Genomic DNA, 72,089 nt, shown 5'->3' with positions numbered 1-72,089 from the left:
TATGTGTAGGTCGCAAGCGAAAGTATAGTAGAGTGAAAAGATTTTGGGTAGATGTGAGTAAGGGTGAGAAAAGGTGAGTTAGAAGCTTATAAGAATAGGTAAGAACTCAGTATTAAGCCCATCAAACAAGAAAGCTGATGGTTTATATATGTTATAAAAGGCTCAGTATAGCTTGAATTAACACGGAGGAGTCTAAGAATAGGAGCATTTAGAAGAGATGGAATGCTCCTCTAGTCGTAATGTAAGGATGTAATAGTGGTAAATTATAAAAGGATGATATATAGGCCTTCATTTGAGTAATGATTCAAAGAGAAGAGATTTCATGGATGGCACGGGACTAGGATACCCCCATAAGACGAATCACATTGGGATGCTATAAAATACGGTTATTGAAGTATAGTATTGTACCTAGGTGGATTAGGAAAACCACTTCAAATGTTCCCCGATGAGACGTGAGACTTGTGGCAATGTATTACGTAAGAGGTTTCAAGTTATCATTGGTGGATTATAGATTAACATTAAGGTAAATCAATAATAGATGGATAAAGATTCCAAAGTATGAGAGGAGATTATGATGTCATTCTTTAAATGAACAGTAATAAGGATTATACATATAGGATAAGCGGTGAGAGAGTAACCTGGAGTTGGGTAGCAGACCTCGATAATAGTAAACCGAAGTAAGAGTTATTGTATAATATGACCTACCTAGTTGTATTAAAGCCATAAGCATAGATAACTGAGGCTATGAAACAAGATATAGCAAAAGTCGTAAGTTTAACAAAGTACCGAGTGAAGAACTTCAGTATACCCATAGATGCCCAGAGGGAGAACATATCAAGCTTTGTATATGTTTACAACGTGCTACCTAGAGATTGGATAAAATCTAGAAAAAAAGAGTCGCATAGGCGCACATACAAGGAAAAAAGTCGTACAGGTTGCATGACAAAAAGGAGCAACAGTTACGAGATTGGAAGGGGTCCGACCATAAGTCGTGGTCTGAGAAGGAGGACTAAAGGGGGAATACCCTAGACTTTGGATTTATTCAAAGAATAGTTGCCTACATGGTTAGAAGAGTATTAAAGTGTTCACAAGAGCTATGGTTTATGAAAATGATAAGTGGATCAGTCAACATTCGAGGACGAATGTTCCAAAGGGGGGGAATGATGTTACATCCTATGTTTTCGTATGTTAGAGTATCCGTAAGTCAATTGATGTAAGATCAGAAATGAGATCAACTTTGAAAGTACGTAAAGTAAGTTAATCCTTTTATAATGGAGGTTACAAATCTTTATGATCATGAATAACGAGTACCAAAAGGGTTGGAAAGCTTAGGCGCTAAATGAATTAAAGAAAATAAGTTTCGTCGAATGTCGACAAGTTTGGAATGTTATAACCTATACTTTTGGGGTGAGACAAGGGTGATTAACATGATGATGAGGTTATGTTATGAGTTATTTTAGTCGTATGATAGTCGTGTGTTATGTTTTTAAGTCAAGAAGTTGTGGAACAAAAGTTGGAAAAGGTCATCACAAGTTACATTCAAAAATGAGTTGAAACTTAGGTTAAATGTAGCTGAGCTTTTCTCCCAACATACTTTGAATAAAGGGATGATATACATATGAAATTGAAGATCTATGAGTATAGTTTTCAACTCATTAAACGTTTTATCAATACGATATCGGAGTATAGAGATATTCGCATTTTTACAAGACCACACAGCTAGTAGGTGACAAGTAGGTGCATCACCTACTTGCCAAAAAGAGAGGCCTCAACTAAGTCGGTCAAGAGGGGACTTTTAAGGGATTATAAACTCAGTTATTTCACCTATCTTTCAGACCAAGAAAACCTAATTGAACCCCTGCAACTCCTCCCCAAAAATCCCACACAAACCCTAGGGTATTCCGGGTGTTACGACGCGATTCTAGTGCTGAAAAGTCCGGACAGCTTGCTAGTTTCTCTTTCTCCTTCTTGTAGCCGTGTTGAGGAACTTATTTTTGATGAAAAGGGACCAGGTTTCGTGGGTTATACTCAGTACAAGATAAGTTTATGCTTCTCTTTCCATTATCTATGCGTTTGCGAGTTGTAACTCAATCGTAAAGAATAGACCTAGCTAGTTTCGAAAGAATGGTATGTTGTTTGTTCTTGTGTAATGGTTGGCTGGTTGTAAACTTATTTTTAAGTTGAATTCATGGCTGGTTTATTGGATAAGAGGTATAATGATGTACTTTTGGTTGTATTTCCCAATTTGAAAGAAAAGACAAGTCGAAACGTGTTTAAGTAAACTGAAAAATTATTTTTGAGTTGATGAACTTGTGGGAATATTTTTGGGCTGTTTTGTGTTGGTATTGGGTTGTCTCTTTTACTACTATTTTTATGGAGTTGAGAGGAGGAAGGTTGTGGAGAAACACCACATAATGGCAAGGTTGTTTGTTGGTCGTTCGTCGTAACATTTTCGGGTTGGTTGACACTATTATGGTTGTCGTGTTGTGTATGAAGTGATAGGGGTATGTTGGGCTGTTTGTGATTGTTTTGACTAGTGTGAAGTCATATATATAGGGGAGGTTCTGTCTGTTTCATTGTAAAATAGGTTGTGGTCGATACATAATAGTTACGACGCTTAAACGATAATGAGAGTGTCATTTCTCTTATTGTAGACTAAGGAGCCGTGAAATTGCATAGCTTGAGGTTGGGAAGAATATACAAGGTATGTTAAGGCACTTACGTCTTTCTTTTGGCATGATCTAAAGTGACATGAACATAAACGATACGCTAATTCATAACGGATCTACTCCTAGAAACTAAGGTTGTCCATGTTGTTCTTTCCTTATAAAGTTATTCTAAACAAGTGTGTATGATCCTTAAATCCCACTAAGGTTCATATTGATGGTAGGGATGTCCATAATGTTAATCGAAGGTGCAATGACCTTACATCACTCCGAAAGGGTTAGAACGTGATTCCATGAGTCGAGCATGCATTATATATATGTATCTATTTTACTCTACCGAGCCGCGCTATAGTCGGTCGGGTATGGAACCTATTGTGCAACCACTGATCAGTTGGGTTTACCGAGCTCCACGTGGCCGGGTACGATTCTACCGAGCCTTATGATGGCCGGGTACGTTTTTACCGAGTCCTCTTTGAGGCCGGGTACGATATGATGATGATGATGCCCACAGAGGCGAATGTTTTTAAAAAGTTCATGTATATATATGTATTATGCATTTCATGTCAGTAGCCCCCAGAGGCACTCAGATGTTACAGGTTGTATCTCCTCTATCTCTCTTTACATTACTGTTCTTGTTTATGCTTTCCTGCCTTACATACTCGGTACTTTATTCGTACTGACATCTCCTTTTGCCTGGGGATGCTGCATGTCATGCCCACAGGTCCCGATTAATAGGTTGACAGTCCTCCTAGTAGGCTATCAGCTCAGTGAAGGTGTTGGTGCACTCCACTTGCTCCTGAGTTGCCTAGTTGGTCAGTATTCTTTGGATATGTATTGATTGGTATGGCAGAGATCTGTCCCGATCTTTATGATTTTATGTACTTTTAGAGACTTGTAGACAAATTTCAGGTGTAGGGACACTTGTATGGCCTTGTTGGCCTATGTTTTGAGTTTACAAATGGTCATGTCGGCCTTATAGGACCGTATGTCACATATATAAGTTTGTATATCATTTTGGGTCTTCATATGTTGAGTATTCCCTTATGTTTTATTCTTGTTATCTCATGACCGGTTTTCTGGCTCATTTACTCATGATAGTATGATAAGAAAGATATGTTACGTTGGTACTCGGTTGAGTAAAGCATCGGGTGCCCGTCGCGGCCCTCTAATTCGAGTCGTGACATGCAAAGTCCAGTATTAATGAATTTAGTATGTAACAAGACTTCTCCAACATCTTAATGATCTAATGGACTAGCTAAGGGAATATTAAATGGTTTAATTTTCCTATAATTTCTATAATTCGAGACCTTACAATAAGTTCAAATCAGCTTTAAGAATAACCATGAACATTCGTAGCTTTGCTTTAGGCACGTTTAATAAATCATCGTGATTGTGGACACGTTCGCGTGACATGATTATGGTTCTAGAAACAAAACCGGAGTATGCGTTCACGCAACTTTGGCCAAACTTTTTCTTAATAATAATAAAGTGTTATTAATTGTGGACACGTTCGTGTGACATGATTTTTGACGCGCCAAACAAATGGGTACACGTACGCGTGACCTGTTTCAAGATAATTTCTTAATTAAAAGAGGTAAAGCACATAGGTTCTTAAATAAGTAATTAGGCAATTTGATTAAGCCAAGTATGATCAAAGTGACCATGCTAGAACCACGGAACTCGAGAATTTCTTACCCGGATTTCTGTGTTCGCAGACCGTAAATAGAGTCAAACTTCCTCGATTCAGGATTTTAATTCGGTGACTTGGGACACCATAAATTATCCCAAGTGGCGACTCTGAATCTTAAATAAATAATCTCGTTTTGATTGTCACTTAAATTGGAAAAACTTCCTTATACTCCCCTTCCGGGGGTAGGAAAAAGGAGGTGTGATAGTGAGGGATTGCCCTAGACTTGGGAGGAGTGCGCCTCCACAAACTTCTCAGCCACAGCGTGTCCTGTAGAGTTCTCAGGCTATGGTTATAGCTTCAGTTTCTACCCCACCTACTCAACCACCCAGAGGTGGAGGTCGGGGAGGTAGAGGTCGCCCAAGAGGGGGAGGCCAGGCCAGATACTATGCCCTTCCTGCCCATACCGATGCTGTTGCCTCTAATTCTGTCATCACAGGTATTATATTGGTTTGTCACAGAGAGGCATCGATACTATTCGATCCAGGCTCCACTTACTCTTATGCATCTTCTTATTTTGCTCTGCATTTGGGTGTACCTCAGGATTCTTTGAGTTCCCCTATTTATGTTTTCTACTATTGTGGGAGATTTTCTTGTTGTGAACTGCGTTTGTCAGTCGTTTTTGATTGCTCTTAGCAGTTTTGAGACCAAAGCTGATTTATTATTGCTCAGCATGATAGATTTTGATATTATCTTGGTCATGGATTGGTTGTCGCCCCATTATGCTATTCTTGATTGTCATGCCAAAACCGTGACGCTGGGTATACCAGGTGTACCGCATGTTGAGTGGAGGGGTACTTTAGATCACACTCCAAGTACAGTTATTTCTTTTCTTAAAGCTCAGTGTATGGTTGAGAAGGGGTGTGACACGTATTTAGCTTATGTGAGAGGTGTCAATACTGATACCCCTTTGATTGATTCAGTTCCTGTAGTACGAGATTTTCCCGATATGTTTCTAGCTGATCTTTCAGGCATGCCTCCTGATAGAGATATTGATTTTGGCATTGATCTGTTGCCGGGAACTCAGCCCATTTCTATCCCTCCATATCGTATGGCTCCTCCTGAGTTGAAGGAGTTGAAGGATCAGTTACAGGAATTTCTTGATAAGGGTTTTATTCGGCCCAGTGTATCACCTTGAGGTGCTCCTGTCTTGTTTGTGATGAAAAAAGGATGGTTCTATGCAAATGTGTATTGATTATCGCCAGTTGAACATAGTTACACTTAAGAACCGATATCCTTTGCCTCGTATTGATGATCTGTTTGACCAGCTTCTGGGTGCACGAGTGTTTTCTATGATTGACTTGCGCTTAGGTTACCATCAGTTGAAGATTTGGGATCTAGATATCCCGAAGATTGCTTTCAGGACTCGGTATGGTCATTACAATTTCCTTGTCATGTTATTTGGGTTGACCAATGCCCCAACAGTTTTTATGCTCTTGATGAACAGTGTGTTCCGGCCGTATCTTGACTCGTTCATCATTGTCTTTATTGATGATATTCTAGTATATTCCCGTAGTCGAGAAGATCATGAGCAGCACTTGAGGACTGTGTTTCAGACTCTGAGAGAGAAGAAATTATATGCTAAGTTCTCGAAATGTGAGTTTTAGTTGGATTCTGTGGCATTCCTAGGCCACGTGGTATCGAGGTGGATTAGAAGAAAATAGAGGCCGTATAGAGTTGGCCGAGACCATCCTCAGCCACAGAGATCCGCAGTTTCCTTGTCTTGGTGGGTTAGTACCATTGTTTTGTGGAGGGGTTTTCATCGATTGCAGCCCCTATGACTAGGTTGACCCAGAAGGGTGCTCCATTCCAGTGGATGGAGGAGTGTAAGGCGAGCTTTCAAAAGCTCAAGACAGCTTTGACTACAACCCCAATTTTAATATTGCCTATAGGTTCAGGGTTTTATACGGTTAATTGTGATGCCCCGAGGATTGGCCTCAAAGCAGTGTTGATGCAGGATGGTAGGGTCATTGCCTACGCGTCCAGACAATTGAAGATACATGAGAAAAATTACCCTGTCCACGACCTTGAGTTAGCTGCCATTGTTCATGCCCTGAAGATCTGGAGCCATTAGTTATATGGGGTTCCTTGTGAGATTTATACTAATCATCGGAGCTTGCAACACCCGTTCAAGCAGAAAGGATCTAAATCTGCATCAGAGGATATGGTTAGAGTTGTTGAAGGACTATGATATCACTATTTTGTATCACCCGGGAAAGGCCAATGTGTGGTCGATGCTTTGAGTCAACGGGTAGAGAGTTTGGGGAGTTTGGCTTATTTACCAGCATCGGAGAGGCCTATGGCAATGGATATTCAGGCCTTAGCCAGCCAGTTTGTGAGATTGGATCTTTCGGAGCCCAGTCGAGTTCTAGCTTGTGTGGTTTCTTGGTCTTCCTTATTTGATAGTATCAGGGAGCGTCAGTATGATGACCCTCATTTGCTTATCCTCAAGGACAAGGTTCAGCATGGTGATGCCAGAGATGTGACCATTGGTAATGACGGGGTATTGAGGATGCAGGGTCGGATATATGTGCCCACTGTGTGGCTTCGGGAGTTGATTCTGGAGGAGGCCTATAGCTCGCGGTATTCCATTCATCCAGGTGCCGCGAAGATGTATCAGGATTTGAGGCAGCACTACTGGTGGAGGCGGATGAAGAAGGATATAGTTGGATTTGTAGCTCGATGCCTCAACTGTCAGCATGTGAAGTATGACCACCAGAGACTGTGTGGATTGCTTCAGCAGATAGAGATTTCGGAGTGGAAGTGGGAGCGGATCGCCATGGACTTTGTAGTTGGGCTCCCACGGACCTTGAGAAAGTTCGATGCTATTTGGGTGATTGTGGATCGGCTGACCAAGTCCGCTCATTTTATTCCTGTGTGTACTATTTGTTCTTCGGAGCGGTTGGTAGAGATTTATATCTGGGAGATTGTTTGTCTGCATGGTACTCCATTTTCCATCATTTTAGATAGAGGTACTCAATTCATATCATGGTTCATGGAGTTGAGTACAACATTTCACCCTCAGACGGACGGGCAGTCCGAGCGCACTATTCAGATTCTTGAGGATATGCTCCGTGCGTGTGTGATTGAATTTGGAGGGTCTTGGGATCAGTTCTTGCCATTGGCAGAGTTTGCCTACAACAACAACTATCAGTCCAGCATTCAGATGGCACTGTATGAGGCTTTATATGGTTGGCGGTGTAGATCCCCGTTGGGTTGGTTTGAGCCGAGCGAGGCTAGACTATTTGTCACAGACTTAGTTCAGGATGCTTTGGAGAAGGTTAAGGTGATTCAGGATAGACTCCGTAAAACCCAGTCCAGACAGAAGAGTTATGCAGACCAGAAGGTTCGTGTTGTTCCTATATGGTTGGAGAGCGGGTTCTACTTCGGGTTTCGTATATGAAAGGCGTTATGAGATTTGGGAAGAAGGGAAAGTTGAGTCCGAGGTTTATTGGCCCTTTCGAGATATTGAGCTGTGTTGGGGAGGTTGCTTATGAGCTTGCCTTACCTCCCAGCTTGGCAGGAATTCATCCAGTATTTCATATTTCGATGCTCTAGAGGTATCACAGTGATCCGTCACACGTGTTGGATTTTAGTTCAGTCCAGTTGGATAAGGATCTATCCTTTGTTGAGGAGCCAGTGGCAATACTGGACAGGCAGGTTAGAAAGCTGAGGTCAAAGAATATTACACCAGTAAAGGTTCAGCGGTGGGGTCAGCCGGTCGAGGAGGCAACCTGGGAGACCAAGTAGGATATGCATAGGCGTTACCCTCATCTTTTCACTACTTTAGGTATGTCTTTATGCTTGCTCGATGACAAACGAATGTTTAAGTGTAAGAGGATGTGACGACCTGGCCGGTCGTCTTAAGAATTTATGCTTTGATCCCCTATTAACTGCTTTCCCCTTGTTTAATTCTGCAATTTTGATTTGCTGGGATGTTCGGCTGTGAGTTTCGGACTAGTTTTGGGACATTTAGTCCCTATATGAGAGCTTAAGTGTTGGAAAGTTGACTATAGTCGGAACAGTGTGAAGACGGCCTCAGAATGGAAATACGATGGTTCTGTTAGCTCCGGTGGGTGATTTCGGGCTTAGGGACGTGTTCGGATTGTGTTTTAGAGGTCCGTAGCTAATTTAGGCTTCGAATGCCAAAAGTCTAATTTTGAAGTTTTCCGGTTCGATAGTGAGATTTTGATCCGAGAATCAGAATGGAATTCTGGAAGTTTGAGTAGCTCCTGAATGTGACGTGTGTGCAAAATTTCAGGTCATTCGGACGAGGTTTGATAGACGTTTTGATCGAAAGCGTATTTCCAGAGTTTTGGAGTTCTTAGGCTTCAATCCGTGGTTAATTCGTCGTTTCGATGTTGTTTTAGGTATTTTAAGGATTGGTATAAGTTTGGACAGTAGTAATAGACTTGTTGGTGTCTTTGGTTGAGGTCCCAGGGGCCTCGAGATGATTTTGGATGGTTGACGGAAGGATTTTGGAGTTTGGAGTTGCAGCTTCAGCTGGTTTTCTGTCATAACCGCTCCTGCGGTTTGGGTTTTGCAGGTGCGGAGTTGCAGAACCGGCGGAGAGACTGCAAAAGCGGAAAAAGGAGAAGCCAGTAGGGACTGAGAGGCGGGAGCTTCACTGTTGAAGCGGCCCCGCATCACCACAGATGCGGATGATGGGCTTTAAGTGAGAAGTCACAGATGCGAGCATGGTTCCGCAAAATCGGGGCCTCAGAAGTGGTCCCAGCACCGCAGATACGGTAATAGCTGGGCAGAAATATGAAATTTTGAGGGTTTAATTTCAAAAGTTGGAAATTCGATTTGGAGCTCGAGAGAGGGAGATTTTAAGAGGGAATTGAAGAGGAGATCATTAGGTAACAATTCTTTAACCGTTTCTAGTTGTATTCCATCAATCTATAGTTAGCTTCATCATTTAATTTCAGATTGGAGATGAAAATTTGGGGAAAGTTGGAAGAAAGTTCTTAGACCTAGAATTCGACTTTTGATTGGGAATTTGACCTTAGATTTTGATAATTTTGGTACGCATGAACTCGTAAGAGTATGAGAATTCTGAAATATAAATTTTACCCGATTCCGAGATTTGGGCTCGAGGGGCATTTTGGTTATTTTACCTAATTTCGCGTATTAGCTTAGAAATTCTTTGTAGAATCAGTTACTTGAAGTGTTATTTACATTATGCAATTGAATTGAATAGATTTGGGCCATTTGAAGTTGAGTACTCTTGGCAAGAGCTTGATCTCAGGTTGATTATTGAGCCGGTTTGAGGTAAGTGGCTTGTCTAGCCTTGTGTGGGGGACCTTCCCCTTAGGATTTAGTATATTTGATATTTGAAATTCCTTGTGCGTGAGGTGACGAGTGCGTACTTGAGGTAATTGTTAAAAATACGGTTTTCTTTAAGTAATTTCAATTGTGTTCCTTTTCATATTTCATTTTACTTGCAACTTAAACCCGTTGTTGGCTTAGAAAAAGCATGTCTAATTGACTTAACTGTTTATTTGTTAAAACTTCTTTAATTGAATTATGTGAAGCATGTTAGATTAGAATTACTTGTTTACTTGATACGAAATTGAGCTTAATTGAGTATTCTTGTGTTGCTGCTGTGTGTTTTACTTTGGGACTACTGGACGGCATCCCGGGAGATCCCCTGTACGTATTTATGATTTGAATTGAGGTGCGGGATACCAAGAGATCCCTGGCACGCATATTGAGGATACCAAGAGATCCTCGGGATACCAAGAGATCCCTAGCATATATTGAGGATACCAAGAGATCTTCGGGATACTAAGAGATCCCTAGCATATATTGAGGTTACCGAGAGATCCTCGGGATACCAAGAGATCCCTAGCACATATTGAGGCTATTAAGAGATCCTTGGGATACTGAGAGATCCCCAGTTATTTCCTTGTGATTGTTTTTGCCTCTGTTTCAGTTATTGAGTTCGTTGTTTTCTTGTATTAAATTCTTAGTGTTAGTTTTCAACTATACTGCTTATCTTATACTGTCATATCTTATATTATTATTTTATCTCAGTAGGGCCCTGGCCTTCCTCGTCACTACCCGACCTAGGTTAGGCTAGGCACTTATTGAGTACCATTGTGGTGTACTCATGCCCTTTCTGCGCATGTTTTTCATGTGCAGATCCAGGTACTTCAACTAAGACTTACCATCCATGAGGCGAGGCGACCATTTGGAGACTTCGAGATATATCTGCTGCGTCCGTAGACCGAGGAGTCTCTCTCCACTCTCTCTTATAGTTACAGCCCTTCTGTATTTATTTTTGTTTAGACTATTCTGGAGTTAGAGCACTGTGTAGTGATCCTTAGTTGTGATTCATGGGTTTCCGGGTTTTGGGCACATGTATTAGTTTTGGGAGTTAAATATTGTATATGCCGAGCAACACTTTTAAACGTTGTTTTATTACTCTATTTTGGTTTTAAACTATTTTCTTTTCTTCCGCAAGTTTGGTTTATTTTCCGCATTTTAGGCTTACCTAGTCGTAGAGACTAGGTACCATCACGATGTTTCACGAAGGGCAAACCAAGTCGTGACAGTATCTTCCCTAGGTGGATTAGGCAAATAACTTCAGATGTTCCCCTATGAGATGTGAGCCTTAATGACAATATATTATGTGAGGTTTCAAGTTATCAATGGTAGATTATAGATCAACATTAAGGTGAATTAACAATAGACGGATGGATGTTACAAAGTATGAGATGAGAATAGGCAGTCATTCTTAAGATGAGCAATAATATGGAAGAACTAAAGGACTTAGATTTAAACATATAGGATAAGCAGCAAGAGAGTAACCTGGAGTTGGGTAGCAGACCTCGGTCATACCAAATCGAAGTAAGTGTTATGGTATAGTATAACTTAAGTAGATGTAGTGAAGCTATAAGGATAGATATACGAGGCTACGAAACAAGATATAGCAACAATTATAAGTTCCACAAAGTACCGAACAAAGAACTTCAATACACCTATATATACCGGGAGAAACAACTTGTCATAGTTCGGTATATGTTCCCAAAGTGAGGCCTAGAGATTGGCTAAAAGCTGGAGGAAAAAGGACATAAGAGTCGCATAGGCACATATACAAGGACAAAGTCATACAGGCTGCATGACAGAAGATTGCAACAGTTGCAAGATTGGAAGAATTCTAACAACAAGTTGTGGTGTGAGAAAGAGGCCTAAAGGGGGGATTTATTCACAAAACAGTTGTCTAGATGTCAAGGATAGTACTAAATTATTCATAAAAGTTGTAAGTTATGAGACTGATAAATGCATTAGTCAACATCTAAGGACGAATGTTTCAAAAGGGGGGAATGATGTTACACCCCACGTTTTCGTACGTAAGAGTACATCGTAAGTCAATTGATGTAAGCTCATTAATGAAATAATCTTTGAAAAGTTTTCAAAGTTAGTTAATCATGTTACACTGGAGGTTATAAATATTTAAGATCATGAATACAAAGTACCAAGAGGGTTTGAAGACTTCGAAGATAAATGAATTGAAGAAAATACGTTTCATTGAAAGTCGACAAGTTGGGAATATTGTAACATGTACTTTAAAGGAGAGAATAGGGTGTTTAAAATTCTAAGGAGATTATGTTATGAGTTATTTTAGTCGTATCATATATGTGTAGTATGATTTGAAGTCAAGCGAGTTGTAGAACAAAAGTTGGAAAAGGTCATCACAAGTTACATTCATAATTGTATTGAAACTTAGGTCAAATGTAAATGCAATTTTCTCTCAATTTACTTAGCGTTATAGGGTATTCCACCCATCATATTGAAGCTCTATGAGTCTAGTTTCTATGACATTGAACCATTTATCAATACAACATTGGAGTAGAGATATATATGCATTTTTGTGAGACTGCGCAGGCTGCAAGGTGACAAGTGGGTGTGTCACCTACTTGGTTAAATGAGAGCCCAAAAGAGGCAATTTTGGGTCAGCCAAAGAGACCATTTAAGGGATTATCTCCTGCAATATAAACCTCATTATATACCACAAATAACCAGATCTAAACCCCTGCAACCTTCCTCCAATAAATTCCCCACAAACCCTAATTGATTTTTTTATCCCTATCAAGTTCTAATTGGGGGTATAACCTAGAGTTTGAAGAACCAAGATAAAGGCTGAGTTATCCAACAAATAAGGTAATTTTAATGCTCTATTTCATCCTTTTATTCTTCTATAAATTCATGGTAAGTCGTTCTATACTTTTAATAACTCAGGGGACGCTGATCGGAAGCCGTGAGTTCGAGTTATTTACTTGTAGCGGACTGTTTTGCGGACTATTTTGTGTTGCTGTTGGGCTGCTTGTTTTACTACTATTTTCTAGAGTTTTGGAGGAGTAAGGGTGTGGATAAACACCATACAGATATAGGTTGGTGGTCTTGTCGTTCGTCGTAACATTTTCGGGTCGTTTGACACTACTATGGTGTTCGTTTTGTATATGAAATGATTGGAGTATGTGGGGCTGTTTTGTAGTATTTGATGATGTAATATAAGACTGGAAAATAATGTATATATGTTGTTATTGTTATGTTCTTATGTTGTTGGGGTTATCTTGAATTTGGAGGAAGTAAGTATTATAGGGGAGATGTTGCCCGTTTTTATACAAAATAAGCTTGTCGTCCGTTGTGCGATAGTTGTTCCTTTCATAACTTGATGATAGTATTATTATCATTGTTGTAGATTAAGGTGCGAAGAGGCGAGTTCAACTTGGTTATTGGAAATATTGTGATAAGGTATGTTATGGCTAAGTCCTTTCTTCATTTTGGCATGATCTCGTAATTAGATGTGTTTGATAACGAGGCATAAAGGGAAGTTCATACTCCCAAATTTAGATACACTTTCCTACTCTCATAAGTTATAGTATTCTCTCTTGTTGGGACTTCATATTCAGTTTAGTTTTGTCTTCTGTCAGCTAAGAGAGAAGAGAGTATATATATATATAGTATTATAGTATTTTCACCACCATCGAGCTATAATCGATGGGCAGGCCCCTATTGGGCAACCTTTAATCAGATGGTAAGTTATATACCGAGCCTACTGTGGCCGAGCGCCTATGAGAGAGCCCAGAATGGCAGAGATACAGAGCCTAGTACGGCCGAGAGCCTATGAGCGAGCCTAATATGGTAGAGTAGTTACACATACCGAGCCTTATAAGGTAGGACATCTATTTTATTTAATATATTGAGAGAGTTAAATCAGTATCAGCAGGTAAGCATATCTTCAGGTTATCTTTGACACCCAGTTACTTTTAGTTATTATATTATTAGTTCAGTTTCAGCTTTCAGTTATTTTGCTGCCTTACATACTCGGTACATTATTTCGTACTGACATCCCTTTTGCTGGAGACGTTGCATTTCATGCCTGCAGGTCCTCATTGACATTTGGATAGACCCTTCCAGCAGACAAAGTCAAACATCAGCTTGGTTGGTAACCTCCACTTCCTCGGAGTTGTCAGGTCTAGACTTTGGAGTCCATTTTATATATACAGGTTTAATGGGTAGGTCGAGACCCTGTCCCGACCATGGTACAATTAAGTTATCTCTAGAGGCTTGTAGACAAGTCCTGTATAGTTTGTATATCAGTAGATGTTCATGGCGGCCTCGTCAGCCTCCACAGTTATATATATATATATGAGCTTTTGGGTATGTTTATCTTTGGGTATGTTTATCCCATAAATGAGAGAGATGTTATTTTCAGACGATTCAGAATATAGCCTCATCGGCCTAAGTTGAGGGTTAACCCTCCAGAGTCCACAGTTACAAAGTGGTATGCTCGGGTCGGGTACGACACCGGGTGCCGGCCACACCTCTTCAAGTTTGAGGCATGACATCCAAATTCTTAGTGGTATGATTTTCTGAAAACTAGACACAAAGGGCTATAATTTTCATTTTTGGATCATCTCCAAATTTCTTATAGATTGCCAGATATCAGCTTCTAAAGTCGGATGATGGACAACATGAATTCCTTCTTCATGAATGCGAAGAAAAAAGTCACGGCAACAAACTTCTTCTTCACGAACGCGAGAGGCTCCTTGCGAGCGCGAAGAACAACACTAGACATCGGAAAACAAGCATCTAAAGTAGCCCAAAATGATCCAATAACATCTGAAACATACCTGAAACACACTTGAGGCCCCCGAAACCCCAACCAAATATACCAACAAGTTATAAAACATCATACGAACTTAGTCGAGGACTCAAATCACATAAAACAATGCTAAAAACACGAATTGTACCCCAATTAAAGCCTAAAGAAACTAAGAAATTCCAACTTCTAGATTCGATGACGAAACATATCAAATCAAGTTCGATTGACCTAACATTTTGCACATAAGTCATAAATGACATAATAGACCTATTCCAATTTTCAGAATTGGATTTCGACCACGATATCAAAACGTCAATGCCCGGTCAAACATCCAAACCTTCCATTTCCAACTTTAGCCATTTCAAGCCAAAATCAACTACGGACTTCCAAATAAATATAGCGACACACTCATAAGTCCAAAATCACCATAAAAAATTAATTCCATGCTCAAAACCCTTACGGACATCGATAACATTAAAATACATTTCAACCCAAATTCAAGAAATTCTTCCAAAATGCAAACTTTCCACAATAAGCGGCGTAATGCTCCCGGATAATCCAAAACCCGATCCGGGCATATGCCTAAGTCCAAAATCATCATACAAACCTATTGGAATCTTCAAATTTCGATTCCGAGGTCATTTACTCAGAAGTCAAACCTTAGTCAACTCTTCCAACTTAAAGCTTCCGAAATGAGAATTTTCCATCCGAATCAACTCCGAACTTCCTAAAATACAATTCCGACCACATGTGCAATTCATAATACCTGAAGTGAAGATGCTCAAGTTCTCAAACCGCCGAATGACGCGCCAGAGCTCAAAACGATCGATCGGGTTGTTACAATATCTAACTATGTTTCAATTTAATCATTATTATATTTTGAGGATTTAATTTTCATAAATTTTACCATTAGATTTTGTCACACTTTTAAAACTATTAATTCAGAATTTACTATTAACTATTTAATTTATTGAGCTTTTATTATCTTAAACCAAAATTAGTGGCGGATGTAGTATAGAACTCAATGATATATATATATATATATATATATATATATATATATATATATATATATATATATATATATATTAGTTTAAATAAATCAAATTATTTTAAATATCTCATTTCTATATTTCTATTTGTGTATCGTAGATAGATGTATAATAGGAATCATCCGAATCATGTGGGGTTGAGAGATGAATTTATTGAAGGGATTGCTGAATTTATTGCTAAGGCTAAAACACTTGATGATTTTATTATTGGAGGAAGGATTAGGTTCCCTTGTGTAAAATATAAGTGTGTTAAGTTATTGTAAAGAGAAAAGTTAAAGTTCTTCTCTACAAGAAAGGGTTTGTAGAAAATTATTATATATGGACTGTTCACAGGGAGAATCATGCTAGTTTAGATTATATTAACTTTTAGAATTCTTTTGGTGGTGAGGATAGCCCCATAGGGGAGAATAATGTTGAAAATTCTCGATACAATGAAATGATATAGGATGCTTTTGGGATTTTTCCTAGGGCTCAATCCGAACCAAATGATGAGGCTAAGAATTTCTATGAACAGTTAGAGGAAGCTAGTCGTCTATTGTATAAAGGCTCGGTGCATTCTAAGTTGTCTGTTGCGGTTAGATTGATAAGTATTAAATAAGATAATTCTATTTCTCAAGAAGGCATGAATTCTATTATTGGACTTATGAATGAACTTAATTCGAGTAACATTGACTTACCAAAATATTTCAACACTGCTAAGAAATTGGTTTCTAAGTTACGCCTTTCATTAGAGAGAATTGATTGTAGTGAGGAAGGTTGTTTGTTATTCTATAAGGATGACACATCTTTAGAGAATTATAAATTTTGTAATGAGCCTCATTTTAAGGAAGTCACAAATGCCAATACAAAAACAAGGTTCCAGTTAAAGCAATGCATTACTTACATCTTATACCTAGATTAAGAGGTAAGAAATACTTGACGTCTAAATAGCTGGGGGTCCTGACCCTAGAGTCAAAATAATGTCTAAATACTTGGTCAATGGGTACAAGTTTTATACAAAAGAATGATCTAAGGGAATGAAAACCAACAATAGTGGGGTATGGGTGACAAGTGATGGAGATGTTGATTATTATGATGTGCTTCACGAGATTTTGGAACTGGAGTATATTGTAGGTTGGCCGAAGAAAAATTTGGTACTCTTTCGATGTAAGTGGTATGATCCAACACTGCATAGAGGTACAAAGGTGCACGCTCAGTACAAAATATATTTGAAATTAAACACACGGGCCAGTATAAACTTTATGATCCCCTTTTCATTGCTCAAAAGGTGAAACAAGTATATTATGCTCCTTATCCTTTGAGCAAGAATAAGTCTGCATAGAGAGAAGTTTTGAAAACAAAGTATGTGGGTAGAGTGGAAGTCGAAGATGTATTAGATGTGGCGTATCAGAATGACATTTCAAGTGTTGAAGCAATAGTGGATGGTGAATTAGCAGATGTTACAGCATATGAAGGCATATATAAAGAATTTTGATCCTTCTGTCCTTGGACCAAATGAGGACGAAGATAAAGGTGTTGAACATGAAATAAGTGATGAGTAAGAACTACTAGATGAAAGTGAAACATGCAATGATGAAGACTTAGATGATTACAATGAAGATAACGATGATGATTGACTTGTTATTCTTTTTTATATTGTTCTTCCTTCAATTATTTAATGTATTTGGAGAATTGTTGTATGTTTTTAATGACATGTTGGGTTTTATGTTATTCCTATAATTATCTATTATTTTGTAAATTTTTTTGATGACCCGATAGGTCATCTAGATTTTTAGATCTTAATTCTGTGTTTCAAGACCCTAAATAGCTTCTTTTAGCTTTTTCGATTTGCGTGCGCACTCCGTGCCTTTTTTCGGAAAGATTTTATTTGAAAAATTGATTAAAATATGAATTCGTGCCTTAAAATCCATTTTTGTTAACTTCAATCAACGTTTTGAGCAAATAGACCCAAATCCATGTTTTGACGGTCCCGATGGGTCTGTATCATGATTTGGGACTTGGGCGTATGCGTGGAATCGAATTCGGAGATCCCTAGCACGAGTTATTGCATTTCGTCGAAAATTTGAAGTTTAAAGAATTTATAAATTTTACCGATGTTCGACTTTGTTGATACCGGGTCCGTATTTTTGTTCTAGAACTTGGTATAGATCCATTACTACATGTCACGACCCCGGTTCGCCCTCCGTGAACCATCATGATGGCACCTACTCTCCACGACTGGGTAAGCCTAAAATGCGGAAGATAAACCAATTTGCGGAAGAAAACTATTTAAGACAGAAATAGAGTGATATAACAGCGTTTAAAAGTGCTGCTCGACATACACAATATAAATCCTCAAAACTAATACAATTTCCCAAAACCCAGAAACCCATGAATCCACAAGCCTTGGAATGTCTACCAGTGTCTAACTCTAGAATATCTAACAAGGAAAAAGGAAATACAGAAGGGATAATACAATAGGGAGAGTTGAAAGGGACTCCTCGGTCTACGGACGCGGCAGATATACCTCGAAGTCTCCGAACGGTCGGCTCGCCTCAAGGATGGTAAATCTTAGTCAAAGTACCTGGATCTGCACATGAAAAACATGCGCAGAAACGACATGAGTACACCACAGCGGTACTCAGTAAGTGCCAAGCCTAACCTCGATCGGGTAGTGACGAGAAAGGTCAGGGCTCTACTGAGATTAAATAAATATAGAGAAGACAGAATAAGATAAGCAGTACAATTGAGAATCTACAGTAAGAATTTAATATAGGATAATCATGAATACAATAACCAAAGGAGATATAAAGACAATTACAAGGAAATACCACTCATAACAAAGATGATAACCGGGGATCTCTCAGTATCATCAATATATATGCTTGGGATCTCTTGATATCCCGAGGATCTCTTGGTATCCTCAATGTATACAAGGGATCTCTTGGTATCCCAAGGATCTCTTGGTATCCTCAATATATGTGCCAGGGATCTCTTGGTATCCCGCACCTCAATTCAAGTCATAAATATGTACAGGGGATCTCTCAGGATGCCGTCCCGTAGTCCCAAAGTAAAACACACAACAACAACACAAGAATACTTAATTAAGCTCAATTTCGTACCAAGTAAAACAAGAAATTCTAATTTAACATGATTCACATAATTCAATTAAGGTAGTTTAAGCAAATAAATAGTTAAGTCATTTAGACATGCTTTTTCTAAGCTAACAGTAGGTTTAAATTGCAAGTAAAATGAAACATGAACAAGGAACACAAATGAAATTACTTAAAGAAAATCGAATTTTTAGAAATTAGCTCAAGTACACACTCATCACCTCATGTACAAGGCATTTCAATTATCAAATATACCAAATCCTAAGGGGAAGATCCTCCACACAAGGTTAGGCAAGCCACTTACCTCGAACCTGCTCAAAATCAACCCGAAACCACATCTTTGCAACGAGTACTCGACTCGAAATGGCCCAAATCTATTCAATCAATTTCATAATGTAAATAAAACTTCAAGTAACTGATTCTACAAAGAAATTCTAAGCTAATACGCGAAATTAGGTAAAATGACCAAAACGCCCCTCGGGCCCACATCTCGAAATCAGTTAAAATTTATATTTTCAGAATCCTCATACTCTCACGAGTTCGCATACCCAAATTATCCAAATCTAAGGTCAAATTCCCAATCAAAAGTAAAATTTTAGGGCTAACAACTTTCTTCCAACGTTTCCCCAATTTTCATCTCCAACCCGAAATTAAATGATGAAATTAACTATAGATTGATGGAATATAACTAGAAAGGGTTAAAGAATTGTTACCCAATGATCTCATCTTCAATTTCCTCTCAAAATCACCCTTTCCCGAGCTCCAAATCAAAATTTCTAACTTTTGAAACTAAACCCTCGAAATTTCATATTTCTGCCCAGTTGTTACTGCATCTGCGGTCCTGGGACCACTTCTGCGGTCCCTCTTTTGCCTAACAATGGTCGCATCTGCGACTTCTCACTTAAAGCCCATCTTCCGCACCTACGCTTAACCCTTCGCAGATGCAGGGCCGCTTCTGCGGTCCCTGCTGGCTTCTCCCTTTTTCGCTTATACGGTCTCTCTGCCGCTTCTGCAGCTCCGCACCTAGGGGATCCAAACCGCAGGTGCGGTTATGACAGAAAACGAGCTGAAGCTGCAACTCCAAACTCCAAAATCCTTTTGTCAACCATCCGAAATCATCCTAAGGCCCCCGGGACCTCAACCAAAAGCACCAACAAGTATAATACCACTGTCCAAACTTATACCAATCCTTAAAACACTTAAAACAACATCAAAATGACAAATCAACCACAGATTCAAGCCTAAGAGCTTCAAAACTCTAGAAATACGCTTTCGATCAAAAAATCTATCAAACCTCATCCGAATGATCTGAAATTTTCCACACACGTCACATTCAACGCTATGATAAAAATGAACTTCCGGAATTCCATTCCGACCCTCGGATAAAAATCTCATTATCGAACCGGAAACTTCAAAATTCGACCTTTCGACATTTCAAGCCTAAATTAGCTACAGTCCTCCAAAACACAATTCGAAAATGCCCCTAAGCCCGAAATCACCCAATGGAGCTAATGGAACCATCAGATTTTAATTCAGAGGCCGTCTTCACACTATTCAACTTTCCAACACTTAAGCTCTCATTTAGGGAGTAAGTCTCCCAAAACTTGCCGAAACTAAAAATCGAACATCCCAGCAAATCAAAATAGCAGAAATAAACTTGGGGAAAGCAGTTAATAGGGGATCGGGGTGTAAATTCTTAAGATGACCGGCAGGTTTGTCACACTATATTTTATGACTTGTCTGCAAAATTTTGTGCAAAACGGAAGTGATTTGACGTGATTCAGACATCGAGTTGAAATATTGAAAGTTCTTAAGTTTTATTGTAAATTTCATTCGTTTTGGTATCCGATTCGTAGTTCTAGATGTTATTTTAGTGTTTTGATCTCGCGAGTTAGTTCATATAATTTTTTTGGACTTGCGTTCATTTTTGTTTTGAAACCCTGAGGGCTCGGGTTAGTTTCAGATAGGCTATGGGTGGTTTGAACTTAGAAAAATCTAGTTTTTTTAGCTTCAGCTGTCATGTCATGACCCGAAATTCCCACCTTCAGGATCGTGATGGTGCCTACCATTTCACTCGCTAGGCAAGCCAATGTTAGGGTAAATTATAAGCCATTTCAACAATTCAAGAATTTTAAAATCATTTAAACTAAAATGAAATTTGAACGAAGTGACATAATACCCAAAATATCTAAGTACAAATCCCAGACTTGGAGTCACAAGTACATGAGCTTCTAAAAGTTCTACAAATAAACTCTGAAATAAGTACAACTAACTCGAATGAAATGAACAGTTACTGAGGAAAGAGGAAGAGTACTTCAAGGTCTGCGGACATCTGTAGATCTACCTTGAGTCTCCAAGTAGGCCAATCTGAGCTGTTGAACCTCACGTACAGCTGGGACTAGTACCAAAATCTGCATAAGAAGTGCAGAGTGTAGTGTGAGTACAATCGACCCAATGTACTTCGTAAATGTCGATCCTAACCGACGAGGTAGTGAAGAGGCTATAACACGACACTCATGTAATTAAACCTATACAAACGAGGATATATATAAAACATAACAACAAATAGAGATTAAACACATACTAGTGGGAGGGGACATGCAAAACGAGGTACAAGATACGGTAACTACAACATGAAACAGTTAATAACCTTCAACCAAAGAAAATGGGTAAATATGTTGAATAAAGACTGCACGACATAACCCATCGTGCTTTTACTCTCAACCTCACCATGAAACAATAATAATGGCACGACATCACCCTTCGTGCTTCTACTCTCAATCTCTCCATAAAATGATAAATACGACACGACATCACCCTTCGTGCTTTTACTTTAAATTTTATCAACAAACAATAAATATGGCACGACATTAGCATTTGTGCTTTAACTCTCTTCCTCACTAAGTATTAATCAATAAATGAAACAACAATTGGAATGACATCACCCTTCGTGCTTTAACACTCTCCCTTGCCATGTCACAATGAATATATACCATTTATGAGATAAAATAAACAAGAATAAACCTTACGTCAATAACGGTTCCACAATACCAAACCTCAACTTTCAAAAATACTCAATTATCACAAATAGTCTATAAATGCGTAAAGAACGATCAATTAAGTAATAAACTAGTCTAAGCATGGATATCATAATCAAAGAAGGAAATATATTACAAGAGACAAGTCCCACCCGCATGCTTTAACACATCAACAACGCATAAGTACTCGTCACCTCACATATACATTGTACCCAACATTTAAACATGTACAAACTAGGCAAACAAGTCCTAATACCACAAGTCAGTGTTAACCACAACACTTACCTCACTCCACAGTCAACTCAAAGCTCTACTGTGGCCTTTCCTCTAGAATCTGCCTCCAAAGCACTAGTATCTAACCACAATCGACTCGATAACGTCAAATAATTCTAAGGAAATAAATTACATTACATAAAGATAGGATTTTTACACCTTTCTCAAAAAGTAGAAAAAAAAAGTTAACTCCGGGCTTGCTATGTCAAAACTCGAGGTTCGGACCAAAACCCATTTATCCATTCATCCCGAGCCCGTTTATGTAATTAGCTTCAAACTCTGACCTCAAATTGAGGTCTAAATCCCGAATTTGCAAACCCCATCCCCCCCCCCCAATTCTTCCTAAATCCCTAGTTTTCTACCATGGAAGAGCAAATATTAGGGCTAGATATTAATGGGTGATGTTAGAAATAGAAGAAAATGAGTTAAAGTGTACAAACCTATGAATTGGTGTTGAGTTTTCCCTTCAAAATTGCATCTAGGCCGAGCTCTAATGGATAGTTTATAAAAAATAGGAGAAATCCCGTTTTTGAACTGTTTTAAATCACCGACGTCAGTCCTTCTTCGTGTTCGCAAAGGGTCAGACGCAAATGTGAAAGGCAGCGGCCAGAATGGCTTTCGTGTTCGCATGAGGTGCTCTGTGTTCACAATGTGTTACAACCCATATCCACACGCGTTAGTTCATGCCATATATTAGTTAACATAAATCCAAGAAGGAATTACCTTTGAGATGATATAAAATTAATCCTATTGGTGTTAAGTGATACAAGGGTGTATAAGGGTGATTAACAAGTATTAGAAGTTAAACGAATCAAGGATGTTGTAACTCGTATTTTCAGGTAAACCTAGAGGTTCTTAATACACTCAAAAGGTCATGTATTAATGTATTTGAATCATATAATATCCATATCATAAGTATTGAATTCAAACGAGTTATGAAACAAAAGTCGACAAACGTTGTCGCAACTTAGGTTCATAATTTTACTTAAACATTAGGTCAAATGTTTCTAAGCTTTTCTCCTATTTTACAAGGAATTACGGGGTGATCTACACACCAAATTAAAGATCTATGAGTCTAGTTTCCAACTCATTAAACCGTTTATCAATATGATCTCGTAGTATAGATATATTCATTTTTTGCAAGTCTGCGCAGATTGGTAGATGTCAAGTAGGTGCATCACCTACTTGCCAAAATGATAGGACAAAATTAAAAGACCTAAGTCGGCCAAGAGATGACTTTTAAGGGATTATGAACTAAGTTATTTCATCCATATTTCAGACCCTCAAAACCAAAGTTAACCCCTGCAACTCCTCCCCAAAAATTCCACACAAACCCTAATCGATTTCCCCTCTCTTTCAAGTTCTATTTGAAGGTAAAACCTATAGTTTGAAGAACCAAGGGAAGGGATGAGTTATCCAACAAGTAAGGTAAGTTACTTCCATCTTTCATACATTTTTCTCTGCTATGAATTCATGGTAATTCGTTCTATACATGTAAGAACTCACAGGACGGTGATCGGAAGCCGTGAGTTCGAGTTATTCACTTGTAGCGGACTATTTTGTGGACTGTTTTGTGTTGCTATCGGGCTGCATGTTTTACTACTGTTTTGTGGAGTTTTGGAGGTGGAAGGGTGTGGAGAAACACCATATATATGTAGGGTTGTGGGCTGATAGTTATTCGTAACATTTCCGGGTCGTTTGACACGACTACGGTGGTCGTCGTATGTATGATGTAATTAGGTTGTGCGTGGACTGTTTTGGGAGGATCAATATGTTTATTATTGATGTTGTTTGGGATGTTTGGTGATTGTTTGTGAATGGTGTGAAGTCATATATATAGGGGAGGTGCTGTCCGTTTCAACGTAAAATAGGTTGTGGTCGATACATAATAGTTATGACGCTTAAATGATAACGATAGTATCGTTTCTCTTATTGTAGACTAAGGAGTTGTGACAATTGCATAGCTTGTGATTGGGGAAATATATACAAGGTATGTGAGGCTATCCTTTTCCTTCTTTTGCATCACTCCGATTGTACATAATGTAATGAACGAGCTTCCAAAGATACTCTACTCTTAGAAGCTAGCAGTACTTACATTGCTTTCCCTCTTATAGAGCGATTGATGTTAATGTTTCTTCTCTTTTTCTTATGTTATCAATGTTGTTGATACTTCCTGATTCTTATAAGGTTCATAGTGAAGAGTTAGTCCTAATAACGTGTACAGAGGATACCGACCTTACGTCACTCCGAAAGGTTTAGAATGTGATTCCATGAGTCGAGCATGCATTATATATATGTATCTATTTTACTCTACCAAGCCACGCTATAGTCGACCGAGAATGGCACCTATTGTGCAACCACTGATCAGTTGGGTTTTACCGAGCTCCGCGTGGTCGGGTACGATTCTACCGAGCCTTATGATACCCAGGTACGTTTTTTACCAATCCTATTACGGCTGGGTACGATATGATGATGATGATGCCCACATAGGCGTATGTTTTAAAAGTTTATGTATACATACACATGTATCATGCATTTCATGTCAGTAGCCATCAGAGGTACTCAGATGTTCCAGGTTGTATATTCTCTATCCCAGCTTACATTACTGTTCGTATTTATGGTTCCCTGCCTTACATACTCAGTACTTTATTCGTACTGACGTCCTTTTATTTGTGGATGCTGCATGTCGTGCTGCAGGCCCTGATAGATAGGCAGGTGCAGCTCCCCCACCACAGTAGGTTATCCAGTTCAATAGTGATTGACAAGATCCCTTCTCCGGACTTGCCGTGGTCTTGGTATGCATTTTTGTTATAGACATTATGGGTATGTCGGGGCCCTGTTCCGGCTATGTTGTATCACTTATGTTCATTTAGAGGCTCATAGACAGGTGTCGACTCATGTATAGTTTGGCGTGCCTTGTCGTCTGGTTTTTGTTGTATAGTCTTTCATGGTAGCGTGATAGCTTGTACCTTATATGTAGTTTCTTGATTGTATGGTCATCCCCTGTTATGTATGTTCATGCCATCATATTTTATTGTTGGTTGTCCATGATCCATTTCTACCATTTATATTGATCTTGTCAACCCTAAAAGATAATAAAAAAAGGTTAGATAAAATGTACGTTGGTGCTCGGCAAATATGGTCGGGTGCTAGTCATGGCCCTCCAGTTTGGGTCGTGACACAATGGTTCCCCCCCCTGACCATCACGTTAGCTTCCCCTGGTTAGCGTTCGCATAGCACTAACCCAGTACCCCCTCCCCAGGCATAAAACCTTACGCGTTCGCGTAGGTATGGGTGCGTTCACAAAGGGCATACACCCCACTGCTCCACGTTCGCGTCCAACCCCTCGCGTTAGCGTAGAACAAATCCTCCCCATTCCCAGATCCCCTTCGCGATCACGAAGCACAACACACCAGATAACAGCTGAAGCTCAAAAACCAGATTTTTCTATGTCCGAAACATCCTTAGCCTATCTGAAACTCACCTAAGCCCTTGGGGCTCTAAACCAAATATGCACACAAGTGCAAAAACCTCATACGAACTCGCTCACGTGATCAAAACATAAAAATAACACCTAGAACTATGAATTGGACACCATGAAACTTTCAATGAACATAAGAATTTCTATTTTAACAACCGAACGTGCAAATCACGTCAAATCACTTATGTTTTGCACAAAATTTTGCAAACAAGTCATAAATATAGTAATGGACCTATACCAAGTTTTGGAACTAAAATACGGACACGGTATCAACAAGGTCAAACATCGGTCAAATTTATAAAGTTTTTAAACCTTTAAACTTCAAATTTTCAACAAATTATGATAAATCGAGCTAGGGACTTACAAATTCGATTCTGAACATACATCCAAGTCCCAAATCATTATATGGATCCACCGGGACTGTCAAAACACAGATACGGTATCCATTTTCTCAAAATGTTGACCAAAGTCACCTCAAATGAATTTTTAAGGCACAAATTCACCTTTTAGTCAATTTTTCACATAAAAGCCTTCCGGAAAAAAGTACGTACTGCGCATGCAAATCGAGGGAGGCTAAAAGGATCCATTTTAGGTTTTGAAATGCAAAATTAAGAGTTAAAACTCTAGATAACCTATCGGGTCATCACATGTCACCTGGTGTTTCCTTCTTCACGATCGCGAAGGTACTCACACGATCGGGAAGAGAGATCTGGGCTGGGGAGGGAAATTACCCTATGCAAACGCAAGGCATAGGATGCGAACGCAGAGCACTAGGGGGACTGCCCTTCGCGGACACGTCCACACCAACGCGAGCATTTAGCTTTGAGAGGCAGGGGCTGGGATTTGAGGTTACTCTACGTGAACACGAGCCTAGGCTCGCGAACGCGGAAGTGAGGTGGGCTTAACCTTCGTGAATGCGTGGAGTTACTCGCGATTGTGTAAGCCTGATAGGTAGTGACCTTCACGAATGCATCAGGTTTCATGCAATCGTGATGAACACCTAACACACAGTGGCTTAAATATTTCAAAAACAGGATTTTACCCATTTTTCATAAACTCTCCATTAGAGCTTGGCCTAGAGGCGATTTTGAAGCGAAAACTCAGCACCAATTCATAGGTTTGTACTCTTTAACTCATTCTCTTCCATTTCTATCATCACCTATTAATTTTTAGCCATAATCTTTGTTCTTCCATGGTAGAAAACTAGGAATTTAGGAAGAATTGAGATTTTTTTTGCAAATTAGGGATTTAGACCTCAATTTGACATTAGAGATTCATTATCTGCCTCTTCTCCATAGTCCTTTGGTTGAACTTCAATACATTTCTTATGTGTGCATTGAAATACATGTTCAACAGCTTCTTATATTTTCATCTTCTATTTCATATCCCATTTTCTGCTGCAGTTTTTATATAAACATTTTCCCCTTATAATTTTATCAGTATAGTATTACATTGTTTTAGTTTTATTAAAGCCTTGTATTCACAACTTGGATGGTTAGGCATGTATTTGGAAGATAATAACGGATAGTTACCACAGTTTGTTCAAGGGATTTATCAAGAGTTTGGCCAAGGGAATTATGAGACCACATCAATTAATCTAGTATGGAGAAAATATGTAAATCGGTGGAAATATTGGACTATGAAAGACCTATTTGATGTGCAGTCCAGCTTATCAAACGACTGCTAAAGTTTATTAAACATGGTTGTTTGCTTAAATTATTTTCTTATGTCAAAGCTAAATCTTTTGTCCTAGTGTTTTTTTGTGAACTTAATTTTGAAGTGACTGTTTTTAGTTTTCTAGTCCTTCTATTATGCTTGGCTATAGTATTATGTAATATTAGGTCCCCTATTACATGAGCTCAGATACAAACATTGACTTTTCATTTGCTTCGTCTGATCTTGCCTCTCGAATGATATGCTTAAAAGAAAGTAACAGTTTAAACAATAGAAATATGCAATTTGACTTGTTACAACATACATGTGTTTGACCAATGTCCTTCTTTGATCGGTAGGCAGTTAATCACCCTTACCTTGTGGTATGCTCTAGCACAGATTTGACTAGTGTGAATAAAGATGCTGGAGATAAAATAATTACATAATCGGGCTCGAGGGCGAATGGGTAAATGTATTTTAGTCCCAACCTCAGGTTTTGACCGAGCGAGCTGGGGGTTAACTTTTCTTGACTTTTTGGAAATGTGTAAATCTTTATGTATTGTAATTGATTTCCTTTGTGTTATTAGACGTTATCGAGTCGATTGTGGTTAGATACGAGTGGTTTGGAGGTGGATTCTAGAGAAAAGGCCTCGATAGAGCTCTGAGTTGACTGAGGAGTGAGTTAAATGTCGGGGTTAACCTTGACTTGAGGGATTAGGACTTGTTTGCCTATTTTCTACGTGTTTAATTTTTGGGTATGACGTATAAGTGAGCTGACGAGTACTTATGGGTTGTTGGTTGGTTAAAGCATGCAATTGGTACTTGTTGCTTATAATTTATTGCCTTCTTTATTTGTGATGTCCATGCTTAGAGTAGTTTATTTCTTATTTGATTGTTCTCCCCGGATTTATGAATTTAGTTATGGTGGTTGAGTATTTCTTTGAAACTGAGGATTGGTGTTTCGGAACCATTATCGACGTAAAGCTTATTCTTGTTTATTTTTATATTCATCATTACATATTAAGGGAGAGTGTTAAAGCATAAAAGGTAATGACATGTCGTTATATGTTTCATTTATTAATTAATACATTGTGAGGAAGAGAGTTAAATCATGAAGGGTGATGTCGTGCCGTATTTTTTGTTTCATGGAGAGATCAAGAGTAAAAGCATGAAGGGTGATGCCGTTCCATTATTATCATTTCATGGTGAGGTTGAACATAAAAGCACAATGGGTGATGTCATGCCATCTTTAATTAATACGTTTATCCGTTTTCTGCATGTCCCCTCCCAAACTTATTAATTCTTTATTTGTTATTATGTTGTACGTATATTTTTGACAGTACAGGTTTGATTGCGTTAGTGTCCTGTCATAGCCTTGTCACTACCTCATCGAGGTTAGGCTCGGCTCTTACGAAGTATTGGGTAGGTTGTACTCATACTATACTCTGCACTTCTTGTGCAGATTTTTTTACCTTTCCCAGCTGTACGTGGGATGCATCAGCTTGGATTAGCACTTGGAGACTCGAGGGAGAACTATTGGCATCCGCAGACCTTGAATTCCCCTTCCTCTTTCCTTAGTTACTGTTCATTTCATTCGAAACAGTTGTATTCATTTCAGACGCTATGTGTAGGACCTCTAGAAGCTCGTGTACCTGTAACTCTAGAACCGGGTTCTGTTTAGATATGCTGGTTATTTTACTACTTCATGCTTCATTTTAGTTTAATTTCAGTTTAATTGGTTTATTTATTGGGAAGGTTTAAAAATTGGTTTAAGAATTTCTCTAATATTGGCCTGCCTAGCGAGTGAAACGTTAGACACTATCACGGTCCCGAAGGTGGATATTCCGGGTCGTGACAATTATTTTATATTTTTATGACTTATTAGATTGTTTATTTATTTCTTTAGTCATTTGATTTGCAGAATAATTATTTTATATTTAATATCACTTGTTGTATTTTTCGTTTTGTATTTTATTATAATTATATTACAGATATGTCATCTAAGGGGAAGGAAAATGTGATATCTAAGAAGAAAAATTAATTTTTCCAACTACCTCAACTATGCCAAATATGAGTCCTCCTCTTCCTCGCCATCCTCTTCCTCATCCTCCTCAGTCGACTTCATTGCCATATACCATGTTCACTATCCTCCATGCATCTAATAATTTAGTTCAATATTATTATATGCCTACCAAAGAAAGTCAAAGTAACACTGTTTTTAACTTTATACCCACACCTTCTATACCATCTTCTTCACCGGACTTTCATGGTAATCAGCATGGTAGCTCAGCAGCTGATGCACCCCAGAGCTTTTATGATAGTCAGTATGGTGGCTCACCAACTGCTGCACCCTTGAGCTTTCATGGTAGTCAACATAGTGTCTCACCTGTTGCTGCATTCCCGAGCTTTTATGGTAGTCAGCATGGTGGCTCACCCAGGTGCTGCATCCCCAAGCTTCCATGTTAGTCAACATGATGGTTCGTCTTTTGTTGCTCCATCATCTTCCATTCCATCATCATCATCCACTACCAGCATATCTAGGTTGGATATTAGAGGCTCTCGCCCAATTACATCTAGTGGTATTTCTACACCTTCTAGTAGACACAGGCAAAATCTTGGAGGGGATGTACAATTATGATAGTTATAATCGGTTAATAATTGACACCTACGAGGATGGATAGGTAATTCTTATACGATTTTTAAAGTTTGAATGTACTTCTAGATATGTTAAAATTAAGGAATATTTATTTATAATTAAAACTTTGAAACTTTAAGACGTTATTAATTATGTATGTCAACTTTAATGCAGGTTTTTGCCATCATTTTAGTCTATACATTTAGTTGTGAATTTTATGAAGCCATTTTATCATGAGCCGTGGAATTCTTGGAGACAGATACCGTACATGTCATGACCTAACTTTTCCCCCGTAAGATATCGTTACGGCACCTAGTCTCTAAGAATAGGTAAGCCTAAGACTTACTAAATTAATGGAAGAATTTAATCAACAATTGATAAATATGAAATAAAAACCTTATTGCATAACTTACGATTCCCAAAACCGGTAGTACAAAACCAGAAGGTGACTCCGAGGCCTGCGAATGCAACATCAGGTTTACCTTGAATCTCGATAGCTCGACCAGCCAGCTAATAATCAACAACTGTGGCACCTGGATTTGTACAAAAATATGCAAAAACATAATATGAGTACACCACAACGGTACCCAGTAAGTATCAAGACTAACTTTGGTAAAGTAGCAATGAGGGACAGTCAAGACACCTACCCGATTAAACAACCTGAACAAGTGTGAAGGAGAACTAACAGAGGAAACAATATTAATATAAAGCTAAGCATGATAAGGAACATAGATTAATACTTGCAATGATACACTAACAACAACAATATTTAACAAGAAGTAGTCAGGTAATAATGTTGTAGAGTAAACTAAACACAGTCTTAGTCAGTGAAACCAAATAAAAGAAAACCAGCAACAAATCAATAAGAACAACCGCTTTCACACAGCATTGTTCAAACATTTGCACGAGGTACCGATCCTCAAAATCACAGCTCATGGGTCCCAATTCTTGAACCCTAATCACTTGGCATCTTGTGCCCACATTTCAATTCATAACCGTACGGATGACTCACGTGCCAAGGGAAACAACTCTCACAGAGAAAACAAGTAAGACAAGAATACACATAATGGTCAATAACGTCAGGATTCATCTTCTTAAACTGATATGGATGATTAATCTACATGTATGCTTGTGCAAGTGTTCTACCACGATCCAAGTCAACAAATAAGAGCAAAGACAATGAATGGCAAATAAGAAATGATCACCATAAAATATACACGTTCTAACTCACACAAGGTATGCACACCACTACACAAATAACAATAATAACAATGCCCCCAGGCCATCAGAAGTCATCACAAATCATTCCCCGACATAGGACAAGTGTACAGAAAAGGGGAAATAATAATAGAGCCCTCCTAAGGTACTGCCTCGTAGTCTTAAATCATAAAATGAATCACAATAGTACGTCAGAAACTTCCTGCAACAATAACGACCGCACAACAGAAACCTCATGCCACAATAATGACCGCACGGCAAAAACCCCGCGCCACAATAACAATCGCACAACAGAAACCTCGTGCCACAATAACAACTGCACGGCAGAAACCTCGTGCAAACACAACACTGAATACAACAGCAATAACAACAATAACACAAAAATACGGCAAGTAAGTCAACTCAAGAACTCCAGAACACAAAGAGATGGAAGAACGAGCTCACAAGGAAAGACACAACATGAAATAATGGTACAATATAGCAATAGATCAACAAGAAAGAGATACCGTGTATCAATGATTCCACATATGTACAATCCAACGATAAGAGGGATAGCATGATTCAATGACTCCAATTAAGGTTAAGTCAACAATGATAAGAGATAACAAAACTTCAATTAGGTTGAGCAATTATGGAAGAGATTCAACAAACTCATTTAAGGGTAAGCATATTATGGGAAAGATAACAATACCTTAAATCAAAGATAAGCAATTATGGAAAGGATAACATAGCAATAAAAGAAGCAACATCTTCAGTTAAGGCACATAAGAGTTTAATCAACAACAAGGGTAAAATATGAAGTAATTAATTTCAATTAAGACACATATGGGTGAATTTAGCAAATGGAGGATTTAACATAACAAAACAACTTCATATATAATGATCATAAGAACCTAAGAGCCCTAAACGGTCAAATTTCCAAGAATAAGCCCAAGCACGTACTCGTCACCTCGCGTACACGGGCTTCACATGACACAATTAGCACCAAAGACTCAAATCCTAAGGGGTAGTTTCCCCACACAAACTTAGGCAAGATATTTACCTCAAAGAAGCTAGACCGTTACTGTAGAATGACCTGCTCGAGTGAAACAACCTCTGGACAGCTCAAATCTAGCCAAAATAACTTCAATTCATAAATAAAACTCAAAGCAAACAATTCTGGATAATAAAGCTTCAATATTTTACAAGAACTAAAGTTAACCCAAAAGTCAAACCCCGGGCTTCAATACGAGTTCAACCATACCAAAATTATCGATTTCCGACATCAATTCGTCCTTCAAATCATCATTTTACATTTTGAAATATTTCTTCAGATATTCCCATTTTCCTCAACTCAAAACACTAATTATAAGATAAAAATAAAGATGGGATCATGAAATATAACAAATTCTAGGTGAAGAACACTTATCTCCAATGATTTGCTTTAAAACCCACGATAATCTCTCAGAACCGAGCTCTACAAGTCAAATATGATAAAAATGGCCAAACCATCGATTTTGAAAAATATATTCTGCTGCCCAAGGATTTGTACATTGTGATCGTAGAAATGCAAATGCGATCGCGAAAAGGAAATGACTATTGTCCAGCAATTATGCTACGTGATCGCGAATAGATACATGCGATTACAAAGAAGGGCACTCTAATGGCCCAAGGACTGAACTACGCGATCACGTGAGGTGAAATGCTATCGAAAATGAGAAGGAGGAATTTCCCAGCTGTTATAGCCGCGCTACGTGAATGCGTAACATTGAGTGCGAACGCGAAGAAGGGTGATGCACCCGTACGCGGTCGCGGGCAGTAGCATGCGAACGTGAAGAGCAAATATTTTATGCCTCCAAAATTACAGTACGCAAACCTGGAAAAGTTGGTGCGAATGCGAAGAAGAAAATCAGATACCAGCAAAAAAGCAGTCCAACAACATGGAGAAATGGCATGTAGTCCATCAAAAATACACCCGAAGTCCTTGGCACCCTATCGAAACATGCCAACAAGTTCCATAACATACCACAGACTCACTCGAGGTCTCAGATCACATAAAACAATATCGAAACTATGAATCGCACCATGAATCGAACTTATGAACTTCCAAGTGTTCGAACTTCTAAAAATAGCACTGAAACATACAAAATCAACCCGGAATGATAGCAAATTTTACATGCAAGATCCAAATGACATAACGGAGCTAGTCCAGCTCTCGCAATCACATTCCGAACCCGATATCATAAAAGTCAACTCTTGGTCATGTCACGACCCAATTTGTCCTATAGGGCGTGATAGCACCCAACGTTACAACTAGGGAAGCCAACAATGAACTAACCATGTGATTGTTTCTTTTAACAATTTAGAAATAGTTGGTTTTTAATTATTGAATAAATAAGAAGTGAGAAATTTAATAAAATAAGGAGTAAACAAATTTAAGAACAAATGAGGTGAAGTAAATATTCAAAAATCATCAAATGTCTACTACTATAATTTCCAAGAGTCGGTGTCACAAGTGTATGAGATACTAGTAGAATATACAAAACATTAAGCTACTGTCTGAAATAAGGTAGACAAAAAGTAAATACAAAAGAAAGGCTCGAGTGCTGCAGAACGGGCTCGGAAGGCAGGTCGTCGCTAAGTCTTAGAGTATCAGGAGTGCGCATCGGGATGATAACCAGATGCACCTGCCTCAAATCCTGCACGGTTAGTGCAGAAGTATAGCGTGAGTACATAAACAACATGTACCCAGTAAGTATCTAGTCTAACCTCGAAGAAGTAGTGACGAGAGGTTGACTCCGGCACTTACTACAGGCTAAATAATAAAATACTGAAATTCAAAATAAACACGAACTATGTAAATAATAATGAAAACTCAATAAGAAGCAGTAAATAAAAAAATCTTTCACTAATAGTAAATCACAGGTCAATTTCCATTATTACATAATTGTAACCTCTCAAGACAATAAAATGATATCAAGTGTAATTAGGCTCTGAGTATTATTACGCACGACTTATGCCGATGTTGTACGGTCCGTATATTGGCAGATACTTCATCAATTCACCTCTTTCTTCAACTATGGGTAAGAAGATGTTAACCATTAGTATACCGCAATGAAATAATTAGAAAACAAATAGAAGCAAAAATGAAAGACGATTGGACAAAGTAAAGGTGAGAGGAAGTTGGAGGACTTAAGCTGTGGAGGATTCTAGATGAAGAATGTCATAAAGGTTACGTGTTATGAGCAATAAAAATTCAATTTATGTCAGCTAAAATTATAAATATACCTTGGTTGACCAACTTCTCTTTTTTATATAAGAGAAATATATATATATATATATATATATATATACCCGATCCAAAATATATGTATATACTGTGTGTACTGCCAAGGATCGAACGACGCGAACCATAGATGCATCTATTAACCTGTTGAGGTGAACGTCCCGCTCCCATGAGAGTAGAGGAATTTACATCGCTCGCGGAATTACTTGTGACGCGAATGGACATGGATTTCCCAAGGTTATTATATAATTCTTCAATTCATTCCAAAAATAAGAAGTCTAAACTGGAGACATTAAATCTTAAAATTCTTAATTTCAGTTCTATTTAAGACAATTAATATGCATAATCAAGTAAAAATGCCAAAAAAGCATGATGTAAATCTATTACTACCTGGACATCACATGGAATATAGCTACGCACGAAATCTCGTCACCTAGTGTGTACGTAGCTCCCCACACAAGTAATTTACAACAAAAAAATACACCTAAGGGGATGAGTTCCCTCTTACAAGGATAGGCAAGAGACTTACCTCGTTCTCAAGTTCACTTTGATCCACAAATATGCTTTAATCCTCAACTCGGTGCCAAACGACTCGACACTAGTCAAATGTTATATAAATTAATCAATGCATGTTCAAAAATTCCTAATTTAACTATTAGATTAATTACCCAATACAAATTGGAAGATTCTTATAATTCATCCCTAGAGCCACGTGCCCAGATTCCGAGAATGTTCGAAGTTAATCGTTACCCATAACCTTAAGAACTCAAATATGAAATTAAATTCTTCCAACTTACCTCGAACGCGCTGAAACATACTCAAATCACTCGGAATGACTCCAAATTTTGCGTGCAACTCTTAAATCACCATATGGAACTATTCCTAAGCTCAGAATCCCAATTGGACCTCGATAACACCAAATCCTACTTCAAAAAAAAATTTAAAGAACTTAAAACCTTCAATGTGCCAACTATCAATATTAAGCGCCCAAATGCTGCCGGGTCGTCCAAGACCCGATCCGAACATATGCCCAAGTCCAAATCATCATACGAACCTATTGGGACCGTCAAAGTTCAGTTCCGAGGTTGTTTACTCAAAACATTGACTCAAGTCAGACTTAGTCCTTTTTAGCCAACCTTAAGGAACCAAGTGTTCTGATTTTAACCCAACCCTTCCAAATCCCGAACTAACCATCCCTGCAAGTCATAAAATAGTAAAAGCACATATGGAGAGTCTTATTTAGTGGAATATAGAAAGCAAAACGACCGATCGGATCGTTTTATTCTCCACCTCTTAAACAACGTTCATCCTCAAACGGGTCTAGAATCATACCTAGAATGCTGAATAAGTGTGGATTTCTGCTCCGCATGACCTTCTCGGCCTCCCAAGTCACCTCCTCGACTGTTTAATCCCTCCACTAAACCTTTACTGCAGAAATCTTCTTGGACCTCAACTGATGAAACAATCTGTCAAAAATGGCAACTGGATCCACTTCACAACCCAGGCTCTCATCTAACTGAACCGTGTTGTAGTCTAACACATGCGATATGTCGGCATGATACCTCCAGAAAATAGACAAGTGGAAAATCTAATGAACTCCCGATAGAATGGGAAGCAAAGCAAGCTCATAAGCAACCTCCCCAACTTATTTCAACACCTCAAATGGGCCTGTGAACCTTGGGCTCAACTTGCCCTTCTTCCCGAACCTCGTGATTCCTTTCATCGACGAGACTTTAAAGAGAACCTTCTCGCCCAGCATGAATGATAAATCACGTGCCTTCAGATCTACACAACTCTTTTGTCTAGATTGTGCTGTGCGAAGTCATTTCTAAATCAACTTTACTTATCCAAGGCATCCTTCACCAAATCCGTACCATATAACTTAGTCTCGTCGGGCTCAAACCATCCGATGGGCGAACGACATCGCCGAACATATAAAGACTCAAATGGAGCCATTTTGATACTGGACTGATAACTTTTGTTGTAAGAAAACTTGGCCAAAGGCAAGAATCGATCCCACTGCCGCCCGAAGTCAATCATACATGCTATGCTCTGAGCATATCCTCCAAGATCTGAACCATCCGCTCCGACTACCTGTCGATCTGCAGATGAAAGGTTATGCTGAGCTCAACCCAGGTCCCTAACTCACTCTTCACTACCCTCCAGAAATGCGAAGTAAACATAGTGCCTCTATATGATATAATGGAAACAAACACACCATGCAACCGAGCAATCTCCTGAATATCTAGCCTCACAAGTCTGTTAGTCAATGACTAAATGTCCAAAGCTAGTGGCCTCTCCTCTACTGAAATGAATTCCAAACCACCCATACTTTTTGCCTTTTTTCTCAGTGCATCCGCAACTACATTGCCTTGCCCGGATGATAAAGGATGGTGATATCACAAATCTTTAGTAAATCAAGCCACCTGCGCTACCTCAAATTGAGATCCTTGTGCTTGAACAAATGCTGTAAGTTGCGATGATTGGTGTAAACCTCATAGGACACCCCACAAAGATAATGCCTCCAGGTCTTAAGAACATGAACAATCGCGACCAACTCCAAATCGTGTATAGGGTAATTCTTCTTATAGGCTTCGGCTGACGTGAAGCATATGCAATAACTCGCCCCTCCTGCATCAATACACAACCCAAACCAACGCGTTAAGAGTCAGAATACACAGTATGCATCCTCAAACCGGAAGGCAACACTAACATAGGTGCTGAAGTCAATGCAGTCTTGAGCTTCTGAAAGCTCACCTCACAATCATCGAACCATCGGTATGGAGTAGCCTTCTGGGTCAATCTAGTCAAAGGTGCTACAATAGATGTGAATCCCTCCACGAATCGACGATAATAACCTTCGAACCTCAAGAAGCTCCTGATCACAGTCAATATGGTGGGTCGAGGCCAACTCTAAACTGTTTCGATCTTCTTGGGATCAACCTTAATACCCTCGCCTAATACAACATGCCCCAAGAATGCCACAGAATCTAACCAAAATTCACACTTGGAGAACTTAGCATATAACTTCTGTTCTTGCAAGGTCTGAAGCAACACTCTCAAATATTGCTCGTGCTCCATATGCTACATGAGTAGATCAAAATGTCATCAATGAAGACAATGACAAAAGAATCAATATATGGCCTAAACACCTTGTTCATCAAATCCATAAACGATGATGGGGCATTAGTCAAACCGAAGGACATCACTAGAAACTCATAATGGTCTATCTAATCTAGAAAGCAGTCTTCGGAACATCTGAATATTGAATCTTCAACAGATGGTACCCCGATCTCAAGTCGATCTTAGAGAACACCCTGGCACCCTACAACTGGTCAAATAAATCATCAATACACGGAAATGGGTACATGTTCTTAATGGTAACTTTGTTCAACTAGGGGTAATTAATGCACATTCGTATAGTCCCATCTTTCTTCTTCACAAATAACATTGGTGCATCCCAAGGCGATACACTTGGTCTGATGAACCCTTTTGCTAGCAACTCCTCAAGTTGTTCCTTCAACTCCTTTGGGGCCGTGCGGTACAGTGGGATAGAGATTGGTTGGGTACCTAGAGCCAAATCAATGCAGAAACCGATATCACGATCTGATGGCTTGCCTGGAAGATTAGAAGGAAACATATCGGAGAACTCCCGAAAAACGGGCACTAAATCAATCATCGGAGTCTCTGTAGCCGTATCCTGAACATAAGCTAGATATGCCAAACAACCCTTCTCCACCATGTGTCGAGCCTTCAGAAAAGAGATAACTCGACTAGATGCACTGATAGACGAACCCTTCCACTCCAATCTAGGAAACTCTGGCATTGCCAAGGTAAGGCTCATGGCTTGGAAATCAAGGATGGAGTGACATGGAGATAACTAGTACATGCCCAGGATGACCTCAAAGTTGGTCATAGCAAGTAACTAAAGATCTGCTCTAGTCTTAAATCCATAGAAAGTCACGATACAGGACCGATAGATCTGATCCACAATAATAGAATCGCCCACTGGCGTGGACACATATACAAGAGTACCCAAGGACTCATGAGGAACATCTATAAAATGATGAAACAATGATGACACATATAAATATTAGACCATGGGTCAAATAATACCGAAGCATCCCTACCGCAGACAGAAATAATACATGTGATCATGGTATCTAAGTCTATTGCATTAAGTCTGGCCGGAAAAGCATAGAATCGAGCTAGAGCAATACCTGACTAGCCTCCACCTGCCTGGACTCCACCTCTAGGACGACCCCTACCCACCTGCGCTTTGCCTCTAAGCGGTCGGATGACCGGTGCAGCAGCTAGTGCTATAATCATAGGTTGAGAACCCTGTTGTACTGCCTTGCCCCGAAGTTTGGGACAAAACCTCTTCATATGGATAGGATCCTTGCACTGGTAATGACCCCTCGGAATGGAGGACTGCTGACCCAAAGTCTGACCCTGATGGCCTGAATACCCACTAGAAAAACCCTGAAAGCTGGCGGTCGGTAGGAACTCTCTGGTATGGCGCTAAAATAGGGAAGCACTGGAACACCCCAAGGAGGCGATAGTGCTGGATATGTGGGCCTGCTAGGTGTGTTTCTCCCAAACTGACCTCTACCCTTAGACGGGGCACCATTGAACCCTCCGAAATAACAGAAACACTTGTCCCGCGGCATCTGCTCTAGGGTCCACTGAAAACACTCTCGATCCTCCGAGCTATCTCCACAACTAGTTATTAAGAAGTCTCCATCTCAACCTCTCAGTGCAGGTTGGCCTGTATACCAGAGTGCAAACCTGCAACAAACCTCCGCACTCTCTCTACATTTGTAGGAAGTATCATAAGTGCCTGGCGAGACAACTCAGAGAATCTCGCCTCATGGCCGATCACTGACATCGGACCCTACTGGAGCCACTCGAACTGAAACCGCAACTCTTCCCTCTGAGATGGTGGAATATACCTATTCAAGAAAAGACGTGTGAAGTGGTCCCAAGTCATGGGAGGAGAACTTGTTGGTCAGCCGAAAAGATAGGACTTCCACCATTTACGGGCCCTACCCTCCAGATGGAAAGTAGTAAAATCCACCCCGTAGGACTCTAAAATCCTATGTTGTGCAGTCTGTCCCTGCACCGATCAATGAAGTCCTGGGGGTCCTCATGTCGCTCACCTCCAAAGACACGAGGATGTAGCTTGATCTATCTGTCCTATAGCTTCTACGGCTCGCCGGCCGCAGCTGCTCAAGGCTCTGGTATGGCTGTTTCCTCTAGCTGTGCTCCATCCACGGGTAGTGCGTCTGGGGTCTGATATATGGCAGTTGCATGACCAGGAGCTTGAGCGGTAGGGGTCTGTGCTTCCCCTCCTACCTGATATGTGGTTGGGTCTGCTAGAAATAAACTAGCCTGAGTCATAGTATCCATGAACAGTAGCATACGGCCAATGACCTCCCAGAATCCCGGTGCAGACATGAAATCCATTGGGGCTGGCTTTGCTACAGGCACCTCACCCTACTCCTCAATAATAGAATCCTCTACTGGATCCACTGGTGGTCTAACTGGAGCAACTCTAGGACTCCATCGTCTTCTACCTCGAGCTGGAGCCCTCTCTCGGTCCCTGCCTCAGCCTTTAGCAATAGGGGGAGCAGCTCCTCCATGGTTTGAACCTCCGTTACACGCGTTCCCACCATCTGTAAGAGAATTAGAGAAAGATACTTAGTACAACACCAATTACACGATAGGAGATGGAGAAAGAGTAATTTCCTAACACCCTATAGCCTCTCGAAGATAAGTACGGATGTCTCCGCACCAATCCGTAAGACTATATTAGGCCTGCTTGTGAGACCTACGTTATCCTAGTACTCTGATACCATGTTGTCACGACCTAATTTCTCCAATAGGTCGTGATGGCACCCTACGTTACAGCTAGGCAAGCCAACAATGAACTAACCATGTGATTGTTTCTTTTAACAATTTAGAAATAGTTAATTTTTAATAATTGAATAAATAAGAAGTGAGAAATTTAATAAATTAAGGAGTAAACAAATTTAAGAACAAATGAGATGAAGTAAATACTCAAAAATCATCAAATGTCTACTAGTATAATTTCAAAGAGCCGGTGTCACAGGTCTATGAGATACTAGTAGAATATAAAAAACACTAAGCTACTGTCTGTAATAAGGTAGGAAGAAAGTAAATACAAAAGAGACTCGGGCGCTGTAGAACAGGCTCAAAAGGCAGCTCACCGCTAAGTCTCAAAGTATAAGGAGTGCGCGCCGGGATGATAACCAGATGCACCTGCCTCAGATCATGCACGGTTAGTGCACAAGTGTAGAGTGAGTACATAAACAACATGTACCCAGTAACCTGTCAAGGCGAACGACCCGCTCCCATGAGATTACAGGAATTTACATCCCTCGCAGAATTACTTGTGTAAATCTACATTTGCTTGTATTATGTGATGTAAATTTATGACTACCCGAACATCACATGGAATATAGCTACATACGGACTCTCATCACCTAGTGCGTACGTAGATCCCCATACAAGTAATTTACAACAAAAAAATACACCTAAGGGGATGAGTTTCCTTTTACAAGGTTATGCAAGAGACTTACCTTGTTCTCAAGTTCACTTCCGATCCACAAATATGCTTTAAATCCTCAACTGGATGTCAAAGAACTCAAAATTAGTCAAATGTTATATAAATTAATCAATACATGTTTAAAAGATCATAATTTAACTATTAGATTAATTACCCAACCCAAATGAGAAGATTCCTAAAATTCACCCTCAGACCCACATCCCCGGATTAAGAAATTTTTTGAAGATAATCATTACCCATAACCTTACGAACTCAAATATGAACTTCAAATTCTTCCAACTTACTCCAAACGCGCCGAAAAATAGTTAAACTACTCAGAATGGCTCCAAATTTTGCGTGCAAGTCTTAAATTACCATACAGAAATATTCCTAGGCTCAGAATTCCGGTTGGAACTCCATAATACCAAATCCTACTTTAAACCAAATTTAAAGAACTTTAAAACCTTCAATGTGCCAACTATCAATATTAAGCATCGAAACGCTCCCAGATCAACCAAGACCCAATCTGAACATACGCCCAAGTCCAGAATCATCACAAAAATCTATTGGGACTGTCAAATCCTATTTCCAAGGTCTTTTACTCAAAATGTTGACTCAAGTTAATCTTAGCCCTTTTTAGCTAACCTTAAGGAACAAAGTGTTCTGATTTCAACCCGAACCTTTCCAAATCTCGAACTAACCATCCACGCAAGTCATAAAATTGTAAAAGCACATACAGGGAGTCTTATTTAGGGGAATAGGGATTTAGAAAGCAAAATCACCGGTCGGGTCGTTACAGGTCAAACCTCTCAACCTTCCAAAACTTCAACTTTCCAAAATTTGATGAAATGCTTCAAATTATCCTTCGGACCTCCAAATCCGAATCAGACACATGTCTAGGTCCAAAATTACCATACAAAGCTATTGGAATCGTCATAACACAATTTCGAAGTCGTCTATGCAAAAGTCAAATTCCGGTCGACTCTTACTGCTTAAGTTCCTAACACAAGAATCTTTCTTCTAAATTGACTCCGAATCATCCGAAAACTAAACTCGGCCACGCGCGCATATCATAACACATAATACGAAGCTTCTAGAGACTTATGCCTCCGAATAGGACGTAAATTCTCAAAATGACCGGTCGGAATATTACAGTACAATATCAGAGAGCAAATGTAGAATCAATTTAGGGTAAAAGTTGATTAAATTTATTTAATAATTATTGTATTCATCTAATGTTTCTTTTTTATATTGTAGACAAAGTTTACATATCATCCTCAATATCAAAATGAAATAAATGCTATTTTCGAGATGAAGTCTGTTAAGTAGATTAAAGATACTTTGTTCCCTGCTTGGAATGCTGGTAAAATGCCGGAGTGATTAAGAGAAGATGTTTGGAAGAAACTTCTTGCGAAATGGAATATCGATGAATGGAAGAAGAATACAGAACAAGCAAAGGAAAATCGCACCTCCAGTAAAGTTGGCTTGTTACACAAAGGAGGTTCGATTAGTTTTACGGCCTATAAACTAAGATTGGTAATTACTTATAGAATTTTTCTTAGTTTTACATATAGAATTTTATGATTGTAATTTCTAACTCATACTTTTTGTTATAAAGGAAAAGGAAAGAGGGCAAGATATGAGTCATGCTAAGGTCTTCGAGGAGACACATAAGAAAATGAAGAAGGACAGTACAAGAGAACAATAGGTGGAGTGCGTCGGACACATATATAAAATACTAACTTCATACTTATTTACGATTTATTAATATTAGTTTGTTTACATAATAATTATGTTTTCATTTCGGGAAGATTATCATAAAAGGGTGGAAACGACAATAAAATTCAGCCTCCATCAACTTAACCAACACCTGATGATATGACTTCATTTTGAACAGAGGCAGCGGGTGGAGCAAACAAAGGCAGAGTTTACGGACTTGGAGTACGCCGACTTAAAGGTCATCCAGACCCATTCTTAGTCGATTCTTCTTCTTCGAAAAATCAAAAATAGATGGAAGATATGAGAAACGAAATTCATGATTTGAAGCAACAATTGGACTCACAATTCGACACATTTGTTAAGATGCAGGAATTCATGGGAAAACATGGGCATAGTTTATCTGATGATGAGGATGAACAAACTGAATCTGATTTGTAGTAGTTTAGGTGTACAGTATTGGTTGATTGGTAAACTTGATTGTGAGAGACAAATTTATGTTTTGTTTAAAACCTGAATATGGGCTATTATTTAGATGTTTTTATGCCCAAAATTGTTAGGTATAATGGATTTGTTGGTTTAGATCGCGTTAATGGTTGGGTTTTTTGGTTTAGATATTATATTTGTTGATACTTGTTGATTGGTTGTTGGTGTTATTGTATTATAATTGTTTGATAGGTGGTGTAGCTCAAAATTGAGCAGAATTCTACTCAGTTTCACTAAAAATTTGATTTCCGAAGAAAAAAGTCGTACAATTGCCTAGTTTTTTCAAGAGACACCCAGATTTCCGACCGATTCGGTCGGAAATGATTTGAAAAATTACTAATTTTTAACAGTTTTCAACGGATTCCGCCGGAAAGATAAAGAATTATATTTTTTAATTATTAATTTTTGACCAAATTGGTTGGTAAATATTTATTTTTATTATTTAATTTTAAATAAATATTATTTTTATTTAAATTATTACGACTGATACGGTCGGTAAATTTTCGATCATTTCGGTCTAAAATTTGAAAATATTTCGGTTGTCTGACCTTTTGAATGTTTCGACGAATTCGGTCGGGAATTGTTTTTTAACCAACTGTTTTCCGACCCACCAATTTTGGTCGGAAAGTAGTCGGAAATTCGTGATTTTCGATCGATTTTCGATCGTTTTGTGGTCGTAATTCAGCCATTTTCTAATAATGTATTGTGAATTAATAATGAAGTTTAAGTTCGTTTATCTCTTTAAAGTGAGTTTGGTGGTTCCACAAAATAAAAATCGAGAGATGGATGAAAAAATAACGAAGAATTGCACCATGGAGAAGAACTAGAGTCATAAGGAGCAAGTACTCAGTTCCTTTGAAATCAAGAGACCCTAGTCTATGGAAGACTCAAATCAAGAAACCTATTGTAAACAAAATTGGATGATTGTAAGAAGAAAAAAGATCATCTAAAATTAATGGACTTACATGTTGAGAATCCAAGAAACCTATTGTATGCGGCGAAATCAAAGGGTCCAATTTCTTGCTACTAATTCATTTCAGAAGAACACCTCGAGGCCTCGAGGACGAGAAGTTATGGCCGAGTTCTCTCCCTCGAAGCTCGTCGGGGCCTGACCTAAAGGGAATGTTGCTCAGATCTAGAACAAAAATGGGGAGTTCCTAGGGCACGCGGCTAAGTCTGACAAAGCCGGCCTGCCCAGTATCTGTATCAAGGTGTCGCGTCTAGCCGTCCCATCTCTATATCTTAGTAATTAATACTTTTTGTACTATCTTGGAACTACTCCCTATACAAAAGGGATCCTTACCATTTTGTAGGGGCTATTATTGCTCCAACTATTCTACACGAAATATACAAGAACTCTTTCTTTTCTCTCTAAAATATTCTCTTGGTATCATTGCTCACATTAATTGCCTGCATACTTGTTCTTCATTTATTGCTTGTCATTGGCCATAAAGAGCCTCCCTTAATTATATCGTAACTGTTAGCCCTTTCCCGAATACCCCCGATATCTCGAGCCCGAGCCCAGGCATCGACCTCGAGGCCCCTCATCGATCAGTCCGAGGCCCGAGTAGCTAACCCCTCGGCTTGGTTGTAACTCAACTTTAGTCTCACATTTCATCATTTATCTTCACATATATAGCATCAACTACATAAAAAACTAGCATAAAAATAGATCACGTATTTTTAGAGTCTCATCAACAAATTTAATTGTCATTACCATTTTCATGGTAAATAGTTTGGTGCCCATCGTGGGGTTAAGAATAATAGTGATTATTTTCTTGTTGGTTTTGTTACACAACGCAAGTTATCTTTCACACTTTTTCTTGTCCAAGATCTTCGATTTCAGGTCAAAATGTCTGGCTCAGTGAACAGAGTTGAGAACGACAACCTTGAAAACCACGGAGAAAATGGTGTGGATGTTCCAATTGTTGGCGCGTCACCATAGAACCTCGATAGCGCACCTGGACCGATTCCAGCAGACGCGGGTTCGCAAGACGCACAGCAGGTCAAGAAACCTCACACACTGACAGGAGCATACAATACGGAGACCAACAAGAAGCCCAAAGAACCCCAGCTCAGGAAGAACAGGAAGTTAGTTTTCATGTTATTTTTAAAATGTTGCAGGCACAACAGCTGGCTATCGCTCAGTTAAATAAAATAAGACCCACCCCTAATAGTAAATCAAAGAAAATTCAGCTGACCAAAAGTGACCTCATCTAACATCAATTAGGACTAACAATTACCCTCAATTAAAATGAATCACTAACAACATTCGACCTTCTAGGCACCATGGATTTAGTGCGACACAAGAGCATCTATTGTTGACTCAACCCATCAAAGAAACTCTTTCTACTACTTTGGTCATTGTGGAACCCAAACTCATACATACTCAACTCTCCCTAAGAAAACCTCACCTTTAAGATTGTAGCACTCAGAACGAGGATAGTGGAAACACGCTCATCTCTCTCAAAGAAAGGTCACAAGTCTGGCTCTAAGCACCATAAGCTTGCCCCTTATGTGAGTCACCACTAATGTAAGCTTCATTCAACTCTAGATCATATAAGGCTTTTGTGGAGATATAGTGAAGGCTTTTGGGTTCAGGGTAGGAAATGTTTGGTCTAAGTAGGTTCCATTTTCCCTTTAGCAATTCTTTTGCTTTATTTTGGCACATATTCTCTTGTCTTTTAAAGTCATTGAACCTATTTCTAAGGGGTTAGAGAGATACACTGTGACTCTTTATTATTCATTTCAAACCTTTTTCTCCTTTCTCAACTTTCCACACCTTTCATCTCTTTACTTTAATTGAATCCCTTCATTCTTTTTTACATTGATCATTCTTTTTGTCTTTTTGATTTTGTTTCATTTCCTTTCCTTTTCTTCATTTTGTACATTTTAACACTTTGTTGCATTCCTCGTCTCTCCCCCCAAACTTATGCTTTTTCCTTGTGCTAAGGAAAGATCGGGTGCCAAGAGAGGGTATTTTTAGAACGGGTAAAGGCTTGTATCGTGGTTTTTGAAAGAAAAAGGTCTATGGCTCAAAAGGGTTGACTAGGGATATTATCATTGGTAGGCTATGGAAGTGTTCAAAATATCATTCGGATAAAGGAGAGCCTATAATCACATCTCAAGTCAAATTACACTTAGGATTTTGCCTAGACAAACATTCAGGGCAAGTTCTAGACTAATGGCTCGGGATTTGGACTTGCAATTCAAATTCTCACCACACAAGCTATGGGATTGCTAAAGCGACAGAGTCGGGAGCTCACAACAACCTTAGCAATGATTTGAGCAACACAATGGTCCCGAAAAACCACTTGATGATTATCGACCAACACAAGAGTCTCAAGGTCACAACTTTTACCATCATATACACAATAATTTGTTTTTGACCATAGGATCAAAGGAAAATGTGTTAGGCCCAAGTGAAGCTTTGCTGAGGCACCATTATCACTAGCTACTATTTACACAAAAGTTAAAAAGAAAATAGACTCAAACCCTTAAGAAGGTTGTCATGCCATCCATCATCGGGAAGAGCTACACGGTTCACACAAATTCCACCTTTGGAAAGAACCGTGGCATTAAGAAAACCAAAGGCTTATTGCACACAAAAACTCAAAACAAGAAGCTACGAAAATAAAATAAGAAACTATGAAAGGAAAAATGCGGAAAGTAAGATGAATATATACAACAGGGGATTTAGTCGAATATACATAAGGGAGAATGAATATATACATTATAACGTAACTTTATATACATACCAAAAGTAAAAAGTACGAAAAATGCAATAAAGTGATAAAATTATGTACATACCAAAGGTAAAAAGAAAGCATAAAGAAAAAAGGTAATGTCATATATACAGTCATCCAAATAGGGCTACCCCCTCAAATAAAAGCTAGCATTGTCCTCAATGCTAACTAACTAAAATAAGCACAGGAAAAGATAGAAAGGAAAAAGAAACTCCCTATTGGCCCTCCGTCTGCATAGGATCTTGAGTCTGGGTCCTTGTGTCCTCGGTCTGCTTAGGAACCTATGACTGGCTCCTTGTGATCTGTGTCTCCAGTGGGACCTGGGCCTGTACTGAGTCATGGGCCTATACTGGAATCTGGAGTTGGCTAGAGGAACCTCCCTGAGGGTCCTCCAACTCTATAATAGCATCATCAGTACAGGGAAGCACCCTCTTCCTCTTGGGTGGCCTCTCTGTCTCTTGCTCCAGCTCAGGCTGGGCTACTGGGGTCGGGTCATTCAATAAAAGAACTGGAGGCAAATGATCAGCCTTCAACTTCTCTACCTCCACCTTCAACTCCTTCACCGACTCCTTGGAAGCACGAGTCTTTCTCATTTTCTTTGACTCCTTAGCAATCTCCTTCAATGCCTTTCCATGAGAATCAACAACATCCATGATCAATTTCTTGTTCTCTAGGAGCTTCTTCTGGTTCTCCTAAAGCTCCTTGAGAGTGTCCTCCACGGACTGTAGGACCTGCGGGCGAGGAGGTGCCGAATGGGCTGCCACCAAAGTAGAAAGTACAAAAAGCTTGGAAGTGGCTGTCTGCATCTAGTTGTTTATACTGGTAAGGGTCTGGCTTAGGCGGTGGGCAGTCAAAGGATATGCTACGGATGAGGGGATATCTAGAGCTGTAGAAGTGGAGGGTCCTGGGGCCATGTCTGGTGTGGCTGAAGAAGGCTAAGTATGAGCCACTACTACTACTGGCTCTTCAAACTGGCCAGTTGAAGTAGTGGTTTTGCCCTTAGGGTCCTTGGGGTTGTCAGGACCCTTGGTGTTGTACCAGGAGAAAGGTGCCTTTGCTTTCACTTTCACATCAAATCTCCTCTTCTCCACGTCTAGACCCTCAAAGTACATGGTCAGGAAATTAGCGAAGGGGTAGGATCTATCACCTTCGTTCACCACCCGTGTAATTACCCTGGACATCACATTCTCGATGTTGATCGGGTACCCTGCCATGATTGATGCCACCAAAATAGTCAGGGAGATAGGAAGAGAGTTGTCGTGAGTGGTGGGGTCTAGCCTACTACAAACAAATGTCTCCCACCCTTTTGCTTGAAAGATAAGGGTTCTCCTCAGAATTTTTACCCCCACTGTCAACCATGCTTGGGTGATAACTAGGATTGCTAAGTACTCAGCTAGCCACGGATGGGAATCCTCCCCCAAAGCTACCTTGTCTAAGTACAAGGTCTCATCCTTCTCCGAGAAGCCCAGGTAATCATTTATCGTTTTTCCGTCAAACTTTACCTTCGAATTTCGCACCTTAGTCACTGTGGTGCCCTTTTTGATGTGGGCAACATTGGTGTAGAACTCCTTGACTAAGTGCTCATTGGCATCCTCCACGTGACCTATGAAGTAGTCCCAGCCTGCTCTCCCTCTGAACTGCCTCAACATATTGGGGTTGTGAGGCAAAAGGTCTCGTGTGATAAATTTCCGCTCAAGTATTAACTTTCTCTCATGCCACCATTCTTTGAACTTGTAGTGGGCCACTTCACTCACAAACCTGTCTTGTCATGCCTCCGGATTCCTGGTTCTCTCTACTCCTCCTATTTGGGGCTCACCCCCTCCTACTTTTTCTCCTTCTTCTTCTACGGGATCCTCCCTGGATAGTGAAGCTATATGTGAGGTAGAATATTCATATCCACTACTTGCATCTGAGCTCTCAGATGACTCAAAAGATATGTGCACTGATGCTTGGGCAGTAGGAGAGCCCGGAGGTGTATCCCTCAATCTGTTCCTCTCCGGCCAGCTAGGAACATATTCTGGCATGGAGTCTGAGTCGGACGCCTCCTAGGATGGCACATACTCACTCTTAGAGTGGTCAATAGCTCTATCAGCAACCCTTATAATCTTTCTGGTGTTTTTGATGGCTTGCCGGGCTTGCAGGGTCAATTTAATCATTCCTCATCCCCTACCCCGGGAGGACTCTCCTTCCCCTTTCTATTTATCACCTTTGTCTCGTGATTTCACCATTATCTGCAAGGGACATTCAGTTGTGCTGTGTTAGTATCAGCAGAGTCAGTGAAGCATTGCAGAATAATATTGCAGATAGTCAGAATTGCCGACCGCTGACCGCACAAAATGAAGTGCGGCAGCAAAGAAGCTACCACGGACCGCACAAAATGCACCGTGGTCCGCACTGAGGTGGGGACCAAACTACCCACTCTCTGATTCTAGGCATCGCTGACCATACAAATGTGTTGCGGTCTGCATTGAGGCACCACGGACTGCATAAAATCAATCACGGTCCTCAGTCATCAGCTTTTAGATGTTTCACCACTGCAATACGCACAAAATAGCATTGCGGACTACCCAGAAGCACTGCAGACCGCACAAAATCCACCACGGTCTGCGGTGAGCACCCAATAGCAATACCAACTTAGGGTTTCAATTTTTCACATTTTAGTCCAATTTTGCATCTATTATTGATCCCCTAGGTGTTGAATTAGTGTTTTTGACTACTTAGTCCTAAATTAAACATGATTAAATAAACCTATGATATAAAATTGAAAGAAAAACGTGAAGAAAAAGAAGAAAAACGAATAAAAATAAGAGTTAAAAGAAAATAACAAAGTTAAATGATTAAGAAAAAATTAAAATTACCAGAAGTGAGATGCAATGTATATTAACAAGACTTAGCAGTTGAATTCGTGCAGTTATATGAGATGACAATGATTTTTTTAGCTTTTGAGTGCAAAGGGTCAAAAAGATTGAAATGAGGGTCGCAGGCCCTATATATAGGTAAAGAAACTGAGGCCCATCTCACCTACCCACCACGGACCGCACAAAATGGCACCGCGGTCCGTGGTACTCAGAAACAAGTAGCACTGGGGAGATGTCCACTGCGGACCGCAAGAAATGCAATGCGGCCGCAGTGGTCCACCATGGACTGCACAAAATGCATTGCGGCCACGGTGGAAAACTTCAGAGACTCCTCATTTTTTACTAATCAACTCTACGGTCGGCATTGAATTTTTGCCCCCGCACTGAGGCCTTTGCGGTCAGCACAAAATGCAATGCGGCCGCAGTGCAAACTTCATAGAGTGTGCATTTTTCCAACTTAGTCCTGCACTGCGTCAAAACAATCCTACAATAACTCACAACTAGTTAGTCCAAAAGAAAATCCTATACTAGAAAGAAAATCAAAGAAAAACAAAAAGAAAGACACATGGGTTGCATCCCAAGAAGCGCCTGATTTAACGTCGTGGCACGACGCAGGTTACTATCAAATCACTTTATATGGAGCAGTGCCACCACGTGGCTATCATCAATCTTGCCCAGGTAGTGCTTGACCCTGTGCCCATTAATCTGAAAACCTCCCCATTTTTGTTCTTCAAGTCAAGTGCACCAAAAGGAGTCACAAATACCACTTCAAAAGGTCCACTCCATTTCAACTTAAGCTTTCCCGAAAACAGATGCAACCGAGAGTTGAACAAGAGAACCAAATCACCCAATTTGAACTCCTTGCCACGAGCATATTTATCATGAAGGTACTTTATTTTGTCCTTGTATAAGGACGAACTGGAGTAGGCATGGAATCAGAATTCATCAAGTTCATTAAGTTTCTCCACACGAAGATTTGCTACCACATCCCATTCAAGATTCAACTTCCTAAAAGCCCACATGGCCTTGTGCTCTAACGTAACCGGTAGATGGCAAAATTTCCCAAACACCAACCGATACAGAGACATACCAATCGGAGTCTTGTAAGCAGTCCTATAAGCCCATAGAGCATCATCCAACTTCTTTGACCAATCGGTCCTATTTGCATTGACCATCTTTGACAATTTACTCTTGATTTCCCTATTTGAGACTTCAACTTGGACACTCACCTGAGGATGATAAGGAGTAGAAACTTCGTGATTGACACCATACTTTGCAAGCAAAGTGTCAAAAGATCTTTTACAAAAATGAGACCCCTCGTCACTTATGATTGCACGAGGAGTGCCAAACCTTGTAAGAATGCTCTTCTTGAGAAATGCAACAACACTCCGAGCCTCGTTGTTGGGTAAACCCACGGCTTCAACCTACTTTGAAACAAGTCAACCGCCACAAGAATGTATGTGTTCCCATACGAGTTAACAAACGGGCACATAAAATCAATGCCGCATACATAAAAAATATCAACTTCAAGAATGGTATTGAGAGGCATCGCATCTTTCTTCGAAATTCCACCCTCTCTTTGACATTCTTCATATCTCTTCATAAGTTCACTTGCATCTTTGTACAAAGTTGGCCAATAAAACTCACAACTAAGAACTTTGGAAGCCGTCCTCGCCCCGCCATGATGGCCACCATAGGGAGAGGAATGACAAACCTCTAAGATACTAAATTGCTCCTCCTCTGGGAAACACCTTCGGATCACACCATCCATGCAAATCTTGAACAAGTAATGCTTATCCCAATAAAAATCCAAACTATCCCGTTTGAGCTTCTTCCTTTGGTTAGAAGATAGCCCACACGAGATTATACTAGTCATAATAAAAATAGCAATGTCCGTAGACCATGACATACCATTCACCGACACAAAAAGGAGTTGTTCATTGGGAAATGAATCATTGATCTCTAGGCCATCACGAGGCCTCCTCTCCTCCTCCAAGCGGGACAAGAGGTCCGCCACTTGGTTTTCACTACCATTCCGATCCACAATCTCCAAATCAAACTCTTGAAGTAACAAGACCCGTCGCATCAGACTAGCTTTGGAATCCTTTTTCGTCATCAAGTACCGGAGTGTGGCATGATCGATATGAACTATGACCTTGGCACCCATGAGATACGGCCGAAATTTCTCCATCGCGAACACAATAGCCAAAAGTTCCTTCTCAGTCACCATGTAGCTCACTTGAGCATCATTCATTTTCTTGCTTGCATAGTACACCAGATGAAATATTTTGTTCACTTTTTGACCCAAAACCGCCCCAACCGCAACATTGCTCGCATCACACATGAGCTCAAAAGGCAAGCTCCAATTGGGTGCGGTGATAATAGGAGTGGTGGTCAACTTGTGCTCAAGAAGTTCAAAGGCTTGCATATATCTCTCATCGAACACAAACTTGGCATCTTTTCCAATAACTTGCATAAGGGATTCACTACCTTCGAAAAGTCTTTGATAAATCTCTGGTAGAACCCTGCATGCCCAAGAAAACTTCTAACTCCCTTGACAGAGGTAGGGGGAAGGAGCCTTGAAATCACATCAATTTTTGTTTTGTCCACCTCAATACCATGCTTTGAAATTTTATGCCCAAGAACTATGCCCTCCTCAACCATGAAGCAGCATTTCTCCCAATTAAGAACAAGATTGGTTTCTTCACAACGGGCCAACACTCTATCAAGATTTTTCAAACATTCATCAAATGAATCTCCCACAACACTAAAGTCGTCCATGAACACCTCCAAAATATCTTCCACAATGTCGGTAAAAATGGCCATCATACATCGATGGAATGTAGCCGGTGCATTGTACAACCCAAAAGGCATCATAGAAAAAGCAAAGGTGTTATACGGACAAGTGAATGTGGTCTTCTCCTGATCTTCCGGAGCAATCAAGATTTGGTTGTATCCAGAATACCCATCCAAGAAATAGTAGAAGGCACGCCCAACAAGTTGATCTAACATCTGATCAAGAAAAGGCGATGGAAAGTGATCCTTGCGGGTCACTTTATTCAACTTGCGGTAATCCATGCACACCCTCCACCAGGTGACAGTCCTGATAAGAATCAACTCATTTTGCAAATTTGCAACCAAGGTCATGCCACCCTTCTTCGGCATACATTGCACCGGCAAAGTACAATATCTATCAGAGATGGGGTACACAACCCCGACATCCAACCACATGATCACCTCCTTTTTCACAACTTCTTGCATTGCCTCATTCAACCTCTGATGTTCCAAGGAAGGCTTTGCATCATCTTCCAGAATAATCTTGTGCATACAGAATGCGGGGCTTGTCCCCCTAATATCAGCTAAGGTACATCTAATTTCCTTCTTCCGCTTTTGAAGCACCGCCAATGTGGCATCAACCTGCATGTTAGTAAGACAAAAAGAAAGAATAACTGGCAAAGTTGAACTAGGGCCTAAGAATTCATACCTGAGGTATGGAGGCAACGACTTCAACTCCAACACCGGAGGTTCCTCGATTAAAGGTTTTGTTGGTGGAGTCTTCCTATTCTCAAGGTCCAAAGAGAGTTTCCTAGGCTCATAAGAGTAAGAGCCCATTCCATGTAAAGCATTCACGCACTCCACTCGGCTTTCATCATCATTTACATCAAGATTCAACAATACTGCCTCTAGAGGGTCCTCCACATTGATCATTGCACTAGTATCATCAACTATCAGTGCCGTGACAAGGTCCACAAAAGAGCACACCTCAGAGCTGTTGGGCTGTTTCATTGACTTGCACACATGAAAGACCACTTTCTCATCACCCACCCGGAAGGTGAGTTCCCTTTCTTTCACATCAACTAAGGCCTTCCCAATAGCAAGGAAAGGTCTTCCTAATATGATTGTAACTTCATAATCCACCTCATAATCCAAAATCACAAAATCAGCTGGCAAGATAAATTTGTCCACCCGGACAAGGACATGATCAATGATACCCAATGGTCTCTTCATAGTTCTATCCGCCATTTTAATCTCGTAGAAGTCGGCCTCGGTTGCCCAATACCCAAAGTCTTGAAAACTGAGTAGGGCATAAAGTTGATACTTTCCCCCAAATCACATAGAGCTTTAGCAAAGTCTGCACTTCTAATGGTGCAAGGAATGGTGAAAGTACCGGGATCTTCTAGCTTCGGGGCCATTGAGTGCACAATTGCACTAACTTGGTGGGTCATATTGATAGTTTCACAATTAATGGATCTTTTCTTTATCACCAAGTCCTTCATGAATTTAGCATAACCCGACACTTGCTCTAGAGCCTCCACCAAAGTCACATTAATGGGTAAGCTCTTCATCATGTCAATAAACTTTTTAAACTGATTCTCATTTTTCTGCTTCGTGAGCCTTTGAGGATAAGGTAGAGGTGGCCTTGGAAAAGGAGCCTTGGCTTTAGGCCCAACCATTTCCGGCATGTCTATTACATTTTCCCTATACGGGTTCACATCATTCTAAGTCTCCACCTTGGAATCCTGAATGTCAATCCTCACTTCCTCATTCATGTTCTCATCAATCACATTTTTAACCACCAAAGGAGTCTCATCTTCTTGCAACTCAACTTCATCATTCAAAATTTCTTTTTTCTTGGAGGCATTCACATCACTTCCTCTTCCACTTCTTGTAGTTACCACCATAACATGATTGTTCCCACCATTCGGGTTAACTACCGTATCACTTGGTAGATCCCCCCTTAGGGCGAGTATTCAAGGATTGTGAGATTTGGCCTAATTGAACCTCCAACTTTCTGATTGAAGTATTGTGGGAAGCCAACTGAGCATCAGAATCTGCATTCTTCTTCATCATTTGTTCAAACATATAGGGGTGTGTATTCGATTTATCAATTCGATTTTGACCCTTATCGATAATTACTTATTGATTATCGATTTGTACATATGCTTATCGTTATCGTTTCAATAAGGTTTCGATTTTTTTGATTTCGATTTATCAATTTTGGGGCTTATTGATTCGGTTATCGATTACACCAATAAGAAAATTTACGAGATTCTGCGGAAAGTATATCGCTATAAACACGCCTAACTAATGTGGACAAAAGGAAGCTAAAATAAGACGAACACCGTTTATAAAATAAAAATTGTGTCAAAAAGCACATGCAACAAAACTAAAGTAAAGGATCAAATGTATGCCACCAACACTCCAACGGTATGAAAAAACAAAAAAAAATACAAAATACATCATCACTGCTAATTCGATTTTCCATTAATTTGAACTTCATTCACTTGAGCTTTAAATATGATCATTCCTTAAATGTGGTAGAGGAAATAATAGGGTTAGAGCCTTAGGGTAAACGGGAAGGGTATTATAGAATAAGGGTAAAAAAATTATTTAATTAATTTTTTTTGTCTTTTTAATATATCTTATCGGCTTATCGATAAACCGATAACCGAAGAGGACAAAACCGAAATCGAAATCGATAACTCGATAAAGAAAATTTTGAAATCAAAATCGAAATCGATAAATTAATAAACCGATAACAAATAATCGATTTGATTTATCAATAAACCGATTCGAATGGACACCCTTACAAACATCATTTCAATTCTCCCCATTTCATTGTTGGAAGAACTAGGACCTTGGGATGGAAATAAGGGTGGATTGTTCGGTTGTTGATACATTGGAGGCCTTTGAAAGCCTTTCTCCCGATTTCCTTGATTGCCATTGTTCCAACCTCCCTGATTGTTGTTACTACCCTAATTGTTGTTGTTGCCATTCCAATTACCCTGATTGTTCTGATTATTGTTCCGATTGCCCCAATTGGAATTTTGGTTGTTGTTCCCCCAATTACTATTCCCTTGTTGTTGTTGATTTCCCCAATTGCCTTGGGATCTCCATTGTTGTTGGTTGGAAGAATTGCCCATTTGGCCCTGATAATTGTTCACATATTGCACCTCTTCATTTTGCACATCATAACCATCATCTTGGAATCGACCACAATCATTGTCAAATTGATCTGAACTCCCTTAGTTTTGTTGACCTCTTTGTCTTCTTTTGTTCACTAGCATGTTGACACCCTCCATAGCATTTATTTTGGCGCGGATTTTGAACCTGTTGAAACTATGCTTTCACTAGCTGGTTGATTGTTGTTGTCAGCTCTGCTATAGCCTGCCCATGATCATGTAGCTCTTTGTGCAAGTGAGTGACCGTGGGGTCACCATGTGGCACATTGGCTCTACTTTGCCAAGCTGAGGATGTGTCAGCCATCTCGTCAAGAATGTCACAAGCCTCATCATAAGACAGCTTCATGAAGTTACCCCCAGCAAGTTGGTTCACTATGCACTGATTTGTTGTGTTAATGCCTCGGTAGAAAGTCTGTTGTATCATTAAATCAGTCATATCATTGTTGGGACATTCCTTTACCATGGTTCTATATCTCTCCCAAATCTCATGTAATGGTTCAGTGGGTTATTGCTTGAAGGCTAAGATCTCATCTCTCAATGCTTCCATGCGCCCCGGCGAGAAAAACTTTGCGATGATCTTATCCGCCAACTCATCCCAAGTAATGAGGGAATGGTTGGGAAGTTGCTCAAGCCAATACAATGCCTTCCCTCTAAATGAGAAAGGGAATAATATCAATCGAAGTACATCCCCCGACACATTAATTTGCTTGCTCCCCCAATAGGTATCCACGAAACCCTTAAGATGTTTGTAAGCATTCTGATTTGGAGCACCCGTGAAATATCCTCGCTACTCCAGCAATGTGTCAGCATCACATTGGTTATCTGAAAATTGCCCGCTGGGATCTGGGGTGGGACAATTGCACTTGCATACCCTTGGTTGGGAAGCACTCGAGCATCCACTCTTGGAGGTGGGGGGGAGGGTCTGGAATATTATCATTGACCTGGCGGCCTCTCATTTCTCCTTGAGTTACAATAGGGACCTCATCATCAATGTTGTCATGTACCTCCTCCCCCAGCGGAAGATCTCCAATAGGTGCATTGTTTGCTACCAGTTTTGTACCTGAAGTTGTGACACCCACAAATTAGTAACACTTAAGGAAAGAAGAACAATATACAAAATTATTTAGATAGATAGCCAAAACCGTTAGCTCCCCGACAATGGCGCCAAAAAGTGATCAGTGTCAACCCTGCACCACTACAAAGTAGCAAGAGTGGTCGAAGCAGCTTTTACCCGACATGGTCGGGATCGAATTCCAAAAGGAGCTAGAGATTGGAATTGGGTTCCTATCTAAACTAGAGATGTGTAATTGCTCTTAATTACTCATCCAAACATCATTGGCCTTTTGATTACTTCTAATATTATGCTAATAAGATGCTAAATTAAGCTAAAAGTAAGATACTTGAAAGGTTGTCTAAATAGTTAAGGAGGCACTAGGGAAATGACTTTCTCCTAGGTAGATAATTGACGGGTTCTCAAGTCTAAGTCTAGGTTGTCATATTGGGGATTACGTTTTAACCAATGCACGAAACTTCTCACTCTATACCTCTTGGTAGTTTGAGTGATTTTTCCCTATTTGACTTTCTCAAGACCAATTGGGTATGATAATTTGTGCAAGCAATTGAGGTTCAAGTCGGGTATTACTATATCTAGGTTTAACCCTTTTAATTGGGGCTATCAATCTCTTGAATACACCCCAATTCCTTGTTGGAATAATTTTCCTAGACTCACGATCTCTTTCTCAAGAAGAGCCCAAGTCAAAAAGGCACAAATTAGTGTTTGCAACCACTAATTCAACATGGAAAACACAAATTAGTCCAAATATCAAACACCCATAAACATTCAAGCCCTAAAACTCAAGACCCATCAAATACCCACACTAGGGTTGAGCCACAACCCTAGCTAATGGGTCTAGCTACTCATGATAATAGAAGAAAACAAAGAAATAGATGAAGAAAAACCCATAAGATTTGATTACAAGCTAATACTCGAAGATTCAATGATAAAACTACTCTAAAATTACTCAAAATGGTTAAGAAGTACTGTTCATTAGCGCAGCTCAAAGTCAGATTACAACTGATGACCTAAAAATGGAAAAAGAAAGTATTTATACTAGGCAAAATTTTCTGTACATTAAATACCCCTGCGGGGGTAGTGCGGTCCGCACAATATCGGGTGCGTCCGCGGTGAGGCTTCTTGGCTTTAAATCTATGCTCTCTGAACTTGGCCACCGCGGGCCGTACAAATACACCGCGGCCGCGGTGGCTTCTATTGTGGTCCGCACAAAAAGGACTGCGGACCGCATTGGCAATAAATATACAAGCTCCAACTCTCTGAACTCCATTATTGCGTACCGCAGAATATTGAGTGCGGCCGCGGTGAGGCTATTGCGGTCCGCGTAAAATGCTTTACAGCCGCATTGCTTGATTTTCCAGAATATGCACCTCTCTGAATCTCCTCACTGCAGACCGCACCAAATGGAGTTCGGCCGCAATGGATTTGTTGCACTGTGCTTGGACTTGTTCTTGGTACTTGTGTATATTTTACTCCTTTTTGAGCTGGTTTTGACTAATTGTCATCTTTTTGACCAAACCCTGCAAACAAGTACAATATGTAAGCCTTAGGGACTATTTCGTACACATTTTTAATCAAAACTCAAGTAAGAAGGAGTGTAAAATGAACCATAATTCCTAGTTATCAATAAGCCGTTGTATTCCCCCTTAAACACCCCAAAAGTACCACAACCGAGACACCCACTCTAAAGAGACCTTTTATGAGTCTAAATTCGTTTCCTTCACCTCCCTGATACTGAAATGTATAAACCATAATGATATAGAAATATTGCGAGTCCCCACACCATCCGATGTAAATCTCAGGTTCTAGCCATATACAAATCCGGGAAACTCTAGGTTGCTACATGTGAATCTTGAACCCATTAGAACCTTCTCGAGAGTCATCTACTTTGCTCACATCTCAATTGCACCGCCCAAATGGGCCAAAAAACATGGGCCCCATTAGAACAACGACACCAAAAGAAGTAACCCTATCTTAATGCAACCAAGAAAATCTTACTACATGCATATTAAATGCTTAAAGTAATTAAACAAGTAATTGCACATAAAGAGGTACAAATTCACAAGAACAATCCAAAATGGTAAAACCCTAAAAATCCCCAGCAGAGTCGCCATGCTATTGCGCCCCCTTTTTTCCTCTTTGCATCGGAAAATCGGGTTTATGACATTTTTGGGGTAGGACAACTCATTCCTTTTGGGAACTAGGTTTGTATTTGAAGAGTCGCCACCTAATGATTTAAGGTGCATTAGGACACCTATAATGTTCATTTCTAAGTTTGTTTGATAACCTGAGATAGGGTAAGGGCTTGAAATTATCCTAAGGGGAAGTGTTAGGCACCCCTCAGGATCTACTAGTGTGGTTCCTGGCCAGACAGTTTTGTGAAGTTTGTACAAGTAGCAAACAGACAGGTATAGGCTCAAGCAGTAGAGTATTTAAGTTTAAACACATAAGAGTTTGAAAACAATTGTTAAAAGGAGATATTTGAAAAATACTTGGGAATGTAAAAGGAAATGGGGTCCTAGGTTTATTTATAATATGGATCACATCAATGCGATACCCGATATGACACTCCTCAGTAAAGGGAATACACGTGGTATTAGCGCACCGGTCATCATATCCATATCTACCCTTCCCAACCCGTTAAGGTATTAAAGCGTGAATTGGTCTCAACCTATATTGCATGTTATTACCCGTCCCGTTCCTATCAGTCCCGGAGGAATTTAGGACTACTATTCCTATAAGAGGGAGGATTTTAGGCTAACTCTTAGGTTTTAAAGGCAAAAGGCTAAGGCAACATACAAAACATGTAGGACTACATATTAGGGGAAACATATAAACAATTCAGAGGCTCATATATACCTCCGCAGACAACGCACATAAATAGCACGACTCAAACACAGTTAGGGTCATAATTTAAAGATACTAAGGCATGATGTTTTAATTGTTGAAGCATGCCAATTTATTATATAACCCAGATAAGAATTTTGAATCAGGCCTGCCTGCTGGTTGTAGCAGTTGCTAATTAAACAAATGCGGATTCAGTTTTATCATTATTACATAGGGCTTGCCTAAGTGTGTATTGGTGGTGTCCTATAAGCATGATATCTATTAATGATTAAGAAAGTAGCAGAACAGTGGTTGATTTTTTTTAAAAGGGGAGATTTGGATCCAATAGGCATGCTTTCTAAACCGTATTAATAAAAGAAGTAGGCTGCTTAAACTAATTAAGAACAGTACGAGTCAACCTAATTTTTTAACTAAACTAGTTTTAGATCCTATAGATATGATCTCTATTATAGCTGATTTTAATTCCTACAGACATGGTATCTAAGTATTAAAGGCTGATTTGGTCCTATAGGCGTGATATCTAATTGAACATGAAATGAAGCAGGCAGGATTTATTTGATCATAACGAAATTCATATAGGCATGATTTCTATAAAAAAAATGATTTTGATCTTATAGACATGACATCTAATTTCAAAGCTGATTGTAACCTTATAGGTATGATGCCATTATAGCCATTTAGATCCTATAGGCATGGTGTCTAAGTGTGGAACTAAAACATGTAGAATTTATTAAACAGATCTTATAGGCATGTTATCTACCCTTCTAATACCTAAAGCATTCATAATCATCCCCTCCTTTTCACTAGCCAAACCCAATATTTGTTACAAATTATTACAGACCAAAAATGACTGAATTACATCAGAAAAGTGTAAAATAAGATGTTACAATCATAGGAAGCCTGATTCTGACTTCCTCTCTGAGTTATGGAATAAACCAGCTCAAATGCCAATGTTCTCATAGCATTTCTCAGACCTAGGTATGTCAAAGTTCCCTAAGGGTCTCAAGGGACCCCAGGCAGTGCTTACACCCAGGTTGCATAACCTGACAAAGATGAGTGCAGTGTGGAAGGGCCAGCCCTTATGTGTCCAAGTTCAGAGGGAGCTCAAGAGTCCCAAGGCAAGGCTCACACAAGAGAGGCTCTAAGATGATAGTGGTAATGAAGAACATAGTAAAAAAAGAGTTAGCTTAAAACTAGACTGGGAAATAGTAAGCAGTAAGGGTGACTTGAAAACAGTAGTAGTAAAACTCAATCTGCACAGAATCAGTAGTTACAAAAAGGGGTCAAGGGATTTTGGGAATACATTGTATAAAGAATATGACCCCAGAAACGGTCAGGTTTGGTCATGCACAACAATAGATGATGCTGGCATACCCACAAACCAGCTAGAGAACACAAACACAAAGAGTGGACATGGGGGTTTGGGATTCATAAGTCAACAAGTGTACACATAGGGGAAGCATTGATCTAAGGGGAATGGGGACATGTTACAACATGCTAATAATACAACTTGATTGCAGAAACATAAGAAGAAGCAGGCAAGAGGGGAAGAAATTGGAACAACTTAAAGGAACATGTTGTTGTTGATGCTTGAAAATTAACTAGGACATACCAGTAGAGAAACAAAGTGCAGAAAGGAAAAGTAGGCAAAAATTCCACAGTCTAGCCTTGGCTTTCAGCCGGCAAGACAAAGCAGTAGCACAAGTAGTAGTAGAGAAAAGAGAGAAGGTTTTGAGTGTAAGTGTGTGTTCTTGAACTTAATTGTTCGTGTGTTTTAAAGAAGAGGGGTGCAAGGTATTTATAGTTTTTGAAAACGAGTGAAAAGTAAGGTAATAAGTAAAGTCTTAACACAAACATGAAAACAATCACAAGTCAGAATCAATTAACACAAGTGATTCCCTTTAATTAAGGAATCACTGTTTAACGGATAGTAGCAGGTTTAATTAAGGAAAGAAATCAATTTGGGGACAGATTGATTATTTTCATATAAGGGGTAGTAAAAGCATGAAGTAAACAATCAAGTCTAAGTACAAAATATACTTATTTTGGGAAAGGATTCAGCAAGGTAAAACATCACAGTAAAGGGAAAGGAATCAATTAATTTTAAACAGGGCAGTGAAATTAGGGTTCAATAAAGAAAAGCTTTTGTAATCAGTCACAAAATCAAGATCAATCAAGGAAGAAACTTCAGCATATAAATAGAGCGAACAAAAACATCATACATGCGAGGCCAAACATATTGGAAAAAGAGATAGCACTAACATACAGTAATGGCAGAAATAAGCTAGGATTCAGTAGTAAGAAAAAATATTCGAATATCAGTAGTCAAGTAGGTTAAATAGTCATATAGAATCAACAGTGAAGAAGAACATAGTATCAGGTAAGAGAAATCAGAAACAAGTAAAGGTCTCACAGTAGTAATAAGTGAGAAAAAACCCTTTTAGGGCTTCGACAGTAGTCGAGTTTTAGAGATGATAAGAACTCAAAATCAGATAAGCCAAACAAGGAGAAAAGAGTCAGAAACAAAGAACTTAAAAAAATAAGCACACATTTAGGCAAACAATTTCAGAACTCGGATAAGAAAAAAAGGGAAGTAGGGTTTTTAACATGCTGACTCAAGTAGAAGGAAAGCATAAACAAGTAACATAGCAAAATCATGAAACAACACCAAAATCAGAGAAGAGATCTTTAATAGAGAGGTTAAGAGAAACCCTAATTGGAAAAAAATGAATAGTCATTTTGAAAGAAAAGTTGAAGAACCTTCGAGAAAACACTTAAGAAATTCATAGTAAGTACAGATCTAAGGTAGATCTAAAAGAAAATTGAAAGATCTTAAAGATTAGGGTTTCGAAAAACCCAGAAAAGGTGAGAAAGACCTTGAAAGTTTCCGATCTAACCAAGAAAGTCAAGAACCTGCCTTGAAAGGCAATGAATGGCCGGAGAAAGGTCATGGATGGCCGGAGAAAGGCCATGAACAGAAGTCGAGCAAGGACTGGACCAGATCCCTTCGAGGTCTGGCCATGAAACCATAGAAACAAACACCCAGGAGCCATGAGAAGCTGATACACATCTCCAATGGCCACGAGAGGCCATGGATTAGGCAGGGGTTAAGGTGGATTAGGGTGGGATGAGATGGCGACGGCTAGGGTTCATGTGAGGTTTCAGAAAGAATTGAGAGAAAAGGGGATTCAGAGGCGGTGTTCGGAAAAGAATGAAGTAGGGTAAGGGGTATTTTGGGTTTAATTATGGAAGGGCGAACGGTGGCCGTTGATCTGAGTGATCAACGGCCTTGATTCAAAAGGGTAGGTGGGGAATCCGAGTTGGGTTGTTTAATTGGGTAAGGGGTCGAGTTTGAATGGGAATTGGCCCGGGGAAATTGGGTTTAATTAGGGGTCACATTTATGCTAAGATTAAAATGTAACTAGGTTATTATTTAAATAGCCAATTTTCCACTTTTAAAATTATAAAAAATAGTATATTAATTTCTGAAAATAAATTGTGAGCACTAAAATAATTTGTAACATATAATTAACAATTTAAAAATACATGGCTTAATTTTATGAATATAAAACACAATTGAATCTTAAAAGAGCCAATATTGCAATTATATGCAATTTAGCTTAAAATACTAAATTAAATTGTAAAAAATATGCAAAAGTACCTTAGCTATATATTAGCATAAATATAAAAGTCCAACAAATGAATTACCAAGATAATAATTTTGGAAATAATTATTGGGTTTTTATAGATAAAAGAGGGAAATACATTAATTTAAAAACCTTTAAAAATTATGGAAAAATAATAAAACACTTGGATATGCTTACATATGCATATGTATACCATTTTGAAGTTATTTTTCATATTGAAAATATATAGGAAAAAATTGGGTATCAACAGTTGCCCCTCTTTACACGGGAAGGATGAAAGAGTTGTCGGGTAAAGATATGATGACCAATTTTGACCGAGCGAAATGGTCTGAAGAAGATAGGATACAACCTAGCTTCTGTGTTACCTACATATCCCTGATTTTACAAGAATCAGACTATATGTAGTTCAGGATTCGTCGGCGGAGTATGCCGATGGAGACTTTTCAAGAACGGACGCAATATCTAGTATGAGGTGAGTGGAAGATTTGTGGGAATGGATAAGGTTTGATATGGATGCGGGAACTGGAGTGCGGCCGCTCTTACCGGGATGGTCGTTGCTTGCCGGTTTTCCTGCAATTAGAAACAATACAAGCATATATCGTGCATAAAGCGTGTAATAAAGGATTCGCAGGCCATGAAATGATGCTCTCGGTCTATTTGGATAGTGCCTCCGAACCATGATGCCATTGAATAATGATATCCAAAAGATTAAAAGGGATCCTCAGGCCATGACATGGTGTTCTCGGGCTATGAAGATGATGCCTCCGAACAATGATGCCTTTGGATAATTTGGCGATCTTTCAGCCAATAGGATGCAGTATGAGGCGATCTTTCAGCCTATGAGATGCAGTACCATGATCTGGACAAGGCAGAGCTTAGTCTTGCGAATTGAGGGGCAGAGCTTAGCCCGTAAGGGAAATGAAATAAACAGTGCTTGAGATAGGTTGGGTTTCGAAGAAAATTGGAGGCAGAGCTTACCCTCGGAAGGCAGAATGATTGCCTTATGCAAAGAAGCATATGCGGAGAGAGGCAAGGCTTAGCCTCGGAAGGCAGGGTGATAGCCTTATGCAAATATGCAAATGCGGAGAGAGGTGGAAGACAAAATGGTAGCCTTATGCAAGAATGTAGATGGAGACAACGTTTAGTCTCGAAAGGCAAAATAGTTTCCTTACGCAATTTGGAAGCCAAAATAGTAGCCTTATGCAATGATGTAGATGGAGACAACGTTTAGTCTAGTAAGACAGAATAGTATCCTTATGCAATGATGCAGACGGGGATAGCGTTTAGTCTCGAAAGGCAGAATAGTAGCCTTATGCAAGTTGGAAGGAAAAATAGTAGCCTTATGCAATGCAAATGCAGATGGAGGTAGAGCTTAACCTCGAAAGGCAAAATGGTAGCCTTATGCAAGAATGCAGATAGAGACAGGGTTTAGTCTCGAAAGGCAGAATAGTAGCCTTATGCAAGTTAGAAGGCAGAATAGTAGCCTTATGCAATGCAAATGCAGATGGAGGTAGAGCTTAACCTCTGAAGGCAAAATGGTAGCCTTATGCAAGAATGCAGATGGAGATAGCGTTTAGTATCAAAAGGTAGAATAGTAGCCTTATGCAAGTTGGAAGGCAGAATAGTAACCTTATGCCATGCCAATGTAGATGGAGGTAGAGCTTAACCTAGGAAGGCAGAATAGTATTCTTATGCAGGAGTGCAGATGGAGAAAACGTTTAGACTCGGAAGGCAGAATGGTAGCCTTATGCAAAAACGAAATAACGAATGATAGTAGAGTTTTCTTAGCTGAAAGCAGATTACGATGTCGTGATTATTGTGAGCGTTATGATAGATGGAACGTCACTGGTATATATTGATAGCAAATGTTTGCAAGTGTAACGGTTCGAAGAGTCGTGTTCATGAATAATGTTTGTCCATGAGTGTATAGTATGTTTAATGATTTTGCAATCCTGCTGCCTGCATCCAAAGGAAAATTGTGAGTTTTGTAGAGGGGGAGGTTAGTTCATATCTCCGCTGGCTTTGCTTGTCCTGATCATCTTTGATCTGACGATACTGTATGTATCATTGGGGTAGCGTTGCTGAACAAAGCAATTTCAGTAATAAACATGCATGATTTCGTAAAAATATGACGTAAGTATATATTTCAGATAACTTTTCATAGGAACCGACAACTGTGATGTAACCCGGAACATTGCAACCTCTCTAGATATGGAATTTTGAGGGTCCTCCTCAAAATTCTGCCCCAGTTGATGGGTTGACGTTTTTGACTGTTGCTCGCGACGATCGGCTAAAATTACTTCGGAATTTTGAGGGCCCTCTTCAAAAATTTTCCCCAGTTTCCAACTGCGGGGGGAAATGAAAATTTTATTGTATTGTGACCGAACCCACAGGGCTTCCTATGTATCCCCTCTTAAATGAGTATCAATTCAGGCATAGTTCAATTTACATCATATAAGGAAAGATAAATATTACACATAGTAACGCTTGACTACATCTGAATTGATCGGCTTTGGCTAGACTTCTCCGTCCATTTCTGCAAGTATGAGGGCTCCTCTTGTCAAAACCCGATGGACCATGTATGGACCCTTCCAGTTGGGAAAGAACTTCCCTTTGGCTTCATCTTGATGTGGAAAACTTTTCTTTAACACCAGGTGCCCTGGTGTGAACTATCTTGGCTTGACTTTTTTGTTGAAGGCTCTGGAAATTCTGTTCTGGTAGAGTTGACCTTGGAAAACTTCATTCATTCTCTTTTCGTCTATAAGGGCTAGTTGCTCATAACGACTTTTCACCCACTCTGCATCATCAAGCTCAGCTTCTTGTATGATCCTTAGGAAAGGAATTTCTACCTTAGCGGGAATGACAACCTCTATACCGTAAACCAGCATATAGGGGGTTGCCCCGGTTGACGTGCGAACTATAGTGCGATACCCCAAAAGAGCAAATGGTAACTTCTCGTGCCACTGTTTATGCTTCTCTGTCATTTTCCTCAATATTTTCTTGATATTCTTGTTGGCGGCTTCTACAGCTCCATTCATCTGAGGCCTGTAGGCTGTGGAATTCTTGTGTCTGATCTTGAAAATTTCACAAATAGCTTTCATCAAGTCGTTATTGAGGTTGGAGCCATTATCAATAATGATTGACTCTGGAATCCCGAATCGACAAACAATGCGGTCGCGAACAAAGTCTGCCACGACTTTCTTAGTCACTAATTTGTAAGATGCTGCTTCTACCCACTTGGTGAAATAGTCGATGGCTACTAAGATAAACCTGTGTCCATTGGAGGCGGCAGGCTCGATTGGTCCAATAACATCCATCCCCCAGGCGGCGAACGACCATGGTGAGCTTGTTGCATTAAGCTTATTTGGATCTACCTTTATCATGTCTGCATGTATCTGACAGCGGTGGCATTTTCGGACATACTGGATGCAGTCCGTTTCCATGGTCATCCAAAAATAACCTGCTCAGAGTATCTTCTTTGCTAGACAAAACCATTCATATATGGACCGCAAGTCCCAGCATGAATTTCCTCTAGTAACTTGGATGCTTCCTTTGCGTCGACACACTTTAGTAATCCCAATTCGGGAGTCCTCCTATGTAGGATTACTCCACTATGAAAGAAATTGTTGAACAACCTCCGAAGTGTGCGTTTATGAGTAGGGTTTGCAAGCTCTAGGTACTTTTCTTTTCCCAAATATTCCTTGATATCATGAAACCAGGGCTATCCGGCTGCTTCTTCTTCAACATGGGGATAGTAGGCTGGCTGATAAGTGATTTTCACTGGAATGGGATCAATGATATTCTTGTCTAGGTGTTGTATCATAGATGAAAAGGTGGCTAATGCATCGACGACCTTGTTCTGGACCCTGGGGACATGCTGGAATTCTGTCTTCGTGAACCTCTTTCTCAATTCCTATACACGATAGATACGGGTGTATCTTGGAGTTCTTGGTTGCCCATTCTTCTCGTACCTGATGTATAAGTAAGTGTGAATCTCCGATCAGTAGCAGCTCTTGAACGTTCATGTCAATGGCCATTTTGAGTCCTAAGATGCAGGCTTCATACTCGGCCATATTGTTGGTGCAAGGGAACCTGAGTTTGGCAGACACCGGATAATGCTGACCGGTTTTCGATACTAGGACTACTCCTATGCAAATTCCTTTGAAATTTTCTGCTCCATCGAAAAATTGTCTCCAACCGTCATATGATTCTGCAATATCTTCTCCTATGAATGATACCTCTTCGTCAGGAAAATACGTTTTTAGGGGTTCATATTCTCCATCCACGGGATTCTCAGTGAGGTGGTCTGCCGGTGCTTGTTCCTTTACAGCTTTTTGAGTTACGTAAACAATGTCGAACTCACTTAATAGGATTTGCCATTTGGCTAGCTTGTCGGTGGGTATGGGATTCTGAAATATGTACTTCAATGGATCCATTCTTGATATGAGATATGTAGTATAGGCACAAAAGTAATTTCTCAGCTTCTGAGCTACCCAAGTCAAAGAACAACAGGTGTGCTCCAACAAAGAATACCGGGCCTCCACGGGGTGAAATTCTTACTGAGATAATAAATGGCCTGCTCCTTCCTCCCCGTTTCATCATGCTGCCCCACAACGCAGCCAAATGCTCCATTAGCACTTTAAGGTATAGTAATAAGGGTCTACCTGGCTCAGGTGGGACTAAGACTGGTGGTGTTGACAAGTACTCTTTGATTCTGTCGAAGGTGTTTTGGCAGTCATCGATCCATTTGGTGGCAACGTCCTTCTTCAACATTTTAAAGATTGGTTCACAAATAACTGTAGACTGGGCTATGAATCGGCTGATGTAGTTGAGCCTTCCCAAGAAACTCATCGCATCCTTCTTGTTCTTTGGCGGTGGTAGTTCTTGAATAGCTTTGACTTTTGATGGATCCAGTTCAATTCCTCGGCGACTCACAATAAACCCAAGCAATTTTCTAGCGGTAACTCCAAATGCGCACTTCACGGGATTCAGTTTCAGGTTGTACCTCCGCAATATATTGAAGAACTTCCTCAAATCTTCCATGTGGTTAGTGGCCTTCTTGAACTTGATAATAACATCATCTACATATACCTCTATCTCCTTTTGTATCATATCATGGAAAATGGTAGTCATGGCCCTCATGTAGGTGGCCCCTGCATTCTTTAAGCGGAACGACATCATTTTGTAATAGTACATTTCCCACGGCAAAATGAAAGCTGTTTTCTCAGCATCTTCTTCATCCATCCAGATTTGATGATAACCAGCGAAACAATCTACAAATGATTGCAACTCATGCTTGGCGTAATTGTCAATCAGGATGTGTATGTTCAACAAAGGGAAGTCGTCTTTCGGACTGGCCCGGTTGAGATCCCGGTAGTCGACACAAAATCCAACCTTCCCATCCTTCTTTGGCACTAGCACGATGTTGGCTAACCATGTCGGGTATTCTACTACCTTGAGAAACTTAGCTTTGAGCTGTTTGGTGACTTCTTCCTTGATTTTCAAACTCATATCAGGCTTGAACCTTTTGAGCTTTTGCTTTACCGGCTGACATGTCGGTTCTTTTGGCGGTTTATAAGCCACAATAGACGTACACAGACCAGTCATGTCATCATACGACCATGCGAATATGTCCTCACATTCCTTTAGAAATTCTGTATATTCTTTCTTTTCTGATGGCGATAGGTAAATGCTGATTCGTGTTTCCTTGACATTTTCTGCATCTCCTAGGTTAACAATTCCTGTCTCGTCCAGGTTGGACTTAGGTCTGTTCTCGAAGTTCTCAACTACTTTAACAATCTCGTCAGGTATGTCATCTTCCTTTGAATCAATGTCTGTTTGTTGCGTTGTCTCGTTGCATGTCAGAGTCATTGGTTCATCAAGATAAGTAATAATAATGCTGTATAAGTAAAGTAATGAGAGAGAAAATAATAATGAGTGTTGATTCATAAGAAAAAAAATGCCTTAATAAATTGCATAACTATTTTGAACATTAGAGATCTTATTACGGGAATTGAAAAATGCGAAAAGCAAATCATTTAGTAAATAAAATAGTGCATGATGTTTGTTCAGCCTTGCTACCCTGAGGCTCGTCGGGCTCTGGTTGTCCTGGTGGTCCAGTTATTGAGGCGTGCCTCTCTACTCACAACCTATATGGAAGGGCCTTCCTCCCTCTCCTCCTCGAGAACAACACTACAGTCCATGTCATTATCTTCTAGGAAGAAATTCTTCGTAGCCTGTTGGAAAGTCTGCTCCAGATGCGGCATTGGCTGCTCCAGGAGATAATAGGGACCACGCCATGGTGGCGACCAGTTGTTGAATTCTTCCCAAGTGTAATCATATCCCAAACCAAAGGTAGTACTATGCTTCTTGAGTTTTATGAGCTTAGCGATTCCTTGGAGGTTCTTGCCGATCCCCTTGCTAGGTTTGTACCCGCTCCAATTCAGTATACTCTCAATTTTGTTATCCTACCATTTATCTTTGTCAACAGCATTTACCCGTTCAATGTGGTAGTAAGTCTCTCCACCCAGCTTCTTTCTTCCCTCGATTGCCGGAATGGTCTGGCGACTATATATAGGGTTGCTACCATTGCCGTGAACGATCACTTCCTAGTGATTCCATTCAAATTTTACTGCCTGATGTAGTGTTGATGCTACGGACCCAGTGGCATGAATCCATGGCTGTCCCAGCAGTAAGTTGTAAGATGTTGGCACGTCTATTACCTGGAAATTGACATCAAACCATGTTGGTCCCATTTGTAAGCATAGAACGATCTCACCTATGGTGGACCTCTGAGAACCATCGAAGGCTTTCACACTTATTTCTCTATATTTTATCTCGTGCAGTCCTTTACATAGTTTCTCTAGTGTTACCAACGGACAAATGTTGAGACTGGAACCTCTATCAATCAGGATTTTGGTGATGAAATAGTTTTTTCATTGCACAGTGATGTGCAGTGCTTGGTGGCAGCTCGTCTTCATGAAAGGTGATCTTATGGCTTTCCAAAACTTGTCCTACCATGTTATCCATTTCCACGCCAGTGATGTTACTTGGCACATATGCTTCACTCAACACCTTTAACAGAGCTTTCTTGTGTGCCTCAGAATTTTGTAGCAAAGCAAGAATGGAGATTTATGCTGGTGTTTTGTTCAACTGGTCGATGACTAAGTATTCCTTGGACTGTATATTTCTCCAAAAATCATCCAGACCCATCTCAATAAGGGGCGGACGATTAGAGGCCTGCTTGCTTGACTCAACTAGATGTTCAGGGGTATAGACTCTACCAGTTCTTATCATACCCTGTGCTGCAACAGTCTCTTCGAACCTAACCTTGCCCTTCCTCCTTGCTTTGGCTGTATAGTCCCAAGGTACAACCTTTGTATGGAATGGTGTCATGGTTAACATTTCCATTAGGATCGGTGTGGCTATCCTTACTCCGAACGGAGCGTGTGCCTTGGGTGAAAAAACTGTAACCTCGAATGGTGTGGGTGCATTTGCCGGAGACATGAACTCGACCTCAATTGGTGCTGGTGTCTTTGCAGATGATGTTGCTTCAAACTCAAGTGGCACAGACATATTTACCTCAGTGTCCTCAGATGGTTGAATCTGGACTATGATTGGATTGAGAGAAACTATTGGCTTCTTTGGTTCATCGCCTTCTACGATCAACCCGATTGATCCCTCGGGGTCCCAGTCATCTTCTATTTCAATCAAGTGGATACCTCCACCCTTATAGTCTGGCACAGGTTTGTTGCAGACATTCGGTGCGGGTTCCTTTGTCACAATGATCTTGTTATCAATTAAGGACTGTATTTTGTCTTTCAAAGAACGACATTCAATGATGGTGTGCCCTTTCATGCCGGAGTGGTATGCACAGGATTTGTTTGGGTTAACCCACTGAGAAGGGTTCTCAAGGGTCACAGCAGTGATGGGGGTGACATAACTAGTAGCTTTGAGTCTCTCGTACAACTGGTCAATGGGTTCGGCAATGGCTATATATTGTTGTGGATTTGCGATCAAAATTAGGTCGAGGTCTAGGAAAGTTTTGGCGTGCAGGAGTTGATTGATAGTAGGATGGTTGAGCATTATGGGTTTGGTAGACATGAGCGGGTTGGGAGTATCTGGGTGAAGTAGGTTGATATATGGGAGATGGAGGTGATTGATAAGTTGGTGGTGAGGGTGCTTGGTAGTTTGGAGTTGGCTGATATGTGAGTGGAGGTGTTGGGTAAGTTTGGTATTTGATGGGAGATTTGGTCCTTTGTGCAACCATAACATCCCCTACGTCCCTTTTCTTAAACACACCACTAGACTGCAAGGCCTTATTTGTAGCTTGCAAGGCCTCGAGGTTTGTAACCATTCCGCTTTTGATACCCTCTTCAATTCTTTCACCTAGTTTGATAATGTTGGAGAACTTGTGGCTCTCAATCATCATCAGTCATTCATAGTACTGGGGGTCCTTAGCCCGGACAAATAATTTGTTCATCTGTTCCTCCTCTAAAACAGGTCTGAACTTAGCGGTTGCGGACCTCCAGCGAGTAGCATACTCGAGAAACGTTTTCGTAGGATTCTTCTTTAGATTCTGAATATATAACACATCCGGCGCATTCTTTGTGTTAAACCTAAACCTCTCCATAAAGTCAGACACCATGTTTACCCAGCTTGACCACTTCTTTGGATCTTGGCTGATGTACCAGGACAATGCATCACCTTTTAAACTCCTCATGACCAGCTTCGTGCGGATTCTCTCGTTTTTCCCTACTCAAACCAGCTTGTCGTAGTACGTCCTCAAATGGACCCTTGGATCACTCATACCATCAAACATCTCAAACTAAGGAGGTTTGTACCCATCTGGTAGTTCGACATCGGGTTGTATACAAAGATCCTCGTAGTTCAGCCCCTCAATTCATTTACTTCCTTCAACGCCCTGAATACGGCTAGTCAATTTCTTAAGTTCCTCAGCCAGGTTTCTGATAAGCAGATCCTTTTCATCCAACTCAAGTGTTCTTGAGA

This window comes from Nicotiana tabacum, chromosome 10 (genome assembly GCF_000715075.1).
Source record: "Nicotiana tabacum cultivar K326 chromosome 10, ASM71507v2, whole genome shotgun sequence".
NCBI lineage: Eukaryota > Viridiplantae > Streptophyta > Magnoliopsida > Solanales > Solanaceae > Nicotiana > Nicotiana tabacum.
The sequence above is the reverse complement of the archived record's forward strand: the minus strand, read 5'-3'. Positions refer to the sequence as shown.